Raw genomic sequence first — 63,570 nt, 5'->3', positions numbered from 1 at the left:
GATGTGCAAACCTGTGTGAGAACGTTCTTTGTGTCATTGTGAACAGTGATTGATATTGGATATAACTGGCCATTTGGACTTGAGAAGTAAAACCTTCAGTCATGTCCCATGGCGTGATCTGCTTTGAGGGGTGTTGAAGAAAGTTGGCCCCACCTGGCCCTCATGGAGGCATGGGAAAGTCAAGTTCTCAGAACATACAGAAATTTTGTGAGGAGAAAATGATGATATAATGACTGTTATGGAAATTATGTAAGGGAAATAAAGATTCCAGAGTTCCTACCTACTCACAGGCCTTCCATTTTGTCATTTCAGCTCCCAGGGAACCTCATTAATCTGATCATGACAACATATCCTATATATTGCTATAAAATACAGAAAAACTTAACACTTACTGGTGAAGTATAGAAGATTTTCCCTTTGAGTTCTGGAAAAAAGACAATGTACATCTTCACCAATTCTATTCAACATGTATTGGAGGACCCAGTCAGGGAAATCAGGCAAGAAAAAAATTGGTATAATGATTGGAAAGCAACAAATAAAACAGACATTATTTGTAGGCTATAAAATTGTATGCTTAGAAAATAAAAATGTATAGATTAATTAGAAATACAAAGTTTAGCAAGGTTTATGTATATAAAGTGTTTTTAAAAATAAAGTTCTATATATTAGCAACAGATATAAACTGAAAATTTAAAGATATCAATTACAGTGGCAGGAAAAATACCACATGCCTAGAAATATGTGTATTTGCAGTTACTATGTTGAGTAGAAGTGGCAAGAGTGGGCATCCTTATATTGTTCCTGATTTTAGAGGAAAAGTTTTCAGCTTTTCACCATTGATTATGACGTTAGCTGTAAGCATGTCATATATGGCCTTCATTATGTGGAGGTACATTTCTTCTGCACCTAATTTGTTGAGGGTTTTTAATCATGAAATGATGTTGAATTTTGTCAGATGCTTTTTCTGCGTGTATTGAGATGATCACATGATTTTTATCCTTCACTCTGTTCATTTGGTGTATCACATTTATTGATTTGTGTATGTTGAAACAGCCTTACATCCCAGGTATAAATCCCAGTTGATCACGGTTTATGACCCTTTAAATGTGCTGTCGAATTCTGTTTGCTAATATTTTGTTGACTATTTTTGCATCTATATTCATCAAGGATATTGGCCTGTAATTTTCTTTTCTGGTAATGTCTTTATTTGGCTTTGGTGTCAGAGTAATGCTGGCCTAGTAAAGTTTGAGAATGTTCCCTCCTTCAATATTTTGGAAGAGTTTAAGAAAGAGTGTGTTTTATTTTTCTTTAAATGTTTGGCAGAATTCACCAATGAAACCATCTGGTCCTGGGCTTTTCTTTTTTGGGAGGTTTTTGATTACTGATTCAATCTACTACTCATTATTATTGGTTTGTTCAGATTTTCTATTTCTTCATGATTCAGTCTTGTAGGTTGCATGTTTCTAGGGATTTATCCATTTTGTTGGCGTATAGTTGTTCTAAGTAGTCTCTTATGATCCTTTGTATTTCTGTGGTATTAGTTGTAATATTTCCTCTTTCATTTCTGATTTTGAGTCTTCCATTTTTTTCTTAGTCTAGCTAAAGGTTTGTTAATTTTATTTTTCAAAAAAACCAGCTCTTAGTTTTCTTGGTCTTTTTTATTGTTTCTCTGGTCTCTATTTCATTTATTTCAGCTCTGATCTTTGTTATTTCTTTCCTTCTGCTACCCTTGGCTTAGTTTTTTCTTCTTTTTCTGTCTTTGGGATATAAAGTTAGGTTGTTTGAGTCTTTTTTTTTTTTTTGTGAGGAAGATTAGCCTTGAGCTAACATCCGATGCCAATCCTCCTCTTTTTGCTGAGGAAGATTGGCCCTGAGCTAACATCTGTGCCCATCTTCCTCTACTTGATATGGGAGGCTGCCACAGCATGGCTTGACAAGCGATGCATTGGTGTGGATCCTGAGCGATGCTCAGGATCTGAACCTGCGAATCCTGGGCCACCGAAGCGGAACACGCGCACTTCACCACCACACCACCAGGCTGGCCCCTGTTTGAGTTTTTTTTTTTTTTAATGTAAGCATTTATCAGTATTAACTTCCCTCCTAGAATTGCTTTTGCTGTATCCCATGGGTTTTGTTATGTTGTTTCCATATTTATTTGTTTCATGATTTTTTTTACTTCCCTTTTGATTTATTCTTTGACTCGTTGGTTCTTTAGGTATGTGTTGTTTAATTTCCACATATTTGTGAGTTTTCCAATTTTCCTTGTTATTGTTTTCTAGTTTCATACCATTGTGATTAGAAGAGATACTTGGTATGATTTCAGTCTTCTTAAATTTTCTAAGATTTGTTTTGTGACCTATCCTATAATCTATCTTGGAGAATGTAATGTGTGCCCTTGAGAAGAATGTGTATTCTGCTGCTGTTTGATGGGATGTTTTGTATATGTCTGTTAGGTCCATTTGATCTGAAGTAGAGTTCAAGTCCAATGTTTCCTTATTGATTTTCTATCTGGATGATCTATCCATTGTTAAAAGTGAGGTACTGAAGTCCTCTACTATTATTGTATTTTTGTCTGTTTCTTCCTCAGATCTGTTAGTATTTGCTTAATATATTTATTTAGGTGCTCCAATGTTGGGCGCATATATATTTACAATTGTTATATCCTCCTGATTACTTGACCCCTTTATTATTATATAATGACCTTCTTTGTCTCTGTTACAATATTTGACTTAAAGTGTATTTTGTCTGATATAAGTATAGCTACCTTGATCTCTTTTGTTTTTCATTTGCTTGGAATACCTTTTTCCATCCTGTCACTTTGATCCTATACATGTTTGTAAAGCTGAAGTGAGTCTCTTGTGGGCAGCCTTTGATTGGGTCTTATTTTTTTAATCTATTCAGCCATGCTATACCTTTTGATTTGATAATTTAATTCATTTATATTTAAGTAATTATTGATAGGTAAAGACTCACTGATGCCACCTTATTTATTGTTTTCTGGCTGTTTTGTATTTCCTTTGTTTTTTTCTTCTTCTCTTGCTGTCCTTTGTTAATTGATAATTTTTTTTGATGATATCCTTTGATTCCCTTCTCTTTATCCTTTGTGTACCTAAAATAGGTTTTAGCTGTGTTATCATGAGCCTTACATAAAATATCTTATAGTTATAATATTCTATTTTAAGCTGGTAACAGCTTAACTTTGAGTGCATAGAAAAACTTTACCCTTTTATTTCCCTACCTCATTTTCTTTTTTTTTATAATTTTATTTATTTATTTTTTCCCCCAAAGCCCCAGGAGATAGTTGTATGACATAGCTGCACATTCTTCTAGTTGCTGTATGCGGGACGTGGCCTCAGCATGGCCAGAGAAGCGGTGCGTCAGTGCGTGCCCGGGGTTCCGAACCCGGGCCACCAGCAGCAGAGCGCGCGCACTTAACCGCTAAGCCACGGGGCCGGCCCCTCATTTTGTTTTTAATGTCAAAATTTATGTCTTATTATATTGTGTATCCGTTAACAAATTATTTTGGCTAGGTGTAGTTATTTTTAACACTTTTGTCCTTTAACCTCTCTACTGGAGTTAAGTGGTTAATACACCACCATATGACAGTATTAGAGTAATCTGAATTTGACTATATGCTTGCCTTTACCATCGAGTGTTATATTTTCATATTACTAATTAGCATCCTTTCCTTTCAGCTTGAAGAACTCCTTTTAACATTTCTTGTAAGGCTGGTTTAGTGGTGATGAATTCCCTCAGTTGTTGTTTGTCTGGGGCAGTCTTTATCTCTCCATTTCTGAAAGACAGCTTTGCCAGGTGGCTCTTTTGTTTAGGACCGTGATCCATTTTGAGTTCATTTTCTGTACGGCATTAGATAAGCATTCAGCTTCACCTTTTGCATGTGGATAGCCAGTTTTCCCAACACCATTTGTTGAAAAAAACAGTTTTTTCTCCATTTCTCTAAGTGGCCTTGGTATCCTTGTGGAAATCATTTGATCTTATATGCAAGTGTTTATTTCTGTGCTCTCTATTCTGTTTCATTGGTTTATATGTCTATTCTTATGCCAGTGCCACACTGCTTTGATTACAGTAGCTTGTAATAAGTTTTGAAATCAGGGAGTGTGAGACTTGCAACGTTGAAATAGAAAGACATGGTATTTTTTGCATGGTTTAATGAAAATATAAAAGCTATTTTCCCAAATAAAAGCTATCTTCATTATGTGCTTCATTTTGCTTTAAAAAATAAAAAAGACCACTGAAATGTGTAAAGTAGTCTGAACATGATGGTGGTATCAGAATCTGTCTTTTCATGTGGCAGTAACAGTGCATTTAACATTAATCATGAGTTACGTCTGCAGATGATTTCATAGCATTACTTTGGCTATCACAACAGTTTTAGACAACACTCAGATAAATATAAGTATGTGAAATGTGAAGCAGTTATCTTATGCAACTTTATGGTTGAATACCATCAAATGAAAACAAAATAAAAGTAAAAGCACTTTACAGTAGAAAACTTTTGTAAAGATAGGACTCCACATAATATGTTTCTTTTATAATCTTTATAGCAGATTGTTAGCAAATTTTGTTTTTAACACAGTTTTGGAGTAGCCTACGTACACTGCATTAACAGACATTTGAAATAAAATAGTCAAGCATGCCATGTGTGGTCTGAAAATCAAAACAACACTAATTTAACAACACTAATTTATAAACATAGCATCACTCAGTAGCTGCTAAGATGAATATGAAGATTACAGAATCTAACATCTTATACTACAATAATCAAAAACGGAAACAAAAAAGTGACCAATGAAGGCAGAAAATAGGATTTAAAAGAATCTAATCTCAATTGACTATAAAGCATTCATATAAGAAACAAATGCAGGGGCCGGCCCTGTGGCTTAGCGGTTAAGTGCGCGCGCTCCGCTCCTGGCAGCCCGGGTTCGGATCCCGGGCGCGCACAGACGCACCGCTTCTCCGGCCATGCTGAGGCCACGTCCCACATACAGCAACTAGAAGGATGTGCAACTATGACATACAACTATCTACTGGGGCTTTGGGGGGAAACAAAAAGAAAAAGGAGGATTGGCAATGGATGTTAGCTTAGAGCCGGTCTTCCTCAGCAAAAAGTGGAGGATTAGCGTGGATGTTAGCACAGGGCTGATCTTCCTCACACACACACACACAAAAAAGAAACAAATGCATATTGTACAAACAGTGAAAGCAAGTGTTCCATCAAGCAATTTAGTTCTAATTGGGAGAGAACACAGCATTAGCCTAGTACATGACAGTGATTCGGAAGAGCAAGTGTTCTTTTCTGTAAATGAGAAAGCTTTGAAAACATAGAAGAGTCTGCCACGTGAAGAATTAGAAGGAAAAAATACAAACCCAAACTTAGATATAAGGCAAAAAGATTAAATATCAAAAAACTGGAAACTGACACATGAAAAAGTGTTGAATAACTCTTCTGTGAGAGCTGAAAGTTTTTGTTGACACAAAAGTGTTTATGCACCACTAAGGCTTACTGGTTAAATATCTGAGGCATATCTGGCATTGAACACTTCCTTTATATCCTGGAGCTATAAACAAGTTTTCTCAGTCAGTAAAAATAAACAAACAACAACAAAAAACTTCACAGCAGCTGCATTAACATGAAACAATGGTCTCAGATACAAGAAGAAAATGAAACAAAAATCCTAGATAAGTGGGCATTTGGCAGGCTATGCGAAAATGAGCTTTAAGGATTCTTCCCAGGCTTCCTGTGACTGTCAGTTATGGCCCACTGGGTTACTAATATGTGCAATTCCATTACTTGCTGCTTCTTTTTTTAATTTGGAAAGTTTGCTTATAACTCTGATTGAGGCCACATTTTCATCTTTTAGCCTCAGGTTGTCTGCTTTTAGGTGTGGTAACATTGGAGCTCTTCTTCCACTTCAGATATTATTCTTTCTAGAGCTCTTCACTCCTTTTTTTCCATTTCCAGTGGTGACCTCTCAGCAAATCTTTCTTGTCTCTGGGTGGCTTTTCCAACTGCAATTTAAGATGTCAGTTCCATATTTGTATCATGTAGCTGTGTTTTTATCTTTTCATTTTCAGCTAGAATTTGTTCATAAAGCTTTTTTTTTTTCACGTTTTTGTTTTTTTGTTTTTTGCTGAGGAAGATTAGCCCCAAGCTAACATCTGTTGCCAATCTTCCTCTTTTTCTTTGCTTGGGGAAGATTAGCCCTGAGCTAACATCTATGCCAGTCTTCCTCTATTTTATACGTGGGTCACCGCCACAGCATGGCTGACGAGTGGCGTAGGTCCATGCCCGGGATCCAAACCTGTGAACCCAGGCCGCAAAAGCAGAGGGTGCTGTACTTAACCACTAGGCCACGGGGCCGGACCCCCATAAAGCTTTTGAAGTCAGTTGAATCCTCCTTTTCCAGCCTGCTACTGTAAGGTTTTCTTTCCTCTAAGTAACTGTATGATCCAGAGCAACCCAGCAAGGAATGAGACTGATCGCTAGCTGATGTGGAACTGGTTTCATATTTAGAAATGGACCCTAAGTTTCTTTGTTATTGGATCCATCTTCTTTCTGTATGATTGTTGTTCTTGTTCATTTTCATCACTATCGTTTCCAATATGAAACTTCTGCAGATCTTCTTTTCTCTGTTGGGTCATTGTCATTCTCCGATTGATTTAGGTTATAATTTATTCTCTTCTTTTTCCTCTTCTCTTTTCCTCCCTCTCTTTCACTTTCCTTTGTTAATACTCTGCAGTAAACAGAAGTTATTCCTACAAGACTATTTGGCCTATTTAGTTGACTTGAAGCGTCGAGTGAACTGCTCATGGTAGAAAGTGAAAAGGATGGAGTGGTTGAACTTGAAATTGAGTCTGGTCTGTAAAGCTAATAAGTCTTATATGTTCTGAGTACTTTTCCTTATATTCGTCTTGTCTAAGATGTTTCTGACTCCTTTTCTTCTTGCTTCTCTTGATCGTTTTTTTCTTTTTTCTCTTTTTTCCTTCATTTTCTTCTTCTCTGGTTTGAGTAGAACGACTTGTTTTTTCCAGCTTCCTGAAGATCAGCCAGTGTCACCCCCTGTGTTGATCTTCTAGACTGTCTTGCTTGTTTAAAGCTTGCTTTTCTTTGGGATTCAAACTCTACATCTCTAACAGGAGTGAGGAATGATCTGCGTCTCTCCCTGACCTCTGATGTGGAAGAGACAGTGCCGACAGCAGTTACAGTCAGGGTTATTTGTTGAGAGGTTTTTGATTACTTGTTCAATCTCCTTACTAGTTTTAGGGCTATTCAGATTTTCTATTTCTTTATGATTCAGTCTTGGTAAGTTTTGGGTTTGTAAGAATTTGTCCATTTCATTAATTTGTTGATGTATAATTGTTCATAGTACATTTTTATTTCTGTAAAATCAATTACAAGTCCCCTCTTACATTTCTGATTTTAGTTATTTGAATCTTTTCTCTTATTTTCTGAATCTAGCTAAAGGTTTGCCAATTTTGTTGATCTTTTTGAAGAATCAACTCTTGGTTTCGTTGGTTTTCTGTATTGGTTTCTATTGTTTATTTCATTTAACTCTGCTCTAATCTTTATTATTCTCTTTCTTCTGGTAGCTTTGTGGGGCAGACACTTTTAATTATCATTGTGTAATATTTTATCACTGTAGAGTTGCACCGTATTATGACTCTGTGTTCTTAGATGACTGATTATATCAGACTTCTCTAAGACTAGCAGACCTCCATATGTAACACTACCCCAAGTGTTAATAATCACCTTGCTTTATTTTACTTTTTTAGTGGTAGTCTTGTCATATTGTAATTTATTTTGTTTATTGTTTATTGTCTGTCCACTTTGGTAGAATTTAAGCATGACTAGGTCAGGGATACTTAGCTGTATTATTATAATGATATAGCCGAAGCTTTAGAAAAGTGCATGGCACATAATAGATGTTCACGAAATATTTGTTAAAGGACTAAATGGTAGAGTGAATGAACAGTTTTACTGGTTTAACAACCTGTGTGGAATTATATTCCAAAATTCCATAATCAGAAAGTTTATAAGGTGTGGTTAAGCTGGGATTAAGAAAGACCAGAAGAAGAAGATTATCTAAATCCTTCTTATTTGCCATGGCAATTGGTGAGAGCAGTGATAAATCTGTATACTAGGAAGAAGAGCATTCTTAAAAGCCTTGAGGTGAAAGTGAGCTGAGGAATAACAAGAATGTCTGAAGAGGAATGAATGAGGGGAAGAAGTATTTATAATGACATCAAAAAATGAGGAAGGAGCGGGTAACGTAGGGCATTTTAAGGTATGGTGAAGAGTTTTTTTTAAAAGCAGATTTATTGAAGTTTAATAGACAAACAATAAACTGCACATATTTAAAGTGTACAATTTGATCACTTTGGGCTTGCGTATACGCCAGTGAAACTATCACCACAATCAAGATAATGAATATGTCCATCATCCCCAAACGTTCCTTCTTACCCCTTGGTAATTGGTCTTCCCTCACCAGCTCTCCACCCCATCCTCAGGCAACCAGTGATCTGCTTTCTGCCACTATAATACTCATTTGTATTTCCTAGAATTTGATGTAAATGGAATCATAAAGTATGCACCTTTGTTTCTACTGGTTTTTATCACTCACTATATTATTTTGAATTTAATCCAATTTGTTGTTTCCATCAAGAATTCATTCCTTTCTATTGCTGATTAGTATTCCATTGCATGGATAGTTTATCCATTTGCCTATAATGGATATTTGAGTTACTTCCACTTTTGGGGGCTTACAAATAAAGATGCTATGAGCATTCCTGTACAAATTTTTGTATGCACACGTGTCTTGAATATTGTATGTTGTATGCACACATGCCTAATACTTATTCTCTTGGATAAATATTAGGAACGGAATGGCTGGATCATATAGGTTTATGTTTAAAGGAAATCACCTATTTTCCAAAGTGATTGCCCCATTTTACATTCCCATCAGCAGTGTGTGAAAGTTCGTTTCTCTACATCCTTGCCAACACTTGGTAATATTAGTTTTTTTAATTTTAGTCATTTTAGTACATGTGTAATAGTATCTCATTGTAGTTTTAATTAGCATTTCCTTAATGACTAATGATGTTAGGTATGTTTTCATGGTCTTATTTGCCATCAGTATATCTTTGGTGAAATGTCTAAGTCTTTTGCTCAATTTTTAATGATTTGGTTGTTATTGTTCTTCGTATATTCTAGCTGCTGGTTTTTTATCAGATATATGATTTGAAAATATATTCTTCTAGTCTGTGGCTTGTCTTTTCATTCTCTTAATGGTGTCTTTTGAAGACCAGAGTCCAATTTATCATATATTCTTTTATGGTTCATGCTTTTAGTGCCATTATCTAAGAAATCTTTGCCTAATCCTAGGTTACAAAGGTTTTCTCTGACATTTTCTTCTAGGAGTTTTATAGTTTTAAATTTTACATTTAGGGCTGTGATCTATTTTGAGTTAATTTTTTGTATATGGTGTGAAGAATGGATTAAGTTTCAATTTAAAATATAGATATCCAATTATTCCAGCACTACTTATTGAAAAGACTATTCTTTCCCCCACGGAAATGCCTTTGCTAAAAATTTTTTGTCATATCAGTTGGGTCTATTTCTGATCTACTGTTTCATTTATCAATTTTTCTATCTTTACACCAATACCACACTGTCTTGATTATTGTACTTGTGTATATAACAAGTCTTGAGATAAGGTAGTATCAGATCTCAAGTTTTTTTTTTTTTTGGCAAAGTTGTTTTGGCTATTCTTAAAGAATCATCTTGTCAGTTTCTTCTCAAAAGCTTGCTGCAGTTTTGAATGGATTGCACTGAATCTATAAATCAGTTTGGGGAGATTTACAATAATAAGGCTTCTGACACATGAACACTACATAGTCCTTTTATTTAAATCTTCTTTCATTTCTAGTAGTAATGTTTTGTAGTTTTCAGTATATAGGTATTGCATATCTTTTGTCAGATGTACCCCAAGCCTTTCATATTTAAAGAAATTCTACAATAGATTTTTTATTTTAATTTGATTGTTTATTGATAGTATATGGAAATACAACTGATTATTGTATTTCAATGTAGTATGCTTCAACCTTCCTAAACTTACTGATTAGTTCTAGTAGCCTTCTTTTGGTAGACTACATCAGATTTTCTACATAGAAGATAATGTTATCTACAAATAATGATTGTTTTACCTTTTCCTTTCCAAACTGGACATCTTTTCCAAACTGGACATCTTTTATTTCTTTTTGCCTTATCACACTAACTAGAACCTCTGGTATAATGTTGAATAGAAGTTGTGGGAGTGATTCTGTCCACTTTATTCTTCAATGTCAAGATTGTTTTAGCTATTCTAGGGCCTGTTCCTTTCCATATAGATTTTAGAATAATCTTGTCTAAGTCTACAAAAAAAACTTGCTGTGATTTTTAACAGAAATTGCATTAAACCTATAGATCAGTTTGGGGAGAATTAATATCTTTACTGTTATGAGTCTTCAAATCAATGGACATGGTATGTCTCTCCATTTATTTGATTTCTTTCAACAACCTTTTGTAATTATCTTCCTAAAGATCCTATACATGTTTTGTTAAGTGTAAGTCTAAGTATTTTGATTTCTTTGGAGTGATTGAAAATGGTATTATGTTTTTATTTCCGTATATTTTTATTAGCATATAGAAATGTGATTAATTTTTATGCCTTAATGATCTTATGTCCTGTGACTTTGCTGAACCCACTTATTAGTTGTAGGCATAATTTTGGTAAATTCCTTTGGATTTTCTACACAATCATTCATGTCATTTGCATATAGGGACAGTTTTATTTCTTCTCTTTCTGATTAGTATGCTTCTAATTTTATTTTCTTATGTCATTTTAGTGGGTAGAATTTCCAGTACTATGTTGAATTAGAGTGGTGAGACCAAACACCATTCCCTTGTTTCTGATCTAAGGGGGAAAATATTCAGTCTTTCACCATTAAGTTTGCTGTAGGTTTTTTGGGTTTTTTTGGTAGATGCTCTTTATCAAGTTGAGGAAATTTCCCTCTATTACTAGTTTGCTGAGAGTTTTTATTATGAATGGGTGTTGGATTTTTGTCAAATGCCTTTTCTGCGTCAGTTGATATAATCATATGCTTTTTCTTTGTATCTTGTTGATACGTGGGTAACATTGGCTAATTTTCAAATTTGAGCCAGCTTTGTGCTACCTGGAATACATCCCACTTGGTCATAGTGTATAATTCTTTTAATAGATTGTTGGATTTGGTTTGATAATATTTTGTTGAGGATTTTTGTGTCTAAGTTCTTAAGAGACATTGGTCTGTAGTTTTCTTTGTATGGTACTTCTTTGTATGGTTTTGGTAATAATTTCCTGAAAAAGGATTTGGGATGTGTTACCTCCTCTTCTATTTTCTAGAAGAGATTCTGTAAAATCGACGTTAATTCCTTAAATTTTGGTAGCATTCTCTGGTGAAACCATCTTTTTGCAAGATCTTTAATTAAGAATCAATTTTTTTTATATAGTAATAGGACTGTGCATATTATCTGTTTCATCTTGGGTGAGTTTTGGTGTTTGAGGAAATGGTGCATTTATTCTACCTTACCAAATTTATGAGGCTAAAGTTGTTCATAATATTCTCATATTATCCTTTTAATGACTGCAAGATCTGTAAGAACATGTTACTATCCAGGTCTGCAATTTCTAACATATTTTTCAATTCTGGTCCTTTTTTTCCCCTCTTTGATTGATTTTTCTCCTCATTATGTGTATCATTTTCCAGTTTCTATACATGCCTGATAATTACTGATTTGATGCCAGATGTGAATTTTACCTTGTTGGGTGCTAGATACTTTTGTGTTCCAATAAATACTTGTGAACCTTTTCTCTGCAGTTCAGTTGTTACTTGGAAATAGTTTGATCCTTTCAGGTCTGGTTTGTTAGATTGCACCAGAGCAAGATGTTAATGTAGAGCTAATTATTCCCATTATTGAGGCAGAACTTTTAGAGTACTCTGCCCAATGCCCCACGAAGTGTAAAGTTTCCCAGTCTGGCCTGTAGGAACAGGCATTAATCTTGGCTTTTCGTGAGCTCCAGTTACTGTTTCTTCATTCTTTTCAGGCGTTTCTGTTCTCAGACTCTGATAGTTTCCTTACGTACATACCGACCAATACTCTGAAGCAAACTTGAGGTGCACTCTATAAGTCTCTGGAGTTCTCTTCCTGTGCAGCTTTCTCCTCTTTGGCCCTCTGCTCTGTGACTCTAGCTGCCTTGGTCTCTCTGTACTCTTAATTCTTTCTCCTCAACTCTGGGAGTCTGCTGGCCTCTGCCTGGGCTCCCCTTCCCTGTGGAAGGCAATTTTTCTCAAGGCAGTAAACTGAGCAATCATAGGGGTCACCTAATTTGTTTCCCATCTTTAAGGATCACTGTCCTTCATTGCCTGATGTCTAATGTCTTGAAAACCATTGTTTCAGGTGAAAGTATAATCCATTCCCTGTTACTTCACTTGGGCCAGAAGCAGAAGTTTGGAACTGTTTTATAAAATTTAATTTTGTTTTATAATTAGGTAAATTTTTTGTGGTTCCAAAATCATATCAACAGAACAATGTACATTCAAAGAAGGTTAGGTACTATTGTTGTCCCCTCTATCTTATTTCTTTCTTCCCTGAGGTAGGAAGTGTCTAAAATGGTCACCAGTGATTCCCACCTCCTAGTATTCATGGCCTTTGTAATACCCCCCGTATGAGTAAGTAGCTTCTAACCAATAGAATATGGCAACATTGAGGTGATGCCACTTCTGTGATTAGGTTATAAAAGATTGTGACTTCCATCTTACTTAAGACGCTTTCTCTTGCCTCATTAAATAAGCTAGTTGCAAGTTGGAGAGTCCCACATGGCAAGGTACTGTGGGTAGCTTCCATTCAACACCCAGGAAGGACATGAATTCCCTTAGTCCAACAACCCTTGAAGCATTGAATTTTCCAGCAATCATGTAATTGAGCTTGAATGTGGATCTTTCTCCAGTCGAACCTTAAGATGAGACCTCAGCCTGGGCCAATACCTTGACTGTAGATTTGTGGGAGACCCTGAAGCAGAGGACCCAGATAATCTATGTCCAGATTCCTGACCCATAGAAACTGTGAGATAATAAATGTGTGTTGTTTTAAGCCACTAAGTTTTGAGATAAGTCTCTATGTTTCAATAGATAACTAACAACACTCTTTATAGAAAGTGTTTTGTTTGATGGTTTATTCTCCCATTATTTGCTTTTTATTTTTATTTATTTTTAAATTGGCAAAGTTATTGATTTATTTATTCATTTTGCTGGGAAAGATTCACCCTGAGCTAACATCTGTTGCCAATCTTCCTCTTTTTTTTCCCTCCCTAAAGCCCCAGTACATAGTTGTATATTCTAGTTGTAAGTCCTTCTAGTTCTTCTGTGTGAGCCACAGCCACAGCATGGCTACTGACACACAAGTGGTGTGGTTCTGCGCCTGGGAACCGAACCCAGGCCACCGAAGCAGAGCCTGCCGAACTTTAACTACTAGGCCATCAGGACTGGCTCTGCTTTTTATTTTTAAGGTAAGCATATATACAGTTGATCTTCATTATTCACAGATTCCATATCTTCAAATTCACCTACTTGCTAAAATTCAGTTGTAACCCCAAAATCAATACTCATGGTGACTTTGCAATCATTAACAGACACGCACAGAGCAGTGAAAATTTTGAGTTGCGCCATGCACACATTTCCAGCTGAGGTTGAACAAAGGGATGCTCTCTTTCTTGTTCTAGCCCTCAGAGATGACCAGGGGATGGGGGCAGCAGGGGCAGTGCAGTGTAGTGCAAGACACTTCAGCTCTGTGGCCAGTTGGATGGAGTTTGAATCCAACTCTGGCACCTGTTAGTGGAATGACCTCAGGTAAGTCACTTAACGCTTCTGAACCTCATTTGCTCTTTTGTAAAATAAAGAAAATAGAATCTACCAGAATAAATTGATTTTAAGATTATAATCTTAATTACACAAAGTTGTAAAATTCACAAAGTTGTAATTAAGATTACAATCTAGGTGATATATATGTATTATGTATATATGTGTATATGTGTGTGTGTGTGTGTGTGTGAGGTTATATATTTATACAGCTGAGGTTATATACTCAATATATACTATATATATATAAATACTATATATATTTACATATTTCTCCTAGGAGCAATGGTTCATTATTCACTAATTCTGTGTTTGCAGCAACTTTATACAACATAACTACCATGAATAATGATAATTGACTATATATATATTCATTCATTTTCACATTTTAAAAAACTAAGTGGCAAAAACACATTTTCATTTTTTTCCACTTTGTATTTTTCACATAACAGTATATCCTAAAGTATCCTAAAGTTCACTCCTTATTGGTACATAAAGATATTTCTCTCGTCTCTTTCTTACAGCTGAATAGTACTGTTTTGTGTGTATACTATAATTTATACAACCAGACCTCTGTTAGTAGATCTTGGGGTTGACTGCTGTCTTTTGGTATTAAAAAAGTACTGCAATGAATAACCTTTTGACCATTTTTTTTGTCTTTTTTTTTTTTTTGCCAATGTATCTTGGGGATACATTCCTGGAAGTGGAGTTTCTAGATCAAAGGGTAAAAGCTATGTAGTTGTTGTGGTTTTAGAGATATGTCCATATATTCTTTGACAATCCTCCCCTTAAGAGGTGGAGCTCAATTCCCAGTCCTTTGATAGTAGGCAGGCCTTAGTGATTCACTTTTAGCAAACAAAATACAGAAGAAGTAATGAGATATCACTTCCAATTTAAGTTATAAAAAGACGTGGCTTCTGTCTTGTGTAGGCTCGCGCGCGCTCTCTCTCTCTCTCTCCCCTCCCTCACCGCGTCTTGGTAGAAGCCAGCTACTGTACCATGAGGCAGGCTTGAGGAGAGGGAAGACTACTACCATGTCGTGAGGATAATCAAGTAGTCTAAGAACAGGCTCAGATGGTGAGGAACTGAGCTTGGAAAGTGATATTCTGAAGCTTGTTACCAGCCACTTGGTTGAATTTGGAAGCATATCCTCTTCCAATTGAGTCTGGAAATAACTGCAGCCCTGGCCGACAGCTTGACTGTCGGGAAACTAAACCTGAACCACCTGGCTAAGCTGTTCCCAGATCCTTGACTCACAGAAACTATGAGACAATAAATGATTATAGTTTCAAACTGCTAAGTTTCAGATAATTCATCACACAGCAATGGATAACTAATACATGTAGTTTTGCTAACTATTGCCACACCGTCTACAAAGCTATACTTTTTTTCTGTCCCACCAGTAATACAGGAGAATTCCTGATTCCCATGCCTTTCAGACATCATATGTTTGCAAACTTAGAATATTTTTTTTTGCAAGCTAATAGATGAGAAATAGTATCTTACTGCAGCTTTAATTTTGATTTCTTTCATTATGAGGGAGGTGTCCTCCTCCTTCAACTTCCTTTTTAATAAGATTCAACATAAGGACAGTTTCTCATCGCTCTTAAGATCAACAGCTGAAGTTTTCACAATTCCTACAAGGCTATCCACGGTCTGGCTCCTTCCTACAACTTCTACTGGCATCACCCTTTGAGGATTCTGAATTAACCACTACTACACCCCTAGTGCCTAACACAGTGGCTACATTGTCTTAAGCACAAGACGCAATAAATATTCATGTAAATGTGGAAGTTTAAATGGAAGTGAGTGATCACAACTGCCTATTTCTTACCCTCTTCTTTGTCTTGACCAGTCATTAGTTAGGCGTCTCTCCTCCCCACAGGACTGTAAACTTTGGCTTGCCCCCAAGTTTAAACATACACTAAAACACTAAGGATGTGCAGAACATCCTCTCTTAATAGCTTATTCCCAGAATCTGAGGACCACAGAAACATTTCCTGTTGAAGTGCCCTGGTTTTGCCACCTGCACACCCCCACCTCTTGAAATTCCTGCTAATCCTTCTAGCCCTCCATATAAAAGAAAAGCCTTTTTCTGTTTGATTCTGAGAAGCTTGCAGATTTCTGAGGTTGGAGCAATCTTCCTATTGCAATAATCTTTCTGAATAAAATCTCTCCTTATCTAAGTCCACATATGTTTTTATTTGACATAAGAAATAAAAATGCTAAATGTAAAATTGCAGCTCATTTAATTACATACGCCAAAAATCATGGCTCCTGTGAAAACTGTGATGATTCAAAATTGTATCTATCTATGCACATGAAACATCAGTTTGTTAACAAGCATTTTTAAAACACTATAAAAGCTTGATGTAAGGTCTAAAGTTTATAACAGGTGTTTTGTTGGTTCATTTTTTTTATGAAGTGATTTTTTTTTTCTGAAATCTAACCTCTCTCCTTTTTTTTCCTTCTGTTTTTTAGTCCCCCCTTTCTCTGTCTCAGTCTCCCTCTCTGAGTCTCCCGTGTTCTGCCCCGTAGCTGCCCACTTCTGTCCCTATGCCTCCCATTTTTTGCCTTTCAGTGTCCCATCTCTCTGCCCACACAGGCCTCTCCTTTGCCCCCATTATCCCTGCTTTCTCCTAATCTCGGATTCTCTTCTCAACGTCCCTCTCTCTGTGCCTGTCTCCTTTTCCCTCTCAATTTTCCTCTTTTCTTCAGTCGGCCTCTGCAACTTATTACTGCAGTAATAATTTCCCCTAGAGAATTCCTTATCATCGTCTTTAGCATGAAGTTCATTATTACTATGTATCCCCTTTCTCCGCCCCCAGCGAACTCTTCATCACTTCGACCCCTCTTTCCCACAGTGGGATCTCCCGGGAGAGGACTGTCCCCATTCCACGCTTCCACCCCTCTCAGCAAGTAGAATCTCCCGGCATGGGGCTGTGCCATTTACAAACACGTTTAAGGAAAGTCGCGGATGAGAATATTTTACCATTCCATGTTCTTCCTCTTTCACTAAGGCAGTCTTCTAATAGAGAACGTATTACTCAAATTTATTCTCCAATCCTGTGAAAGCTCTCTGCAAAAGTTTGCACCTTACTGATTTGTATAATCGTCCTTTCCGTCATCTTCCCCCTCCCCTCGCTGCCGCAGTGATACGGCCCAGCCTCAGCCTCGGAATAAACCGAATTCCTCCGCTTGTACGGAACTGCCCGGGCTCTCAAGATGGCGGCTCCCGTTCAGACACAGTGCAGGGAGCGGCCATATTCCTCCTGAACAAAGCCGCCGAGGATGCGGAGCGGGCAGGAGCGCCCGGTACAAAACAGCGCAGGCTCGAAGCCCCGCGCTCTGCTCGTCCTGGCAGGAAGCGGGAGAGTCCGCCAGTATGGATGTGACAGCCGTCCCGGGTTAAGCCGTGACGGGCGTTTCGGGACCAGGTCACTGAGCTGCAGGTCAGAAGGCGGATATGTGCAGTATGAGTGAGTCTGTTGGATCGGAATGGGAAGGGAGGGGTCTGTGAGGGTCATTGATTAGAGGTTTATGAAGTCACAGGTGGGGAAGGTATGTGGTATTAGTGTTGGGTTTATTTGGGAGCCAGGGATGGAGTGAACTATGAGGTTAGTAATTGGGAAATGACGTGTCAGTGATGGGGTTGTCTGTGGGATCAGAAATGGCGGGTAGGGGGACTGACTGGTGGGGATGATTGGGGTCAGTGATTTAGGAAACCCTGGGGAATTAGTGATGGGTGAGGGGGCTGTGGGCCAAATGACGGGGGCCTCCACGTGGTGGTCAGTGATGTGATGGGCATGAGGGAGTTCTTTGGGGTTTGTGATTACTAGGCATGAGGATTCTGAGATTTGGAGGGAGCAATAATGGGATCAGGGCGTCATGATGATCAGTCCAATTTACTGGGAAAGTCTTTTATATACATTGAAATTTCCACAGATCATAGGCAATCGTTGAGTTCTTAAAAGTCAAATCCCTTCTCAATCCACCGTTGTGCCCTTAGCCTAGTGCCCCCCACAGAAATCATGGCTTTCAAACAAGACCAAAGGGGCTGGCCCTGTGGCCTAGTGGTTAAATTCGGCTTGCTCTGCTTTGGTGGCCTGGGTTTGGTTCCCTGGGGCAGACCTACACTACTCATCAGGGGCCATGCTGTGGCGGTGACCCACATACAAAATAGAGGAAGAGTGGCACAGATGTTAGCTCAGGGCAAATCTTCCTCAAGCAAAAAGAGGAAGATTGGCTACAGATGTTAGCTCAGGGCGAATCTTACTCAGAAAAAAAAAAAAAAAAAAAGACCAAACAAATCAAAAAGGATAGGATTATTATGAAAAGTGTGATTTTAGACCTATCTCTTTCTAAGTTTATTGAAATAATTTTATATTTTATTCAAGAAACATTTACTGAGTACCTGCTGGTTGCCCAAAGATGTGTATGACAATTTCTTCTCATTGTTTCCTTCCAGATCTGTTTTGAGGAAGCCTGGAATACCCCATATAAAACAGTCTCCCTGTCATGGGAGCACTCACTCCCTCTGACCCAGTTCAGTCTTGTCTGCATGACTCCTCCTGGAACTGAGAAAAATTTACCAGGTATGTACCATCCTGCTTTGCAGTATATTCCCTTGTATCGGTGGTTCCAACCTATCACCGTTTTTATGTGCAGACAACTGCACTGTTGAAAATCAGCAATAAAAATTTGAACGGAAAACGTTTTAAAATTTTAACATTTTGGTCCATGAATATTGATTGGCAGGAGAGTTTGCTGAGTTGAGGGAAAATATAAGAGAGCTCTTGGGAGATTATTGGAATTCAGCTGCTGGTTCTTTCTGGGGAATAAGGGAATACATTCCTCAGTGTTCCATTTGCTCATTGCCATTCTTATTGCCAGGGAACTCTATCTGTAGTTGAATCTATATATATATATGTATCCATGTTTGTTGCCTTATGAAAACATTCTACAAATAGAATTGCTGGTTCATAGAGGAAAAATAAGTTGTTAGTAAATCAACATGAAACATCTCTTCGCATCTATATGATTAAAATCTTCCTCCAAGTTCTCTGTGATCATAGTGTAGTGACAAGAGGACTTCCTTCACATGGTGCCTGCTGATCCTTCTGTAAGGACCAAACGACCTTCCCCCACAGGTTGGCCTGTCCTCTACCTGACTTCTGGTGGTAGCTGTTTCTAGGCTGGTGAATGTGGAAGCTGCAGTCTGGGTCTGGTCTGTGAAAACATCCTGATCACCAGTTTTGCTTTTTTAGGCATCTGCCATTTTAGAAAAGAGCAGAAAATGATGAAGTCCCTGGTGAGTTGCTTTTATTTTTAATTTTTAAAATTTTCTCCTTGGTTTTCCATACAATCAAATGGAATAGTGCAAATAGCTAAAATTTGGATTAGGGAAAAGGTAGCCAAAATAAAGATCAAAACCTAAAAAGAGTTTCTAGGTAATATGTAGATAACCTGGCCTGAAATCATCTTTAAAAGTTGATGTACTAATTTTTCTGATCTTTCTTGCAGACATCCTCAGTTACATGATTTGCAATCCTCTAAAGAGAAAGTAGATAAATTTCCCACGGGAAGGAATTATTTCTTGCCATATAAATCTAAAACAGATATCCTTTTTGGGTCTTTCTCTAGGTGATGGAGTACACAGTGTTCTCACCAACACTCCTGTGGTAAATGCAACAGTAGATTTGTTCTAGCCGTATCATAAAATGATCTCTTTTAGAGAGAAGGTATCATAATGTCATAGCCAAACTCCTTGAACTTGATCCTTTCAGCTGCAGTCATCAAGCTGTTGTCTGTGGACCAATCCAGTTTTCCAACTGTTTTATAAAGAAAGTTTTATTGGCAGCATATTCATGCCATTTTTTATGTATTGTCTATGGCTGTTTTCGTGCTACAACAGCAGAGTTGGATAAGTACAACAGAGACTATATGGCCTGAAATGCTGAAAATATATACTTTACTGAACAAGTTTGTTGACCTCTGTTTAGAGGACCAGATTGATTACAGAGGCTTCCCATTGTCCAGCTTTATCCGCTGGTAAAATCTAGATAACTTAATTATGGGTACATTTTTAATGGTCTTTCAAAATATATATTTCTCTCAAAAGGCAGTTCTTAAATTATAATTATCTGGCAAAGCTTTGGAGAACGGGGGTGCCTGATGCTCTGAACCCTGTGCTGTGGTCTCAGAGTTTATAGGATTACTTTCCAGCTCAAGGCCAGTTCCATCTCTGCTCTGCCATTTTTAACAGTCCGTATTATTTTTTCTTCCTGCCAACATTCGCTATATACGTGGTATACAAATTTTAAACTGTATAAAAAGATAAAAATTTAAAAACTGAGAGACTTTTTAATTTAAACTCCCCTCCTCCTGAGTTTATCAGTGTTAACCACTGTTTCTAACCTTCCAAACCGTTTTCAATATAACTGCAATTAAGTGTGTATATGTGAAAGAACAAATGTGTAAGAGTGTCTCTTATTTTCTTGTGCTTTTCCTTTGGAAAAATAATGTTACAGTAAACATTCTGTTCTGCAGCTTGGTTTTTAACTTTACTGTCCGGTATAAAGATTTTTCTGTACATTTTGAATATCTTCCCATGCCAGCACATAGAATTCTGCTTTATTATTTTAGCAGATGCGTAATATTTCCTTGTGGCCTGGTTCACTGCGATTGTTTCCTCATCTGTAAAATGGAGATTATAATCCTCATAGGGTTGTTGTGGGAATTAAGTGAGTAAAAGACCATGCTTGGAACTGTAACTGGGGATGGTGTGTTCTATATTTAGTATTAGCTGTTATTATTATGTTATCATTATTATTGTCAAATCTTGAAATCAGCTTTTGCATTAGGAGTTCTTATGTATGTTTTACAGTAGTGCTTAACAAATGAGTTCTATTGTGAAAAGATAGGTGTTTTTCCTTCTTGGATGTCAGTAGCTTTAGAGCTGTGCTGTCCAATACAGAGCCACCAGCCACATGTGATTCTTGAGCACTTGAAATTGGCTAGTCTGAATTGAAATGTACTGGAAGTGTAAAGTATGTACTGGATTTTGAAGATGTAATTCCAACAACTAATAATAATTTTTAAAGATTAATTACATGTTGAAATGATATTTTAGATATATGGGACAAATGTATATTATTGAAAATAATCTTTTGAATGTGGCTACTAGAAAATTTAAAATTACCTATCTGGTTAGCTTTATATTTCTGTTAGAGCTGCATTAGAGAATGAAAATGGATTTTTTATTAGCCCAATAAATCCAACTACCATGGGTAATTAACCAATGATATGCTTGTTCCTTTAGGAAGATGGATTTATATTTTTTCCATACTGTCCAGAAGTGAAGTAGTCATTTTTGTGCATATCTATTCTTCTTTTCTCCCTCTAACGCCTACTCCCCTTCCCTCTCCTCCATCTCTTTCATTCTCCCAGTCACCCAAGCTGTAAAAATTGTGTATAGCTGATAAAAGTACAATTTTTCACTGATTATGCACTATATTTTACTCAAAATTAACAAAATGTATACATATTTAGTATATTGAAGCATTCAATTATCATTAATAAAGTAAAATCAGAAGTTAGAATTACATATATTAATTTTATCAGAATGGATTTCTTCTGTATTCCACATTTATCTTTCTCATGTTCTTTAGATCAGAAGAATATAATTGACTAATGCACAAAACTATTTTTAACTAAACATAAACTTTATTTTATTTTCTATAATCTTCATTCATTCGTTTTTAGCAAACATTTCTTGAGTACCCAATATATGTCACAGGCACTGGCTAGCCATGAAATACCTCAAGCAGATTTAGGCGTAGTCTTTTCCTGGGAAGAATGCAGAGAGAAATGGGGTAAACAGATGTGGAAACAACATTGACACATAAAAGCTCTATAATAGACATGGGAGCATTATAGCAGAGAGGGGGGAGCAACCAGCTTTGTAAGGAAGTTGAAAATAGGCTTAAAATATTATTTAACTTTGGATCATGAGGGAAGTAGGGTGGGGGTGGGAAACAGCATTTGCAAAAGTAGAAAGGGCAGAGATTTTAGGATGGCTGAGCATTGAGGGAAACTAAAGTGGAGAGTGTTTCATGGAAAGTGTGCCTAAGGGTGGTATGAAAGCAATAAAATGTAAAAGATCCTGTTTACAGTATCAAGCAGGCAGTGTGGAGTGCAGTGGTCAAGAACCCAAGCATCAAGTGAGAATACCTGCTTTTTAATCTGAGAGTTAATTAATCATATGTTCAGTATGTAACCTCTGGCAAGTAGTTCCTTAAACACTGTAATCCTCAGTTTTCTCATATGTAAAGTGGAAAAATTCATAGGGTTGTTATGAGGACAAACTAAATGCTTGGCAGCTTGATGGTGTGAATATGGGACTTGGTGTGGGATGAGAGAAATCTTAAGATTGAGATGACTGAGATGAGACTGTGTATGCAAGGGTGGAACCAAAGGAGGCTTTTAAGCAGGGGAATGTTGAAATTTGAAACAGTATTTAATTTGTCTTATTCTGAAAGCAATATTTGATAATAATGGAATATTTAGGAAAAAACCTGAAAAATAGTTTAGAATAATATAAATCACTCAGATTCCACTATTAGATGACAACTATTTTGAACATAGTGGTGATAATTAAAATAGTCAGTTTTCCCTCCAGAAACATCTTATGGCTGTACACTTACCCGAGTCTTTTATATTAATGCCATGTCAATAATTTGTTGTGATTTTTTTCATGAATGTTTCCTGCACATTTCTTGCTAAGTGTGTTCTTCAGTATTGCTATTGTAATTGATGTATTTCATTATATTACTAGCTATTGCATATATATAGGAGAACTGTTAGATTTAGGAGAAGCTAAGATTATTTTCCTACAAAATGAGGGGATTAGATTATTATCTTCAAGAACCCTGACGTTCTGTGATTCTCTAAATGTCGCTTTTCTCTTTTTTTAATGTTGTACTTTAAAAAGACTTTTCTGCTCTATAATTTTTAATAAAAGTTCTCCCATGTTTTGTTTTGTTACTTTTATAGTCTTGGGTATTTTTTAGAGTTTAAATTTTTCCTCCCTCCAGAATGTATGTTTTCTATTTTCTAAGACATAAGATATGGTGTATTAGTTTGCTAGGGCTGCTGTAACAAAGTACCACAAAGTAGGTGGATTAAACAACAGAAATTTATTCTCTCATAGTTCTGGAGGCTAGAAGCCAAAACTCAAGGTGTCAGCAGGGTTGGTTCCTTCGGAGGGCTGTGAGGGAAGGGTCTGTTCCAGGCCTTTCTTCTTGGCTTGTAGATGACCATCTTATCCCCATGTCTCTTCATATCATCTTTCCTCTATGTGTCTGTCTCTCTGTTCACGTTTCTCCTTTTGATATGGACATCAGTCATATTGGATTAGGGTCCACCCTGATGACTTCAGATAACTAATTACATCTGCAATGACCCTATTTCCAAATAAAGTCACATTCTGAGGTATTAGGGGTTAGGACTTGAATGTAGGAATTTTCAGGGGATACAATTCAGTCTATAACATATGGATTCAATGTTATTCTTTTCCTCTTGACTATCCAGTTGTGTCAGTACTATTCATTGAATAATCTGTCTTCTTCCCAGTTATATGAATGCTGCCCTTATCATTTATTAAATTATTATTTGTATTGGGTAGGCATTTTATGATTTACTTCTTCTGTTTTCCTGATCTGTCTGGCTCTTCTGGCTAAAGACAAAATTTTACATTGTTTCTCCCAAATACTATGATATGAAATGAGGTGTAGGTATAGTTTTACATACTATAGTAGAAATGATGAGAATAATCACTTCAGATTGAACAGGAATGTACTGTTGCAGGGGTTAGTGTCGTTCAAGGATGTAGCTGTGGATTTCACCCAGGAGGAGTGGCAGCAACTGGACCCTGCTCAGAGGACCCTGTACAAGGATGTGATGCTGGAGAACTACAGCCACCTGGTCTCAATGGGTAAGAATGGCTCCCTGTGTAACTCAGACTTGTCCAGTCAAGTACCTTTCCTTATCAGTTTCTATGGTTAGATGGTTCCTAACATATATAATGATCTTTATACCTTTCCAAATGGAAGTCTTTATTTTGCTGAGGGCCAACTGGACTGCTTCATTTTAGACCTCTTTAAACTACACTGTCTCTTCTTCCTTCAGTGCAGTCAGTCCCACTTCCTCTGATTTCCATTTAATAGGGTATCCAGTTTCCAAACCAGATGTCATCTCCAAGTTGGAACAAGGAGAAGATCCATGGATCATAAAGAGAGACCTATCAAATTGGATCTATCCAGATGGAAATCAGGCAGATGGGAGACAAGGGAAGTGAAATATCAGTTTGTTTTGTTTTTTTAATTGATCGGTTCCTGAGGCTTATGTTTCTATCCTTATTGAAATCTCTTATTCTACTTTGTTCCTATGCTGAGAATTTAGTAGGTATTCAGCAAATAATTAATCAATTAAATAATTGTGAGCCTTTATAGGAGAAAGCTATTTCTTAGTGATCTTCTCTCTCTCTCTCTCTATATATATATACTGCCTTTTTCGAAAAAGCTTAATAGGCAATAGAAGGTAAATTCATTCCAAGAACATAGAAGGTAAGACCTCCAGATACATGGCTTTATAAAATTGAATGTCAAATACAGTTACTGTTTTTAAAAGTTCAGAGAAAATTAGAGTCTAAAGAGATGCAACATAATTTGAGAATGCATTTTTCTGAGCATGCAGCTGTAGCTGTTTTGAAAGATGTATTAAGTATTGATAATGCTGAAGGAGGAGGGTGAAGGCAAACTGTTGGTGGAGGAGAGAGTATATAAACAAAACCTTGGATTTGGGAAATATGGCTTTTCTAGGAGAACTTTGCTAGTTTTATTTGATATGTATAGAGGGTATTTATAGGGAGTAGTGGAATTCAAGCTTGGATTCTTGGTGTGAATCTGATACTGAATCCATAGCAGGATCTTGGATTTTTCTGTTGTTTGTGTTAGTTGTTAATTAGGAAAGTAGAATGAGGAGAGTTAAAGTATTTTGAGTACAGAAGAGACCTTGTTTCTTTGGATAGTGGTGGCAGAATAATAGTAGTTAAGTATATGTATAGCAAATGATTTATAAAATAAATGATTTCAAAAGGTGAAAAGCATCTCCATTCAGAAAGCAGGGGAAATGGGAAGATTCTAGAAGAATAATCCAAGATTAGAGTGATAATAACCCAGGCACTTTTCTATCTCTTTCAGGTCTAGTTTTTCTATGAATATTTCTCTTTAGCATCCTTGTCTATTCATTCACCCAATCATACTATATGCTATACTATCTTACAAGGTGACCTGTCTCCATCCCTGTTTTCTGAGTTCATCAACTACGTTGGATCAATCATTGTTCCATTTCTCTGTGTTCTGTTAATACTGCTTTATGAATGTTTTATTTTATCTTTCTTTCCTTTAGACAGGAAGAGTAACCTTGACAACCCCCAATCATGTATTTTGGGTTCTGTTTCCTTCCATAATGAGATACTGAAAGGAGTCACAAAGGATGGTTCATTGTACTCCATTTTAAAATTCTGTCAAGGTGATGGCCAGCTGCAGAGATATCAGGAAAACCAAGACAAACTTTTCAGGCAAGTAACAGTCATCAACAACAAAACAGTGACTGTGGTGTCAGACCATAAATATAATGCATTGGGAAAAATATTTCAAGAGTGCATACAGCCATATGTTTCAAGACAAAGACTCCATAAGTATGATGCATTTAAAAAAACCTTGAAATCTAATATTGACCTACCCAGTTGTAATAAGGGCAATTCAAGAAAAAGCCCTGATGAGAGTTTTGGATATGAAAAATCATCTAGCCATGGTGTGTCCAATTCTAATCTTGAGAAAATTCACAATGGAGTAATACCCTGTGATAATAATCAATGTGGGAACATTTTCAGCAATAAACAATCCCTTATTCAATATCAGAATGTTGAAACTAAGGAAAAAACCTGTGTATGTATTACATGTGGAAAAGCCTTTGCTAAGAAGTCACAGCTCATTGTACATCAACGAATTCATACTGGAAAGAAACCATATGATTGTGGGGCATGTGGGAAAGCCTTTAGCGAGAAATTTCATCTCATTGTACATCAGAGAACTCATACTGGGGAGAAACCTTATGAATGTTCGGAATGTGGAAAAGCCTTCTCTCAAAAATCATCCCTCATTATACATCAGAGAGTTCACACTGGGGAAAAACCATATGAATGTAGTGAATGTGGAAAAGCCTTCTCCCAGAAATCACCCCTCATTATACATCAGAGAATTCACACCGGAGAGAAACCTTATGAATGTAGAGAGTGTGGTAAGGCCTTCTCCCAGAAGTCACAGCTGATTATACATCATAGAGCTCATACTGGAGAGAAGCCATATGAATGTACTGAATGTGGGAAAGCCTTCTGTGAGAAGTCCCACCTCATTATACATAAAAGAATTCACACTGGGGAGAAACCCTACAAATGTGCTCAGTGTGAGGAAGCCTTCAGCAGGAAAACAGAACTCATTACACATCAGTTAATTCATACTGGGGAGAAACCTTATGAATGTACTGACTGTGGGAAAACTTTCTCCCGGAAGTCACAGCTCATCATACATCAGAGAACACACACTGGAGAGAAACCCTATAAATGCAGTGAATGTGGGAAAGCCTTCTGTCAGAAATCACATCTTATTGGACATCAGAGAATTCACACAGGAGAAAAACCTTATATATGTACTGAATGTGGGAAAGCCTTCTCTCAGAAGTCCCACCTCCCAGGACATCAGCGAATTCATACAGGAGAGAAACCTTACATATGTGCTGAATGTGGAAAAGCCTTTTCCCAGAAGTCAGACCTTGTTTTACATCAAAGAATTCATACTGGGGAAAGACCCTATCAGTGTGCTGTATGTGGGAAAGCCTTCATCCAGAAGTCACAACTCACTGTACATCATAGAATTCATAAGAGTGTAAAATCATAATTACCTGAACACAGAAAAGCCTTCAGTATTAGCTCAAGCCTTAACAAATACTATAAACCTAATTAATTTGATAAGTTTGTGGGAGACATCTTTATAGTTAAAATTTTACAAGAAAATTAATGTCTGTAGTGTGGTGATACCTAATTCTTTCAGTAAAGATGATGGAAAATAATTATATAAGTGAGGGACACTTTCAAGGTGCCATGTAAAGCTTTTAAAGTTATGAACTGAATGGTCAATAGGAGAAATTATATATGTAGAATATTGTCAAGTTACATGTTCCTTATTATACTACATAACAATAACCAGACATTGTGGACTTGCTAATATTAGTTTGGCATAATTTTGACCATACAGTAGTTCCCTATAAAGGACATGAAGAAAGCTTGAGTAAAAAAAAAAAAAATCAGTTCCTAGAAACTGCTTTATATAGCATGACCCGTAAAGTTACATGTAAAATTCTTGTACAAAGATAGAAAGATAGGTTGATCAGATTCAAGAAAAGTGATATTTATGTGTTTTCCTGTCTCAAGCTTAGTAAGTTGACTTGTATCTCTGGAAAGATCCTGGACCTTGAAATTGATGTTTCTTGACGGGGTCTCCCCTTTACTGTCTCTCATTGGGAATTTGGTATGGTGGACTGACTTTGGTACTGATCCAGATGATCTTAGGTTTTAATCCTGGCTTAACTACTCACAGATTGTGTGACTTCAGGCAAGCCTACTTCACCCATCTGAATATTTTTACTTATTGGTAAATAAAAGTAAAATGTAGAGCACATTTTCAGTTAATATTAGTTCATTTTATCTTTCCTCTCTATCCTCCTGCAACAGGATGCTAAGACTAATATGTCAAAGCCATATCTGAATTTGCTTTGCAGTCCAGACACTCTGCTTTGATATCCCATTCCTATGATTGTTCATTTTACTGTCTTTGACCCTGGTGGCCTTGGTTCTTGGAATGTTAAAGTGACATTTTATTATGCTTTTATTATTTTTTACATACACTTATATAAACTGTGGTGATTGCACATAAAGACCTTGTCTAATGTCCCTTCAGTTCCTTTCTGACCCCTGCCCTGCAGGCCCAACTATTTTCCCTGGGAACTGAGGACACTTACAGAGGAAAACTCTTGGAGTGAGAAGTCATGCCTGCCATGGATTTGAGAACTTGATATCTCTAAAATATCTCCTGCTCTTCTTCCTGTGGTTTCACCTATTCTTCCATGACCAGTTTTAGATGAAGACCCCTGCTGGAGGTGCCCTGCAGGAGGGCATATATGGCAAGGATGAGGGTATCTATATGGATAAACATGGTTTACCCATGTTCACATAGTTCCCACTTGATTCCTTCACATTTCCCACCCTCCTGATCCCCTTCCTGCATGGCCTAACTGTCTATTGTGAAATGATGGGGCCCCTCTGGTAAGGACTTCTGCAGGGCAGAGGGCACACCTGACAGAGATGTGGGAACCTGTGTGGGAAAATTCCTGGTTTCATTATGAAGAGTGAGCTGAGAACACTGACGTCAGGTATAATCAACCATTCAGACCTGGGAAAGAAGGCCTACGGGTACATCTCATGCATTGAGCTACTCTGGGGGTTCCTCATGGAAGATGTTCCAACTGGCCCTTATGAAGACATGAGAAGGACAAGAGATCATATTGGGGACACACAGAAGTTTAGTGAAGAGGGAGTTCTATATAGTGACAGCTATGGAACTTATGCAGATAACAAAGATTCACACTTCCCACCTTACAGGCCTCCCATTTGGTCCTTCCACTGTCACAGCCCCCAGGCAACCTCATTGATCTGATAATGGGTTTCTATAAAAATTCCTCTTCAAATTTAGCACCTACTTGTTTAACACGTCACAACCACCAATGCTTTTTTTTTTTTTAAAGAATTTTACTAGAGGAGCTAGCTAGTGCAATGAGGAAAGAAAAAGAAATAATAGGCATAAGGAATGGAAAGGAAAAAGTAAAATGGGCATTATTTGCAGATGATACAATTGTGTATAAAGAAAAAAATATATACTAAGTATTAGAAATAGAGGAGTTTAGTTGGTTTATACAATTTTAATATTAAAACTAATTCTACACACCAGCAACAGTGTGAAAATTTAAAGATAGCATTTACATTAGCATCAAAAATATAAAACACCTAAAATAAATCCAATCATGAAGTGCAAGACCTCTACACAGAAGATTATAAAACATTAGTGAATAAAATTAAAGGCTTAAATAAATTAAAGGACTTACCAAATTTGTTGGCTGGAAAACTGAATATTAAAGATGCTAGTTTTCCCCAAAGTGATTTATATATTGCTGGGTATATGAGGAAAGAAATTGAAATCCAAAGGAACAAGCCCATTCATAAAAGAGAGTTAGCTCATTTTATTATTGAACAACAACAGCAACAAAACACCATATAGCATGCAGGTAGCCAGCAACCAGCTACAAATTTCTAATGGATTTTTAGCTCTATATGGAATTAAACCTACAGTTGGTATAAATCATCCTATTGTTAGTAAATGGCAGATATTCAATTTTCATCAGTAGTTACATTGAGCTTGCTCCTGTTATGCATAAGTCTTTATCAGGCTTACTCTGATACTCTGTTCTTCACAATTCTTTGTCAGTACCTCCTCCTATGGTTAGTCATGGCACTGTATCTAGCACATATGATTAGTCATATCCTTCAATGTTCCTCAATAGAGTTAGATAAGTTCAGTTTCCCACAATATTCAATATGTTCCATATCAAAACCCCAATAAGCTTTTTTTTTGAAATCTTACAATTTAATTCTAGGATAACATATGGAGATGCTAAAAGTCAAGAATAGACAAGACACTTATGAAGAGCAAATTTGGAGAATATACCAGACTCAGACTTCCTATAAAGCAATAGTAACTAAGGCAGTGTGGTATTGCACATGGGTAGTCAAATAGACCAATGGTAAAAGAGAATTCAGAAACAGATGAATTACCTATAGACACTTGAATTATGACAAAGGTGATATTGTAGAGCAATAGGAGAAAAGTGGTATTTCAATGTTTCTGGCTCAATTAATTACCTATACGGGTAAAACAAAAAATGAAAACTTAAACTTAACCACATACCATTCACAAAATCACTTCCACCTAAACCTTAATAGAGGGAAATGTATAGCAACAAGTACAGATCAGGCAAGAAGAAATCATGAAAATATCTAAGCATCTATCTCAATAGGTTAGAATAAAAAACGTAAATTAAACAAGAAAGTAAAAAGAAAGTGATAAGAAGATGAAAAATAGAGGGAAAAAACATAAAATAGGGAGAAACAACAAAACCAAAACATTGTTGATTGGAAAGATTAATGCCATCTGTAATCTCATGACAGTACAGATAAAGAAGGCTTAAATACTCATTATAAGCAATGAAAGGGAACAGCATCACTTCAGAATCCACAGATACTTAAAAGATATCAAAAAGATTTGAATACAACTAAATAAGTAGAAAATAATGCCAACTCTACAACATCTAGTTCAAAAACAGAAGAGAAAGAATCCTTGACATATTTTATGAGGCTAGCATTATCCTGATGCTAAAGCTGGACAGAGACATTACAAAAAAAAAACTATTAGTGACCAATGTTTCTCCTGAACATAGACACAACCATCCTTAACAGAATATTTGCAAATCAAATCTAGCAGTATTTTAAAAGGAAAGTACATTATGGCCAAGGCAAGTTTAATTTAAGAATGCAAAGTTGAGCCAATATACAAAAACCAATTGGTGTAATTCATCATATGAATAGCCTAAAAAGAAGAACCATATGATCATTTCAATAGATGCAGGAAAATTATTTGACAAAAATTCCACATCCCTTTAGAATAAAAACTCAGCAAACTAGGAATAAAGGGCAGCTTCCTCAAATTGTTATAGGGCATCTATAGAAAATCTGCATTTATCATATTTAATGCTTGCCCCAAAAGACTAAATGCTTGCCCCAAGATTGGGAAGAAGTCAAAGATGTCTGCTCTGCTCTTTCTAGTGAAAATTGTACTGATGATCTTAGCCAGTGCAGTAGGGAAAACGAAAAAGGGGGTGGTGGTGGAGCATACAATCAGGAAAGGAAGAAATAAAATCGTCTTTATTTGCAGACAACCTGATCTTCCACAAAGATCTCAAAAATGATGAAAAATGCACTAGACCTAATAAGGAGGTTTTGCAAAGTATCTGAATAAAATGTGTTTACAGATGGAAAGATTCAGTAGTTTTCAGATATCAATTCCCCTCAAATTAATCGGTATATTCAATGCAATCACTCAAGAAAAATCCCAGCAGACATTTTTGTATAAATTGACAAGCTGCTTCAAAAATTTATATAGAAATGCAAAAGACCTAAAATAAATAAAACACCTTTGAAAAAAAGGAAGACAACTCATATTACCTGATTTCAAGGCTTATTAAAAAGTTAGAGAAATCAAGGCTGTGGTGTTGGACAGGTCAATGGAACAGGATAGAGTCTAGAAATCAAACCACACATGTGGACAACAGACTTTTAACAATTTATTGAGGTAACTCAATGGACAAAAGGTAGTCTTCTCAACAAATAATGCTGGAACAATTGGAAATCCATTTGCAAAATAATAATAATAATGAACTTTGATCTGTAGCTCACACCATATACAAAAATTAACTTGAAATAGGTCATGGACATAAATGTACAAGTAGAGACTATAAAGTTCTAGAAGAAAACAGAAAATACCTGTGACTTTTGTTATGCAAAGATTTTTCAGACAAGATACAAAAAACACAAAGCACAAAACTAAAAACATAAATTAGAGTTCATTACAATGATAACTTCTGCTCTATGAAATACATTGTTAAAAAAATGCCCTAGTTACAATACCCCAGATTCATCCTACATATTCCTTCCACCACACCTGGAGTCAGCCATTTCTCCAAAGAGCACTGGTTTCTCCTAGTGGGCAATAGTATTTGAAAGCCCCAATCTGGTTGCTTCAGGTGCTCATAACCAATGGCGTCTCATTGAGTCTAGACCACTTTCCGTGGACTTGGCAAGGAATCAGAACCTATTGTTTTAAATTATGAGTTTATACTGATCTATTCACGTCTTTCATAAAATCCTTGATATTTTACTAGTATTTCTTTCATCTTACACTGAAAATAATGGTTCCCAACCACTTTAGCAAAATTACTATTATTTTATTATAGTATGCCTAAAGAGATTTCAAATTCTCAACCCCAAATTACTATAACAATAAATGAACAAAAACAAGTAACAGATGAACAAAATCTATTCTTATGTTGATACCTTAGTTTTAATATTTTCCATTTCAATGGCTATAAAAATTCAACCAAGTTAAAAATAATTACATCAACAAGCTAAAAGTGCAAACAAGATAAGTATTCAAGGAGATGTAGTCATATATTAGACGTTCTGCAAAAGCTCAATTTCCCCTTCTTTCTCTTTTTAAGTCATGTTTGCAGATAAATCCTTGACATACTTCCCCACGTTGATTCTTAATTCCATATTCTAGGTCTCATTTTTGCTTTCTCATTGCCAGCTCTGTATCATAATGTTTATGTGCCAGGCATAACCAAGTTAACATTTCTATTCATGTAGTTATACTTAGGAATTTCACCTTCCTCTCGTGCCAGTGAAAGTCTTGATGTTTGAGTCCTTATCCGTAGTAGCCCTAGAGGAACCCATTCAGTCATCCTAATGAGGACTTCCTGTGCATCATATTGTGATGTGAACTGAGGATTCTACATTCTAATGGTTTATGCTTTAACTGGATTAGAGTGGTTTTGATACATTCCTGCCACAGGGAAATATTATTTTTCTGACTTGGTGAGAAGACTGAAAGGTCACAGAATTCTCTAGGAAGTCATTTGGTTACTTTCCAGCAACTAGTCTTGCAAATTTGGAGCTGTGAGGGATCTCAGGTAGTATTTGAGATGATTTTCTGGAATCTTCTCCAGTCTCCTAAAGGACTATACCTCTTTCACACCACCAGGAGCTTCATAACCTCGTTTTTAATAAGCAGCACACCTATCACAGCCTATCTCTTTACCATATCAATGCTCATATCACCACACCTACCTCTTGGGATCTTCTCACCAGACTAAACAAGAGAGCATCTTCACACAAAGGCTGATATCCATATTTTAAAGCCAGAAAGCTGCTTTGAAGGTCAGCACACATTTTTGCATCATCAAAACAAAACAAAAAACTGTCTTTGACTCCTTTCCTTTATACCTAAAAGAAAATCAAGATATCTAAAAACAAAAAACAAAGAGCAACTTAGTTTCCATTCATCAGAAATCATAATTCAAACCCAGGTATTCTGATTCCAGAGTCCACACTCTTAACCACTATGTTGTGCTGCCCCTCCTGCCTCATTCTCCCTTCTAGACTATTCTTTGAACAAATTCATGATATGGGATGCCCGAAAAAAAGTACTCCTTCTATTTAGCCAACCTTTACTATTGAAAAAAATTCTCCATTAAAAAACTTTTAAAATCACTATTTTAATTAATTCAAAAATTTTATTTTAATCCTTACATTTTGGTGTTCAAAAACGACCTCTCCTCAGTCCTGGCGATGAGATAGGAACACATAAACATGGAAATCAGGTTGGATTTTTAAATGAGCTCAGAGAATCAGTGTATGAAGAACATTGGGGAGGTCATTGATGCTACATGTTTGGTGAACCCCCTAAGCTCTGGCCCTCTAAGATTGGATCTTGTAGAAACATAGTCCTTGGGAGGTATGTCCTGATTATGATACTCTCTCTTTGTTGTAGGTGGTGCCAAAAAATTACCAGTAGACAGTGGCTCTTGATTTCGTTGGGATGATCAAGGAAGCCTGATTTAATGCCTGAGATTGCTTTGGGATTCCTTGTCTAAGGAAATCCTTGGATATCTCCTGGATATGGCTGCCTGAAGAAGGTCACACCATCCACAATTATACCTGCCAGAGGTAGGCCAAGCCAGTCATTAGAGGGGCCATATGGTCATATAATGGCAAAACATGACCATGAACATATTATAAGGCTCTTATACTATACATGAAGTGGCATATCACTTGCAGGTACATTGGGATAAGCTAAAGGTATATAGTACAACTGCGAAATAAACCACTAAAATAACAAGACAGAGTTATAGCTAATAATCCAAAAGGGGGACAAAAAGGAATCATAACAAATATTCAGTTAATCCAACAGAAGGCTGAAAAAGGAAAAAGAGAACAAAGAACAGACAGGACAAATAGAAAACAAAATTGAGATGACAGACTTAATCTAACAATATAAATTATTACATTAAATACAAATGATCTAAACACACAAATTAAAGGAAGAGATTGTCATATTGGATAAAACATTGCTTACAAGAAGCACACTTTAAATATAAAGACACAAATAGGTTAAAAATAAAAGGATGTAAAAAGATATAGCAGGCTAACACAAGTCAAAAGAAAGCTGAAGGAGCTATATTAATATCAGACAAAATATATTTCAGAACAAAGAATAATTATCGGAGATAAAGAGGACCATTTCATAATGATAAAGGGATCAATCTATCAAGAGGATGTAATCCTAAAAGTTTATGCACCTAATAGCTGAGCTTCAAAATACCTGAAGCAAAAACTGATACAATTGCAAGGAAAAAAAGACAAATTCACAATTGTAGTTGGAAATTTCAATCCCCTCTATTAATAATTAATAGAACAAGGAGATAAACGATCAGCAAGCATATAGTAGATAGACTTGAGCATCACTATCTACCAACTTGATGTAATTGACATTTGTAGAACATTCCACCCAACAGTGGCAGAATACACATTCTTTTTAAGTGTATGCAAAACATTTCCAAGGTAGGTCATATTCTGGGGTCATAAAACAAATCTCAATAAATTTAAAAGGTAAGATGTATTCTCTGTCCACAACAGAATTGTTAGAAGTCAATAACAGAAAAGTATTTGGACAATCCCCAAATATTTGGAAACTAAATAACATCCTTCTAAATAATCCATTGGTCAAAAAAAAATCAAAAAGGAAATTAAGTATTGTGAAATCAATGAAAATGGAAACACAACATATCTAAATTTGTGAGATGCCTCCAAAGCAGTACTTGGAGGGAAATATAAAACACTAAATGCCTATACTGGAAAAGATGAAAGCCATAAATGAATGACTCAGTTTACACCTTAAAATACTAGAAAAAGGAAAAAATGAAACCCATTGTAAACAGAAGATAGGAAGTAATCAAGTTCAGAGAAGAAATTAAATGGAAAAAATAGAGAAAATAAATGAAACCACAAGCTTTCTGAGAAGATTGATGTTAAGTCAGCCTCATCAAGATAAAAGAAGACAAATGATCAGAATCAGAAATGAGGGAAATCACATCATTACAGATTTTGCAGACATCCAAATGATAATAAGGGAATATTGGGAACATCTTAATGCCAGTAAACTTGATAACTTAGATGAAATAGACAAATCTATTAAAAGATACAAACTACCAAAGCTCACTCAAGAAGAGACAGATAACTTAAATAGACATATATCAATTAAAGAAATTGGATTTGTAGTTAAAAAACTTACTACAAAAAAACAAAAAACAACAATAAAAAAACTCCAGGTCCAGATAGCTTCACTGGTGAACTGTACTGAACCAAACCAAATTTAAGGAAGAAATAATACTGATTCTGCAAAAACTCTTCCAGAAAATTGAAGGGAGGGAATAGTTCCCAGCTCATTCTATTAGGCCGGCATTACTCTGATATAAAACCAAAGATACTACAAGAAAATAAAACTACAGACCAATATCCCTCATTAATGTAGATTCAAAAAGTCTAAACAAAATTTTAACATGTTTATTCCTACATTATATAAAAAGGATAATACATTGGGGCCAGCCCCGTGGCTTAGCGGTTAAGTGTGCGCACTCTGCTACTGGCGGCCCGGGTTCAGATCCTGGGCTCCCACCGACGCACTGCTTCTCTGGCCATGCTGAGGTGGCGTCTCACATGCAGCAACTAGAAGGATGTGCAACTATGACATACAACTATCTACTGGGGCTTTGGGGAAAAAAAGGAGGAGGATTGGCAATAGATGTTAGCTCAGAGCTGGTCTTCCTCAGCAAAAAGAGGAGGATTAGCATGGATGTTAGCTCAGGGCTGATCTTCCTCACAAAAAAACAAAACAAAACAAAACAAAAACGATGATAATAAAGGGAAATAAAAAAAAAAGTTAAAAGGAAAAAGGATAATACATCAAGACCAAGTAGGTTTTATCCTAGAAATGCAAGGTTGAGTTATCATTTGAAAACCAGTCAATGAAAGTCACCACATTAATAAACTAAAAAAGAAAAACCAAATGATTATCTCAATAGATGTACAAAAAGTACTTGACAAAATTTAACTTCTTCAATCAGAGAAGAACAAGTGAAAAACTGACAGCTAGCATTATACTTAATGGTAACAGACTGAACATTTCCCCTCGAAGATAAGAACAAGGAAAGGATGTTTTCTTCCATTACTTTTAAGTAAAACTCTCCTTGTTCGCAGATGATGTGTTCATCTATGTAGAAAATCCTAAATGATCTACAATAAAGCTACTAACTCAAAAGTGTGTTTAGCAAGCTCGTAGTGTACAAGATCAAAATGCAAAAATCAAATTTATATCTACATACTAACAACAAACAATCAGAAATTGGAATTAAAAAAGTAACACTACTGGGGCCGGCCCAGCAGCACAGTGGTTAAGTCCAGCACGATCCGCTTTGGCAGCCCGGGTTCATGAGTTTCGGATCCTGGGCACGGACCTACACCACTCTTCAAGCCATGCTTTGGTGGCAACACACATACAAAACAGAGGAAAGATTGGCACAGGTGTTAGCTCAGGGCTAATCTTCCTCAAGCAAAAAGAAGAAGATTGGCAACAGATGTCAGCTCAGGGTTAATCTTCCTCACCAAAAAAAGAAAAATACTACTACTTACAATAACTTTAAAAATATGAATATGGATACACCTAATAAAATATGGGCAAGACCTATACACTGAAAACTATAAAACATTGCTGAGAGAAATAAAAAGAACGAAAATAGGGCTGGCCCGGTGGCAAAGTGGTTAAGTGCGCATGCTCTGCATCGGCAGCCTGGGGTTCACAGGTTCGGATCCCAGGTGCACACTGATGCACTGTTTGTCAAGCCATGCTGTGGTGGCATCCCATATAAAATAGAGGAAGATGGGCACGGATGTTAGCCCAGGGCCAATCTTCCTCAGCAAAAAGAGGAGGATTGGCACTGGATGTTAGCTCAGGGCTAATCTTCCTTGCAAAAAAAAAAAAAAGGACCAAAATAAATGGAAAAATATATCTGGTTTGTTGGTTGGAAGACTCAATATTGTTAAGATATGAATTCTCCCTAAATTGGTCTATACATTCAACACAATCCCTATCCAAATTTCAGCAGGCTATTTTTTTTTTTTTTGTAGAATTTGACAGACTGATTCTAAGATTCATATGGAAATATAAAAGACCTAAAATAGCCAAAAAATTCTTGAAAAGGAAATAGAAATTTGGAGAACTTACGACAATTTCAATACTTTCTGTAAAGTTACAGTAACAAGAAGTGTGGTATTGGCCTAAAGTTAGTAAAATCTATATGACCCCATTTATAGGATGTTCTGAAATAGATAAATTAATCTGCGGTGTAAGAAATCAGAGCAGTGGTTGTCTCAGTGAGTAAGTTAACGGGGAAGGGACATGAAGGAATTTCTCATTTGATGGACATATTCTGTATTCTGATATGGGTATGCATTTCTTAAAACTCATCAAACAATACACTGAAAATTTTTGCCCTTCACGATGTGTTAATTATACCACAATGAAAGAGACAACAAAAAAATCACATTGTAAATAAAGCAAAAAACAAAAAATGTGGTATTAGAAATGAAAATTATTTCAGTGAGAGAACAGAATATGAAAGGTGCAACCTACTTTATATATATTTTGTGTGTGCTGTGAGGAAGATTGGCCCTGAGCTAACATCTGTTGCCAATCTTCCTCCTTTTTTCCTTTTTTCTCCCCAAAGCTCCAGTAGATAGTTGTATATCATAGTTGTGCATTCTTCTAGTTGCTCCACGTGGGACACCGCCTCAGCATGGCCAGATGAGCGGTAAGCACGTCAGCGCCCAGGATCCCAACCAGGGAACCCCGGGGCCGCGGGAAGCAGAGGCTGCGAACTTCACTGCGCCACCGGGCGGCGCTAAGTGTCCTGAGGTTCAGGTCTCTTGGAAAAGTATCTTTATATTATTAACTATAGTTATAAAGCAATGACATTATTTGGAAAATCTGCTTTAATATCTGTATTTGTTCGATATTTCCATATTTCCTGTTTTTTAGAATTTCCGCTTATGTATGTAAGCTTACAGTCCCCTTTCCATTGGTTTGTATCAGCAGTTTCTGGTCCAGGTTTTCTTGGATCACATATGATTACAAAAACAAAGACAATGGTTGTGTGCTGTCTTCAGAATTTCGGACCTCCCCGAGTTGGCTGGGCCAGCACTCTGCACGGTGTGGCCCGCAAGCTTGAAACCCACGGCCAGTGGGCGGAAGTGTCTGTTCAGGGTCGAAGAGGATCAAGAAGAAGATGAGGAGGACAGGAAACCCATGTCCTTCTCAACACAAGTGGCTTTGCGCCGCTAGCCGACTGTGACCTGACATCTAGGAAGAGTGCTCCTGTTCTCAACCAGGTCTTTGAGGAAGGGGACGCTGACGACGGGTTTGACACGAATGAGAGTCTGTCTCCCAAGCAGAGCAGGTTGAAAACGAACGTGCCTTCTCTGGGTGCGGTTCACAAAGGCCACCACCGGAGGAAAAGTCAGGGCCGGCCTCTAGCTGCAGAAGTTCCGGGGCCGCGGATGCGGCAGCTTGATCAAGATGGGCGGGTTCACCTACTCCTGGCATCGCGGGGTGGCAGCGAGGGGCCTCCTGGCGGTGACGGGACGGCGGGGGGCCAGAGCCAGCCGAGCAAGGGCAGCGGAGGAGCAAGGCCAGCACAGGGAGAACGTGGTCAGCGGGGGCGGCCCTTAGGACAGCTCGGCCGCACCGCCGCCGCCAGATAGAGCAGCCGCCGCTGGGCGGCGCGCAGCTCGGCTCGTGGAGAGCTTTGACCCGGTGAGCCTCTGCCTCCGCCCCCAGCTTCATGGGAGCGCCAAGTACAGTGTTGACCCACACAACGGCTTATTGTTTTCCAGTGTGAACGTCCGTGAGAAACTCACGCGGGAAACGTACATCAGCCCCACAGCGAAGGCGGGGCAGGCCTCTGCAGTGGGCAGCGTGCAGTTTTTCTCTGATCGCGTGGCAGACACCACCACTGAGTTGGAACGAATGAAGGGCAAAAACTTGGAAAATAACATGCTATTACCATGTCTGTGTGCAAAGGCCGTCTCTGTGACCACCCAGCGGGACCCCAAGGAGGGGCTGCTGCCGCATCGTTGGGCTGCGGCCCACTTTGGAGCTAGCGTGCTTCCTGCTTAGAGCGGTGAAGACCAGCTCACTTCACTCTTCCCTTTCCCTTCTGCTGTTTCGAAGTGGGCATTATGAACAATTATTACCAGTTTCATTTGTTCGCCTATCGATGTGACAATGCATGATCTTTGTACATGCTGCTGGACACTACTTTTCCAGGTGAGAGTCTGTTGTGTAATTTTTACATTTATAATTTTAATGTGATGATCACATTAAGGATTAAATTAAAATATATATTCAGAACCTAATAAAACAGAACACTTAAAAGTTTGATGTTCTACACTTAACCTAGCGAGAAAAATGCTTGTTTCCTTGTGAAAAACCTAAATTCCTGACCCCACCTTCTGTGATACATTTAACTCCATGCTCTGAGGTACACTCTGGTATCTGAAACACAAGTGGTCAGGGTGTGTGTGTGTGTGCATGCACTTGTGTGTGGTTTGGTGGTGGGTAGAAAGTGTCACAATTAGTGACGATGAAAACATTCCCATTCCTTCTCCCCAGCTGAGTTATTTTGCCTCCTCTTCACTGGTTTTCCTCCTTTCCCACTCATTCCCCCGCCTTTCCCCACTCTTGCGCTCATTTTTCTGTAGGTGCTGTGTGGCTGCCCCATGAACCATCCCATCCTTGAAGGCTGTGTGATCCCTTTGCCCTGCAATGATGTCATCAAGTCAAATACCATAGAGAGGGACTTCCCTTCCCCAAGACACCCACTCAGCAGGGAGAATTTGCTGATGAGTTCAAAGTTTGTTTTGAGACCCATGAACCCCACCGATTCAGCAGATCCTTGAGCAGCACTTCTTTGTTCCTTGGATGTGACCAGCCTTGTCACATCCATCTGATGATCCACCTCAGCATAACCTCCAAACATGTGCCACCTTCAAGATCCTCCAGCTCTGTGTCCACTAGGCTGGGGGCTCATTTCTCTAACATTCAAAAAGCCACTGTTTTCTGGAAAACAATCTCATTCTCAAACACTTTCAGAGTGGGGCTGACTTCTGCTGGGTGGGAGAAGGTGACCCAGGACATGCATCAATTTTTATGTCTCTCCTTTGAATCCAGCCCCCTTCTACTGGCTGGAGAGTAAGCTGAGTGCTACTTGAAGATATGTGGAGATTTCTTTCCCCAGCCTGATAAAAATATGTTCTCCTTCAACTCTAAGGTTTGCTAAGACCTTAACCCTGCTCTGCCTTCCTCCTATCTCCCACTCACTAAAGCACATCCAAGGGTTTTGTGTCTGTTGCTCTTAGAGTCTGTCACATGGAGAGAGGAAAGGGAAGTTGGTGGTCCATTGTACCTTTTCTTTAAGGAAAAGCTAAGAAGTGGGGCACAGTGCTCATTCTCCCAGCCTTCTTCAGGAATGTAAGGGAGACTTGGGGACAGGTGGAAGCTCTTTCTCCATCAAAGTATTCAGGGTCATGGAGAATTCTCCTTATCCTTCTAAACTCAGAACCCCAAGATTCCCAAACTCCAGTTCCATTTTGGGGATGTGTGAAGTTTCTTGTCTCATTATTCCTCATTATTCCACAATTCCAGTGGGAAATTGTGGCCCTACGATGCCTATGTAACCCCAACCATTCCAACCACGGCAGTGTACAGTTCAAAATAATGATGGTACAGAGGAGTGCTGATAAGTGCAGGTCCTGGGGCATAGTATTAATTGCTTCTCTCATTTTTTAAAGCTTCTGAACATTTTTGTTTGTTTTTACAAGGGCAATATTTTAATAAAAAATTTAAATGGGATATTCTTAGAGAGATAAAGGGAGCAACTTGAGATGGTCGTGGGGTGCAATTCCACTATCACTGGCCCTCCCTAATCTTTATCAGCTTCAAGAGGTCAAAGCCAGCTCTCAATAAGAGATAAAACTGAACTCCTCTTTAAGCCCCAGTTCCTGAGATACTCTAAACTTCCCCCAAATGCAGCAGAGACAAAAGACACCATTGTCTTTTTAGAAGAAACAAATATATTTGAGAAGAATAAATACTTCTGATTACGAGAAACAGTCTATCCTCTTCAGAGGATGTAGTAATGAGAGAACCAATTAATTTTCTCTAGTAGTATGGAAACATTTCTTTGAGAGAAATTTTGCTGGCAGCAGGGGATGGAGGAGGACTTTATGATTGATCAGAAGAAACACATATCCAGAGACAGGTGTCAGGGTGGCCTGCTGGACCTGGCATCCTTGGTCCAGGCTCCTTGAGGAGCTTCAAACACAATAGATCATTCTGGAACCTCACATTTTTCATGAGTTTTATGACTCTTAACTGTGACTTGCTTATTATTGTTTAGAGCAATTGGCAACTTAAGAGTCTATTTGAAGGCATCAAGATGTCGTCCTCAGCCCTTTCATTTCCTCAGGAATGCAGGGAGCCTTGTAATCACAGCAAAACATCTTCGAACTCAGCCTGGGCCTTGAGTTCCTCCTTAGGTAGACTTCCTTTCCTTGCATTAATTCTGCACATGATCCCATTTTTTTTTAGGATCTGGCCAATGACTGACTTGTTCTTCTGAGTTTCACCATCCCCTTTGTCCACAGAGGCAGCTCTGATTTCTAGTGGATCCGGGCTCTGCACAGATGTTGACAGCTTCTTGGTTTTGTGCCATTGATCTTTTTGTTTTGTCTCTTCTCTGTATGCAGTAAATGAAACCACTGGAATACACATTTATTCCTATTTTCTGAGTACTCTTTGGTGGATCCTGTGGTAGGTAGGAGGATGACTTGTTCCCAGGAGTCTCTGCTAATAGGATGTCCTGAGCGGATAGATGTCCTCCCTGGGGTGGATAGTCTCCAATCCTGCATTCCCTATTTGATCTTCTCCAGCTAAGGGTCTCCTAGGATTCTTAGGGTCTTTTCTTTCTTAAGTTGGTAATAGATTCTTGTCCTGTTTGCTCCTTCTCAGCCTGAGCCCATGAGCCTATGAGAAAAATTTTAGAGGGATGACCTCATGGCCATCTGGCCTTCTTTACCCTCAGGTAAGCATGCAGGAAAAGAGCTATCCAGGCCAGCAACTGAATTTTTCTTGTCTGAATCTGCTTGAGGGTTTCCTCCAAGGAGCTTTGCAGCCTTAGCTGTGGAGTCAGCCTTTGAAATATGGGTAGCTGAAGAGGGAGAGGTGTATTCAGAAGTGTTGGGTCAGGTGAGGAGTTAGGGTCCAAAGATAAAGGAGGTCTAGTTGGGAAATAGGGCCTGGTATCTGAGTGTTCTCTAGGGGGAGAGGGAAAAGGGAAGAGGTGGTATGAAAAGAAGTCCATGAACAATGTGGGATTCAGTGCTAAATAGAGCTCTGATGGAAGAAGGGCACCCAGTGTTGATGATGACAACAGGAAAGTGAAAGGGTAGTTCAATTCACTGGGAAGTTGGAGGCCAAAATGAATGTCTCAGTAAATCCCAAAGGTGATAGAGTCAAACAGCATTTTCCCCCATCTCCTCCCACAACAGAATGTCTGCTTCCATGGGTGCTCTGTTATACTCCTCAGAGCTCAGATCTTGCTCTAACTGCTCTGGAAAGCTGCCCTCAAAAGACAGCTTGTGCAGGTACCTGCAAGAGACAAGAGGTTAAAATGGGCATCCAGGAGCAGAATGGGGATGGGCTGGCCCAGCAGGCCTGGCAAGGATCACGTTTCTCCACATTCCTGATTTCACGATACCCCTATTATCTCTCAACCCAAAGCTTCCTTGCACATTCCATTCTCCATGGATTCCTTTTCATACCATCCCCAGGTTGCTTATGGGGTCCTGGGATTCCAAGGGACAAGCCAGGAGAGGGACATGTGGAAAAATGGGAGAGATTAATCATTTCCAAAGAGAAAGTTGGTCTGGTGCACTTTGGTGCCTTTCAGGCAAGCTCTCAAGTTAGGAAAATATTATCAGTTGAAGGAAGAAGCAAGGGGTCTAAACAGCTTTGTAGAATGTTCAATTGGGGAAAGACTACTTCAAAGTTTGACGCTGAGGGCCCCAGGAATCAAGACAATGTCAAAAGGTCAATGACAAAACAGTAAGGCTAATGTATGTACGATGCTGTGTGATTTACAAATGCTTCCATGCACATTGTCCAAGGGGATTATCACAACATTCCTGGGCGGTTGGCAAGCCAGATGCTCTCTCAAAGGACGAGTCTGAATACTGGGGAAGTTAATAACTTATACAAAGTCAGGCCCCAAAGTGTTGCCTCCAAAACAATGGATGCTGCTTCTACTACATCTCACAATGCCACCCCACAGGCACAACCCATAGCCCGGCTCCATCAGTGTTGAATTCCCATGGAGCAACAGAGAAGGGATTAGAAGTGTCCCAGATTCTGATTTACTTCCAATGGGCTCTCCTCAGAGGGCTGTTTTTTGAGCACTGGCTTTAGGAACTGATGTCCCAGCAATTGTGGACCTGAGACTTCATGAAAGGAGAAAAAAGGTTATCTCTGGGAGAGGCCTGCTTTGAAAGCAAAATCTTAGCTTTTAAAGCTCCTACTTTGTTTCTCTTCCTGCCGCTGAGTTGATGCTGAAACACAAGAAAACAATGAGAGATGGGACCCATTTCTCGTACTCCTCATTCTAAACAAGCAGCAGACATTCATTATTGATGAGTAAAGTGACATTCTATGTTGATTTGAATTCTATATTGCTTCCTTTTTATTCATTTTTAAAGTAGATATATTTTCTACTGAGTCTTTGTCAAACTCAGAGAATAGTTTACTGCCAGTGGTCCTCAACTGATATTTCAGACAGTAGTCCTCTACTATAAAGGGGCACAGAAACTCACATTTTCAGCAACATGTATGCTCTATTCTATAGGATTCTGCTCCATGAATAGAATCTGTTTCAGAGGCTTAGCCTTGCTCTCTAGGTCAGCCCTAACACAAAGGAGAGGCTTGGCCTGGAGACACTTACAGTGGGAAGGCAGCTGCTGAACAAGCATTGAAGGCCTGTTCTCTCTTTATGAACCAGTCAATGGCCCATGAATCACAGTGTTTGGGATTTTACCCTGGAATTCTTTACCACATCTAGGTAGATGGTCTGTGAACTTGGGATAGAAACCTGAGTCTCCACCATACCACCTGCCCACTCAACCTGTACCCCTAGACAAATGATGTACTAACCTCTCCTGAGAATTCCCATTCCTGTTATTTCTCCATTTCAATAATTGATTGAGAATAGCGGGGTGGGGCCGGCCCCGTGGCGTAGCGGTAAAGTGCGCGCGCTCTGCTATTGGCGGCCCGGGGTTCGGATCCCCGGTGCGCACAGATGCACCGCTTGTCAGCCATGCTGAGGCAGCGTCCCACATACAGCAACTAGAAGGATGTGCAACTATGACGTACAACTATCTACTGGGGCTTTGGGGAGAAAAAGGGGAAAAAAAATGAGGAGGATTGGCAATAGATGTTAGCTCATGGCGGGTCTTCCTCACCAAAAAGAGGAGGATTGGCATGGATGTTAGCTCAGGGCTGATCTTCCGCAAAAAAAAAAAAAAAAAAAAAATAGTGGGAGTAGGAAAAGGAAAAATAAGAATCAAATCAATCTCTTTTGCGGGCTGAGCCTAGAGTTCCTTTACCTGGCTGATGTCTCTTTTCTTCAAACACTGATAAGTATGTATGCCACTGAATGCAGTAACAAGACAGAAAGATGACCCCAACTCTGTACGAAAAGTAAAAGATGGAACCAATGTCCCAGGACTCACTGAAAAGCAGAAGCAACCATCCAAATCTCTCTATCATCTAAAGTGCACTGCTACCTCAGGTAACCCAGCACAGAGAACACCAATTCCAGTTTAGAGTTCCGTACCTGCATCCCAGAGCTATAGAACAGGCACAGAGGGTTCTGGAGTGTGGGGGAGGGGGAAAATGAGGAAGGTGAACCCAATCCCCATTCGCCACTATCTAGCCCAGCAGACCTCATCACCCTTCATGGCCACTAGATCCCTCCTGGTTCTTCCATTTTCTATTTACAACCTTTCAGCTTATATAGACACACCTGAGGGCAAGTTTCTCTTTACTCCTATCTGCAACCCAGATATTAGCTGTTTCCCTTTCCTCCCTGGAGACATAGGCTTGAACCCTACCAATTTCACAGCCTTTGGAGGACTGAAGACCTCCCAGGAGTTTATACTAATTCCCAGACACTATTTTAAAAAACACCTTTTCAAGAAGTATAATACACAGAAATCGCAAATATCTTCAGCAGACAGTACGATGAATTTTCACATGCTGAATAGACTGTGAAACTAGCACCCATGTCAAAAGGCAGATTTTTTTTCCCCCAGGAACCTAGAATCCTCCCTAGTGGTCCCTTCCAGTCGCTATGTCCAATCACCTCTCCTGTTTTATCCTGAGGGTAACCACTCTTGTGCTTTCTAACAAAACTGATTAATTTTGCCAGGCACACTTTTACACCTTTTGTGTATATTTACTCATTTAATCCTCACAATGAATCCTATGATGTTACATATTATATTACATATGAGGAAACTAGGGAGCATAAGATTTATGTTATTTGACACAGTTACACTGATAGTAAATATCGGAGCCTGATTCCAACCCAGCAACTCTGGCTCCAGAATCAAATTCTTTACAACCAAACTGTGCTGTGTAAAATATCATGGCAGGCTGGATCAACAGTCCAAATCAATACAATTGGATGTGTTGAAGAATTACCACTTCCTCCATTTAGCACTTTGCACGTGATTTTGAACTACTCTTCTAATTGATATCCTTTCACTTATGGCTCAGAACACTGTGGGAAGGCATGACGCTCTGAGAGGAGAGACTTGCCCAAGGATCACAACTGTTAAAAGCAGAGACAGATTTGGGTTCACAACTCAAATGCATTATTCTTTCTCCATTTCTTGGAGGACAGGAAGAAACTGAGGCCAGGAGCGGTTAAATGAGTAAAAATGCCCTGTCTCCAGCTGGTCCAGCTCAGCACTCTGCATGTGGTTGTTGCTCAACTTGTATAAAGTCCTAGTTAGTCCTTGTCTCCGTACTGAATATTTAGATGCAACTTGACCCTTCAGACTTCTTGGAGGGAGAGTCTGGGTTCTCGACAGCACTCATACACATGATAGAAGATTTTCTCATGGTCCAGACAGATGCTGTAGGAAGATGAGAGGAGAATTAGGGACATGAGCGAGGCAGAGGCTCCCTGTGAATTTGGGGGTCCAGTATAAATGACTTATGGATACTTGACCTGTCCTTACAACCTACAGCCACCTTTGGACAGGAGTGAATGGCATCCACTTAGTGCTGTGGGGCATAAGGATTCCATCAGCACCCCTGGGTTCATATCCTAGCTCTGCAAGTCACTAGTTATGCACCCTGCTTTCTTCAGGTGTGAAATAGTGTTGAGAATATGCCTGCTCACCAAAATGACAGTTGGATTAATAAGGTCATCTATTATTTATCTTGTAAGTGGCACAAAAGGTGCCATCAACACATTTTGTTTCTCTTCTATATGTCCTGTCTTTGTTGAACTCTCTTCCCTTGATACTGATTTAGGGTAAGTATCAATGAGCTCTTACACCCTTGCAAAAGAGAAATGAAATGAAAAATAATGTTTTTTTAAGACCACTTTATTGAGGTATGATTGACATACAAAAAGCTGTATGTATTTAATGTGTACAACTTGATGAGTTTGGAGATAATAATGCTGTCTTTGAATGCCTTCTTAGTGTTGGATGGTTTCGTCACTCTTGCATGACTGTCAACAAGGCCTAACTTAGACATATTTAATGATGAGAAAAGAACATTGGATATACAGACAGAACAGCATTGAAAGAGACAAGATGTATCACGTACTGATGAGCAAGGATAAGAAAGACAGAAAACTTGCCAATGGAAATAATGTAAGCCAGAAGACAGTGGAGTAACTACAGTACTGAAATTTAAAAAAAGGAAGAAGAAAAAGAAACTGTTCATCTAGCATTCTTGGTCCATCAGAAATATATTTAGAAAACAAACGTGATATGAAGATGTCTTCAGACTTACAAAAGCTGAAATAATTTATCACCAACAGATGTGCACTACAAGAAAGGTTAAAGTAAGTCCTGCAATCACAAAGAAAATATCGCAGATGGAAATCTGGATCTATATGAGGAATGAAAAGCATATAGATAAATATAAGACTTTTTACCTTCATTTAAAAATATCTTCAGAAGATAATTGACTTTAAGGCAAAAACAATAACAATGTAGTGAGGGTTCTGCAGTATATATATATACCACATATATATATATATATTTATGGTAGAATTCACCGTATTACTAATATATATGTGGCATGCATAACAAGAATAGTACAAAGGCAAGGAAGAGATAAGTGGAAATATATTGTTGTATGGTTCTTAAACTCTTCTTAAAGTGGTAAAATAGTACTTGAACATAGTTTGAAATAAGTTCAAGATGTATGCTATACATACTTCAAGAGGTAAAAACAGATCAAAAAATATTGAATTATTCCAAAATAAGACCATATAAAAGAAAAAATAGATGGGCCAAAAAGAAAATAAATAGCAAGTTGGTAGATGTAAACACAGACATATCATTAGTATAACATTATACTATAAATGATTTATTTAGTAAATAAAATTATACTATAATATAAATGGCCCAAATGACCAATTAAAAGAGATTTTCGGGGCTGGCCCCGTGGCACAAGCGGTTAAGTGCACATGCTCCGCTTTGGTGGCCCAGGGTTCACAGGTTCGGATCCTGGGCAGGCACCGATGCACCACTTGTCAAAGCCGTGCTGTGGCAGCGTCCCATATAAAGTGGAGGAAGATGGGCATGGATGTTAACAACAACAAAAAAAAAAGGTCAGAGATTTTCAAATTGAGTAAAAAAGCAATACCCAACTATATGTGTCTATAAGAAACTCATTATAAATATTAAAAAATAACAAATTGATTAAAAATAACAGAATGAAAAAAATATACCATGCGAACACTAATCCGAGGAAGGAGTGGCTGTGTTAATATCAGGCAAATTAGATTTCAGAGCATAGAATATAAGCAAGGATAAAAAGGGCCATTTCATTATGATAAAGGGGTCAATTTATCGAGAAGATGAAACAATTCTAAATTTTTACACACCAAATAGCAGAGCCTCTAAGTACGGTACACAAAACTGATAGACTTGCAAGGAGAAATTGACAAATCCACAATTATATTTAGATATTTCAATACCAATATCTCAGTAATTGATAGAACAAGTGGAAAGAAGTTCTGTGAGAATATAGTAGAATTAAACAAAACACTCAACCATCTTAATGTAATTGACAGTTATAGGACACTCTACAAAACAATGGCAAAATACTCATTTTTCTCATGTGTACATGGAACATTTACGAAGACAAATCACATTTTGTGCCATAAAATTATCAGACATATCTAAATGCAAGGCATGGACCTTACATGTATCCTGAATAGCATGAACCTACTAAAAAAAATCAAGAGGCAAATGGAGAAATTTAAATAGGTACTAAAATGATGTTATTAAGTAATGATTGTTAACTTTTTGATAATGGTGTTGTGGTTGTATTTCTTAAAACCCCTCTATGTTTTAGAGATATATAGTGAAATATTTATGGTTGGAAAGGTACTATATCTTCATTTGCTAGTATTTTGCCCTGGCAAGAGCCCTAACTATAGTGTCGAACAGAAGTAGTGAGAGCAGACATTCTTGCTTTGTTCCTGATCTTTAGGGCAAAACTTTCATTCTTTCGCCATTAAGTATCATGCTAGCTGTGGGCTTTCCTACACGCCCTTTATCAGGTTGAGGAAGTTCCCTTCTATTTTTAGTGTGTTGAGAATTTTTATCATGAAAAGGATTTGAATTTTTTAAATGCTTTTTCTGCATCTATTGATATGATCATTTGAATTTTATCATTTATTCTAATTAATATGATGTATTACATTGATTGATTTTCATATGTTGAGATAACCTTGCCTTCTCAGGTTAAATCCCACTTGATCATAGTGTATAATCCTTTTTTTATGTTGCTGGATTCAGTTTGCTAGTGTGTTGTTAGGTTTTTGCATCTATATTCATGAGATATTGGTCTGTTTCCTTTCATCGTGCTATCTTTATCTGGTTTTGGTATCAGGGTACTACTGGCCTTATAGAATGGGTTAGGTAATGTTCTCTCTTGTTTTATCTTTTAGAAGAATTTGAGAAAGATTGGTGTTAATTCTTTAAACATTTGATAGAATTCACCAATGAAGCTATCTGGGCCTAAACTATTCTATGTGGAATTATTTTTATTACTAGTTTAATCTCTTTACTTGTTATAATTCTATTCATATTTTCTATTTATTCTTTAGTCAGTTTCAGTAGTTTGTATATTTCTAAGAATTTTTTCCATTTCATCTAGATTATCTAATTTGTTGGCATACAGTATTTCATAGAATTCCCTTATAATCATTTTTATTTTTGTAAAGTCAGTAGTAATATCCCTACTTTAATTCCAGATTTTAGTAACTTAAGTCTTCTCTCTTTTTTTTTTTTTTGGTCAGTTTAGTTAAAAGTGTCTCAATTTTGTTGATCTTTCTAAGAACAAATTTTTGGTTTCATTGACTTTAATGTTTTTCTGTTCTCTATTTCAACTGTAATCTTTATTATATCCTGTGTTTTGCATGCTTTGGGTTTAGTTTGTTCTTTTTTCTCTGCTTTTTAAGGTGGAAGATTAAATTATTGATTTAACATCTATCTTCTTTTTTGATGTAGGTTTTTACAGCTATAAATTTCCATCTAAGCACTGCTTTACCTACATTCTGTAAGTTTTGATATGTTGTGTTTTTGCTTTCATTATCTAAAATTAGTTCAAAGCCACTACACTTCAACAACAACAACAAACCGTGGGGAGGGGGCAGAATCTGATTTCCAGAATTGCCACATAACATTATTATATTTTAAATATAAATTTGCAACAAAATTTTGAGAATTCCTTTGGAATGGGGTACTGGCAATTTTATTTTTAAAAGCTTCCCTGAGGATTATTAAGTGAAGCCAGTGTTAAGAACCATTGTACTATACCATATTGTCTCAAGGGCCCTATTCTTTACATAAATAAAATTACCCCACGCTAAACCAGGAGAAAATGTAATACATAGGAAGAGAGATATCACCTAATTATTGCATCAGGACTAATACTCAAGATCCAGAGATAACCATGCCATTTTCTCTCCCCTCTCTGCATTTAGATTCATCTTGGCTGGGCTAGAAGGGAAGTTTGGCTAAGAAAGGAAGGACCTCAGTTCTAGAAAGACTGTCCCATTCCTAAAGAATCAATTGGCTGTATTCATTGTTGTTTGCAGATAGCAGGTCTGAGCTGATTTACTGGGCCATTAACTGAAATGTAAATTCTTAAGCCTGATTCTACTTTCAGGCCAAGACTGTAATTGCACTCAAGCTGCTGCCTAAAAAAGTTATCGATGGTGTTTTCTCAACTGTATTCCCGAGTCAGCGTGAACCAACCTCCTTTGCTAAGATAAAGAAATGACACTTCAGCAGGATGCTCACGTTTGGGAGAGCCAACCAAGCCGATGGGCTTAGGAATGATGTATCTTGTAGGGGACCTTCTCATACCCTTCACATATGCTGGACATTGGATGAGGTCAAATGGTGGACTTCCCCTGCACAACCAGATTCCCATAATGTCCTCCACCTTACCATTTGTTAATGAGCAGCCTCATTTAACCTCTGATCTTCTTGAAGCTGGGGAAAGAACAAGTGCCATTGCTTTTTTTTAATTAAATCATTGAAGTATTAATTAAGTATACAAATGTTTAGAATTGCTATATCTTCTGGATCAATTGAATATGCTATCATTAGGTAATGACACTATATATATCTCACAAACTTTAAGGCTGAAAGCCTTGAAGACTAGTTTTTAGTGTTTTACACTAACTTTGAGAGCACTTGTCTAGTAAGTCTTTTTCTAGCCTTCTATCACCTTTGGAGGTGTTTCTAGTAAACCATATATATCTAGGTTTTGTTTGATTATCTAAACTGACAGTCCTTGTCTTGTAACCAGTGAGTTTAATCTGTTTGCATTCATTGAAATCATTAAAATTTTCTATATCTTCTCCTAACAAGATAAAAGTTATCATATTTGCTGGGTTTCTCTCCCCCAAGCTTCCTTAAACTATTTAAAAATTTAATTCTGAGTTTTCGTTTATTCTCCTCTCTCAAAGTCTACTTAAGTATTTGATTACCATTCTGAATGAGAATTTTACAGACTCTCATAGCATTTTTCTCCTCAAATTTAAGTACTTCTTCTAAGAGTGTTGTTAGTGAGTTTTTTTGGTGTGTTAAATTCTTTGAGGACTTGAGTGTCTTGGATAACTTTATCATGTCCTCTGAGTGACAGGCTGGAAATAAAAGTATAGATTTAAACTTCTTTTCCTTTACTGCTTTGAAAATAGTATTCTATTGTCTTGAATGCAATGTTGCTATGGAAATGCCTGAATCATTCTGATTCTTGTTCCTTTGTGATCTGTTATTCCTCTCTGGCAGCTTTAGAATTGTGTTGTTGTCACTAATCTTGTTAAGGTTCATTCTAAAATGTCTGGTTGTGAACTTTTCCTTCTCACTCCTCTTTTCCTATTTGACCATTTAAAGCTTGAGTCATCTTTCTTTAATTCTGACAAATATGTTTCCATTATTTCTTGAAAAGTTTCCTCCTTTTCATTTTTTCCAATTCTTTTGAGAATTCTATTATCTGGATATTGGCACTGCCTCCTCTATTCTCCATATTTTTTAACTTAAAAAAAATTTTTTCCCACAGTTTGCTTTCCTGTTCCCACATGGAACAGTTCCTAACTCTGTGATCTTCTAATTTGCTAATTCACTGCAGATGTATCCCTTTTACTATTTAACTAATCTGGTTTTTTCTTTAACTTCAACTATTATATTATTCATAAGTAATATTTCTTCTTTAATCTATTTTATGCTGTTTTACAATAGCATAATATTGTCAGTATATTCCCTTGCCCCTTTCTGTAGTTCTTTTAGGCTCTTATTACTTTTTCCACTGTTCTAATAACTCTGGATTAATGAAAAGTGTAACCTCGTTTTATCCGTGTTGCCTCCAACCTGTTCTCTCCCTTCATTATAAGTTCTGGTCTGTCCTTCATTATTAGGTTCTGGTCTGTCCTTGTAGTGTTTTGTTTTGCAAGTATAAGCAATCTTTTGAATGTGTTTGTATGTATCTCTTTCACAAAAGCCTTCATATCACAGATTCTGTTTTTTGCCTTGCATTTCTTCACTTAATTTTTTCTGGAGGTCACTCTAAAATAGTCTATAGATGTTATCCTTCTGTTTTGTCATTGCATAATTGTGTGCACATATCATAACTGTTTTCAGCAAGGCCCCTATTGGTTGACATCTGAGTTATTTCCAAATTATTACCATTACAAATTATGTTGCAATGGGAAACTTGTTCATACGTCTTTTCACCTTTAGGCCAGTGTTTTTTGAGGATAGAGTCTAAGAGGTGAGACTACTGTTTCAAGAGAGTAAATGCATATGTAATTTTGCTAAATATTGACACTCTCCTTTATAGGTGCTATAATATTTTTATTTCAATCTGTTTCTACCTTAACATTTTTTTTTTGTTCCACATAAAACTGGAATTGAACTTTGTGTCAATGCCTCCAATTATGATAAAAGTATTTCCTAATGTCGTTGCCTGATGTTTCCATTCTACGATTCTTTGTCTCTTGACATCTCTCTTCTCCACTCTGATTCTTTAGGTGCCACAGTGCTTGTTTCTCCTTTTCTGCTCTTCTTCAATTTTTACTTCAGTTTATTCTGGTGTCTTGTCCTTCCTCATTGACCTTGCTCAGAGTCAATTCATTGACCTTGCTCAGAGTCAATTATCTTTTTCTTTTCTTTGTTACATATTTCAGGAGATTTTTTTCCACAGTTAAGAGATTTGGTCAAATAATCGCAATTCTGTTAATCAACATTATCATTTCATGTCAAATAAGCAACTCAGATGGTGGTTTCATTCAAATTTTCAAGGTTGACAAGTTTGTTCAACTGAATTATACTGACAGAAAATATATTTTCTTAAAGTCCTTTGAATTAAAAACATTGATTTTTTTTTTCCCCAAAAGGATGCATTGGATTTTCCTGCTTAATAATGTTTATAATTTCAGGTCATCTCATCCATCTGTGACATCTGTCACTGCAGTGGTACCCAAGCCAAGCAACAGGTGAACTTTCCAATCTTCTCCAAAAACTTCCCAAAGGTTGTTGTAATTTGATTTTAAATTAGAATATGCCAGTGCCTGGACGAAACAATTGTGCTGCTTCTTCTTTCTGTTCTTCCTAAATTTGGCCGCTCTCACATGCTTCAGACGTGCTGAAGCCATCTTTCTTTCCTTTCCCATGACCCACACCAGTCTGACCAAAATATCTGCCACAGGAATTCCCAGTCAGGACAGTGAAAGCAGCTTCATATTCTCCAGAATCTGGATTGTCTTGGATTGGAATCAGAGGCTTACAAAACCATGGAAACTCAGAATCACAGAACCAAAGAATCTTGGAACTGAGAGCACAAGGGAGCTCACAGTATAATTTCTTCTCTTGATGTTAAAAAGACATTCTTTTCTGATAATGGAGAATATTGTATTTCATATATATCTTTAGAAATATGGAGAAGTGTATTTTCATTTAAAGGACAAGCATGTCAATATTTGTTGCTGATATATAAATAGAAATAATTGGTGAATTTTCCCTCTTTATTGCTGTTAGCCACCCCCCAAGTCTATTTCTTTCAGTGTAAGTAGAGCTATAACTGCTTTCTGTTGATTAGTGTTTGAATTATATATATATATATATATATATATATATATATATATATATATATATATATTTTGCATTCCTTTACTTTCAATATTTCTGTATCCTTATATTTAAAATGTATGTCGGGTATAAGCATATTGTTTTTTAAAAACTCACTCTACGGAAGGCCAGTCTGGTGGCATAGTGATTAAATTCCTGTGCTCCACATTGGTGGCCTGGGGTTCGCAGGTTCAGATCCCCGACGCAGACATATGCAACACTTATCAAGCCACACAGTGGCAGGCGTCCCACATATAAAGTAGAGGAAAATGGGCACGGATGTTAGCCTAGGGCCAATCTTCCTTAGCAAAAAGAGGAGGATTGGCAACAGATGTTAGCTCAGGGCTAATCTTCCTCACACACAAAAAAACAACAACAACAAAAACCTCGCTCTACCAATCTATGCCTTTGGGCATAATATTTAGTTTATTAACAGTTAATGAAATTTTGATATATTTGGGTATACATGTATTATCTTACAACTTGTCCATTTCTCTTGCCTGTTTTTTGTTCCTTCTTTCTTATATACATTTGAATTGGCTGAATATTTTTTAATATTCCATTTTTTCCTTCCTCTGAGCTTGTTAGTTATGCATTTCTCTGCTAATCCTTTGTGGTTACCCTAGACAATAGAACATGTAAGTTGTACTTAGTTCTAATATTCAGCTCTAGTATGTGTTAATGCTGTTACCACTTACTGGTCAAAGGTAGATACTTAGAACAAGTGAACTCTGTTTATTCCCCTTCCAATTTATGTTCTTTTTAAAAAAAATTTTATTGAATTATAATTGACATACAATATTATATTAGTTTCAGGTGTACAACATAGTGATTTGTTATTTTTATACATTATGAAATCAATTTATGTTCTAATGTTGCTGTGTGTATATATATATAGTGTTGTATATGTACTATATATGTATTATATGTATATAAAATATATATATGAGAGAGAGAAATGGTCTGGTCTGTGAAGCTCTATTCCTCTTATTCCTTACAGCTCTGGTCGCTTTGGTTTTTGTGAGGCATTGGGACACTCCCATAGTCAAAATCAATAATTGATGAGGATGTTCTGGGTAGTCTGAAAAGGAGAGTATGAGGCGAGCTCCCGCCTGGGCACGGTGGGTCTTGGGGGCGAAGGCGCCGCCGCCGCCGCTATCTAAATCGCTGCACCCGCGAGGCGGGGCGCACGGATGGTGCCGGTGCCACCCGGGTGTTGATCCGCGTGTCCCCTCCTCCTCCTCCCCTCCCCTCCCCTCCCCTTCGCGGTGGTCCTCCCCTCCCACCCCGCCCGGCAGAGCCACGTCTCGGCGTGGCTCCTGCCCACACCTGTTGTGGGACGTGAGGAAAAGGGCCCTCCGGCTGGAGGACCCGTCGCGGCTGCGGAACTGCTACGTGGGAAGAAGAGAATTTATCCAAAGATTAAAACTTGAAGCAACCCTGACCGTGCATGATGGCTGTATATTTGATGCACGTGGTGAGAGGGGCCTTAGGAGCTGCAGACAGGCACTACAAAAATCTGTCTTTTCAAATCTTGCCCCACAGACTGTGATGACAATTTGCTATTTGTGGTACTGCGCTTACATGCAAAAGATTGAACAACTGGACATTTAAAAATAAGCATTTTCAGTTTAATAGATTGACTAGAAATGTATCTGTCACAACATGTACCATTTTGATATTAATATTTTTCCATATGATACAATTTTGCATGGGCTGAAATAAACAGGTCAAGCTAAAACAACAAGAAAGGCAAAGGCAATTTGTGTAAAGCTGGAGAGAGTAGAGCCGGACACTGGCGACCCTGGGTGACCCTCCAGAAAGAGAAGAAACCAACACGTCTGGTTCTATGTCTGGAGCAGAAGAGAGGATGTAGGAACCTGGAGGGTGCTGGCTACAGAGAAAGGTTGATAATGGATCATCACAAAAGAATGAGTCTTACTAAAATCTTTATTCTCTTTCATGAAATGTTGGAAAGGATTGTCCAGGATATTAACTCTCATCAGGAATTCGTTTTTTTAGTATCCTGCATGTTTACCTCTCCTGATACAATTTTCTTCCATGTTGGGAGACTTGAGACTGTTTGAAGCCATTGATTTCCTGTTAACTCAGAGTTTGAGTATCACCATTCCCAAGAGGAGGGAAAGAGAACAAAGAATTAACCAGAGCTCTCTGATTGTGTGATCAAGACTGGTCCAAAACAGAAATGGTCAAATGTCCTTGAGCTTTTAAAACCATGTACCTAGAGACAAATAATGAATTTTGCTGCCCAAACTAGGATACTGACACATGACTCTTTAAGTAAACACACAGAAGTGTACATCCATTCACTTATTCAGCAAATACTGAGCATAAGGCACTGTGCTAGTTACTAAGTGTAGTTTTTGCCTCCTAAGCGTTCACATTCTCGAGGGGAGGAAAGCCATGCGCACGAACATAACAGTGGAAACTGGTGAGGGCCACAAGTGAGGGGGCAGAGATCTTGTGAAGGGGATTTGGAAGAGACAGCGATCCCATGAGAACCCAGGGGAAGAGGAGGTGCACACACCTGAACAATGGACTTGTCACTCATGTCAATAAGAGTCCAGAAAGGCCTATGATGGCCTTCCACGCCCATTGAAACCTGACCAGGCAGTAGGCTCCTGCGGCATTTCTAGGAAGGTGAGCATCCCCTACCCCAGCATACTAGCTGCTAGCCAATGGTACATACTTTGCTCATGTTGAGCCAGCACTTCTCGAGCATATTCCCCTGTGTGTCAGGGAGCAGTAAGGCTGTGTTCAGGAAGTGGTCGCAGTTCTGCTGGTCTCCCTTTAGCAATATAGACATAGGCTATCAAGTGGTACAGCCTTGGATAGAAGACGGGGCCAGTGGTATTTTGAGCCACCAGAGTCTCCAAGTTCTAAAGAAAAAAACAGCATATCAGAATCAGAAAGGGGTTCTCAACAGCAAAGTTTTTTCCTCTACAGATGATTTGGGAATATTTCAAGGATATGAGCAATCAAATGAAAAAGTATGTTAAAGAGACATACATAGGAACTAGGGGAGATAAAATGGCGAATGTCAGGTGGAGTAGCCCTGGTGGTCTACCCAGACCAAGGATGTGATATGGGTGGGCTCATGAACCCTTCTCTGCAATCACTTTTTAAAAAAATACATTTTCTTTTGATTACCAAAGCAATATAAGTTAATTGTTCAAAATTTAGGGAAAAAATGAAAAGGACAAAAAAAAAAAGCAAGAATCATCCGTAACCCTAGCACCCAGAAAGGAATACTTTTAGCACTTGGGTATATGCTTTCCCACTTCTTTATTTCTCTATCGTTCACTGACACATACACACACACGTACTCATATCCACTGCACCTGGGATCAGGCTAATCACACAGGAGGGTAATATTGTTGTTCTGTTACATTTTCTGATAACAGAATTCTTTTACATCAGGTCTCATAAATTCAAATGCTGACAGGAGCCAGGCAGGTAACACAAATAAGCAGGCTGGATGTAGCATAAGCAGCAGAGAGGGTTATGTCATATGCCTCATCTAAGTGTCACCCCTCGTCAATTCCAGCCAATAGCTGCCCTTTAGGAATGTGGGGCTCGAGTCACCAGATACTCCAATTTTTAAAAGAAAAGTCAGAAATTCAGATTTTTTGTGTGAAATATCCCAATATTTAAACATAGCTTTTTTAACTATCTTCTTTTTGAAGGGCATATAGTTTTTATTTTCTTCCAGTTTTTATAATACTATAAACCTGAGATCAACATCTTTATAGATAAATTTTTGTTTGCCATCTGATTATTTCTTTAGGATAATTCCCAGGAGGAGAGTTAAATGATGTGCATATTTTAAAGATATTTATACATTTTGTCAGAATGCTCTCTAGAAAGTTTATGAGTCCTTCAGAGTCTGAATGTGTCTTCTCTCATGTCTTTGCTAATTTGTCAACAAAACGGTGTTTTATGGCATTTACTTCAATATCATGGAAATGAAATTAAAACATTGAGTTTTCCTGACTAATCTGTTACATGTCTTTTTAGTCCATCAATTATTTATTCAACAAATTAAACCTCTACTGTGTACAAGGCATTGTTCTGTGTACTGTGGGAGATACAGAGTTTGATTCTTAAAAAAAAAAAAAAAATTGGTCTCTCATCTACATTTTCCTCATCTTCCTGACCCTCTGTTTCCTCTGCTCCGTGCTCATCACTGGCCGTCCCACCACACTAACCTGCCTCTTCCAACAAACAACCATTGAAATTGTGTTTACAGTAATGGTTTCCATTCTCGAGTAAAAATGCCAGGGTTGGGTCAATGCACAGAATAGGAGTTTGGATGGATCAGGACAGATTTCTGAGCAGGCCCAACTTTGTGATAGAAGAGCAGACTGGCAGATAACATGATTTGTTGTCTGCCATTTGCCTAGTCTGTGAACCAGAGCCCTCAGCTTAGCCCCCAGGGTATGCCCTGGACAGGAAGAAAGCCTAGGACCTTCAGGTGGAAGATTAAAGTGTAAAGAGATTTGAAAGGGTTGACTAGCAACAAGGAAGAGATAAACAGAAGTTAGGAAGGAGTCTGGTATGTGTGAAAGAAAGGAGAAATCAGAAATGCAAGACTTTGGGAAGAAGAGGTACAAGAACTGGAGAGAAGGAAATCCACATGGAAGGAAAACTTGGGAAGCAAATGGTTCTCTTTTCTACAATCGGAGAAATTAACTTTAATGAGGAAGATGAATAGAGGGAAATGTAATAACAGAAAAATGAATAGTGGAAGATATATCAATAAGGGTAAAAGATGGCATGATAAGGTTCCGGAGGAAGGTCAAGTGTCTGGCTGGCCAGAACAGAAGGTCAGTGGTTTGTCAGGGCTAGAGTGACATATGGCTAAATCCCCCAATGTAACATTTTGTCCTGTAGCCCTCTTTGTTTACTCAGGACCCTAGAGAGATTCCAGCCTGGTGCCTGAGATTTACGGCTGGAAGATGAATGGTTGGTAGCATTCGTGTAGGAGGTAGAGCCAGAGGCTAAGAAAAACCAGGTCCTGGATGTTACCTGTGGGCTCAAGATGAAGTTGAAGAGACAGAATGTGCTGTGCAACCTGAGCACTATGAGGTCTTCAACAGACTGCTTGAAGTGTATCCAGATCTCTTCCTCAAATCGTATTTCTCCTAAAAATAAAGAACTTTTCAAAACTAGCCTTCCCAAAGCAGTGCCTGATTATTCATTACTTGTCAAGAACATTTAGAAAATGATAGAAGATTAGACTGAGAATTGAACTGCACTTGGGAATAGAATACATGGGTTTATGTGTAGTTTCTGCAATTATGAGCTTTCTGAGTCTTATTTCTTGCATTGTACAATGGGGATCATAATGCTAACTCCATGCCCTGTTGTTGAGTACCAAATGAGAAAATAAATGTGAATGTCCTTTATAAATTCCAAAGTGGCACATTTATGTGTTATGAGAAGTTATAATTATTCATTTAAAGTTCTTAGCAATACAGATTTTAAAAAATTTATAACCCTATGTATTCACACCTATCAGCAGCCTCAGAATTGAGATTTATTATTCCTTGCATGAGGAATACTCTTGTCTTTCCTCTTCCAATAACCCGAACTCTTGGGCCCAAAGTTGGAAGTTCTAAAAAGGCATGGCTAGAGAGACTCAACCTCCTCTTTATTCTGGATTATTCTGGATTCCCTTTCTCAACCTAACATATCCACTCTTTTTTACAGAAGATCCTGTGATTCAAGTCTTTTTGGACTAGGACAAGCAATTGAGGGTATCTGACAAGGTAACATTCTTCTCCTCCAAATACTTTTGCCCAAACCCATATCATGGGGAGGGTTGGGGAGGGGAGAAGTCACAATGGGATGGTACTTTATTAAACATACAGCTCACCTTTTCAGACACTCTTTTTATCTCCCCTTGGTGCCTTCCAGCATGTCCCTTGAAGGTCCAATTGGTTTGTTCCAGTGATATGGGCTGAATTGTGTCCCTTCAAATTCGTATGTTGAAGTTCTAACCAATGGGACTATATTTGGAAATAGGGTCTTTAAAAAGCTAGTTAAGGTTAAATGAGGTCATTGGGTGGGCCCTAATGCATATGACTGGTGTCCTTCTAATAAGAGGAAATTAGGACACAAACACACAGAATAAAGACCATGTGAAGACAAAGGGAGAAGGTGCCATTTACAAGCCAAGGAGAGAGCCCTTAGAAGATATCAATCCTGCTGACACCTTGATCTCAGACTTCTAGCCTCTAGAATTATGAGAAAATAAATCCTAGTCTGTGGTACTTTGTTATGGCAGCTCCAGTAAACAAATACATCCAGTGTGACTGGGCAGCTTGCTGCCCTGGCCCCTGGTCATATGGGATCTTTAGTTGGATGTTACTTATCGGATGTTGCTACCTGTGTGCCCAAGTCCCCTTCCCTCTTAGTCCTATGGGACTCCTCTTTGCTCCAGCCTATCAAAATCCTACCATCTCAGGCATGAGAATACACTCTTCAATGAGTCAAAACTGACCATTTTCAAAGAGACATTCACTTTCCTTCCCCTCATTTCCCTGATGTGGAACTGACTCTGTCCAAGTCTCCTGGTCCTAACACTGTGTTCTCCTCTGTGAGATGTGACTCTCCCTCCGACCTCACGTTCTCTTATTCCAGTTTTCTTCTTCTTCCAGGATGTGATCACTCTTTTTTAAATTTTTTGTTTTTGTGTTTTCCTTTTCTCTGTCAGTATCTCCTGTCCATGGTAATTGCTTACTTTGGACAGGCTAGTATCCCCTCTTCTCAAAATGAACAGCTTCATTTCTCCCTAGATCTGTGAGTATTTCACCTTATTCCATCAACCAACTTTCAGTACCCCAGGAATGAAGAAGTAGCAGAGGTGAGTCTGTTACATTTTGTCTTTTCTTGATGTTCATTACATATTGGGGTTATGAGACTGGTTTTGTTTTCTCTTTATACTATTTTGTATATTAATTTAAAAACCTCAGAACACTAAAAAAAGAAAGCCATGGAAAATTCAGACTCACCTAAGAAAAGAAGTAATTAAGACCACCATTGTCCAAGCAAATAGTCTTGCAACATTAGTCACCTCCAATTCCTTGTCTCTCCCCTTTCCGTATGATTGCCAAATCTAATCCTCTTCTTGATACACTTCAAATGCCTTATTTCAGTCCCTCATTTCATACCAACCTATTGCAAAACTCTCCCCTTGGGTTAACCTATCTTTCTATCATCTCACCTCTATCTGGTCGAATTTATGCATGTTGCCAGAAAGATCCTTCAAAAACAAGAGAACTGCCCATTTCACAACCATATGAAAGAACTTCACTGGCTTCCCATTATCTTCTCAATCAAGTCCATAGTTCTCACTTGATGTTCAATCTACAGTCTCCATTAAACTTATTTCCCACCCTGATATTTCATTGCTTTCTTTCGGAGGACTTACTCACTGTTCCTACCCAATAACCGACAGTTTCCTCCTCTCTATTTTCATATCGTATTTTCTGTCTCAATATCTTCCAGACATATCTACCTAATGAAATAGTCTGTATTCTTTAGTGCCAGTTCAGACACCTCTTGCTTCATGATGCCTTCTCCAATCTTTGCAGTTAGATATGATCTGACCTTCTGCATCTCAGGAGCACTTAATTTGAAGTCCTAGTATAATATGCTGTTTTGAATTACACCTATTCCTCATCTCTCCCTTTTCTCCAACCCCAATAAACAAGATACCATTGGAGGGCAGGGTCACTTCATAAGATCAGTGTATTCTGTAAAGTACTCATCACGTGTTTTGCATTTTGCAAGTGTTTGTGTGAGATTGAGTCTATAAGATAGTTTAGTATGGAGTATAGCAACTAGATGAAGTTTTTCTTCCATCATTCAATCAATAAAAGCTTATTAAGTCTCTTCTATGTGCCAGATACTATGAGCGCATTGGAGGAGGATACACATTGAAGACAATTAGCAGGTATTTGTAGAGACTTTAGTAGGTGTTTGTTGGGATAGGGATAATTCACATGTGAACCAGAGGTAGTTACAATAGAGTGGGAGAGAAAGGTGTGTGAGCATATGCCAAGTGGGAGGGAAGGAGGAAGATGGAGATGGAAAATTGAGATGAAATATGTATTGTTTAAGGATGGTATAAAATGGCATAACAGTTCCCAGGTTGATATCTGTCATTGATTGTGAGGGAACCCCTCTGAAGGGCAGACATTCTGAGGACTGGGGTATATGTAACATGTATTTATGGGATCATATTTAGATACTTTAAGATATTTACCAGCAAAAAAATGTGTATAGTTATGACGTGCTACTTATCAGTGAGTCAGCTGTGGCATCACTGCCATTGTCTATTGCATCCTGACCTTCAAAATTTTGTACCTTGCTGATTGTGCCCCTGGGATACCACTGACTGCTCCTTGACCTCCCCAGATGATCCCAGCATCACCATTTGCAGCCCACAATCACAATCTACTCCTCAAAAATCACAATGTCATAGTTTTACAAAGAATAATCATCTAAGAATCCATCCAGAACCAACTGTTATTTGCATGGTAACAAAGGTTAGCCTGACAGAAGAACAGTCTTCTATTGTGGGAGATAAAGAGATTTAGATCAGATTCCACCAGGACCAAAAGGATTCGGGTTCTGACCACCCCATAGCTATTATCTAGAACTGGACATTTAGAGAAAGGAAAACAACTTTTCACTAGCACTCAACTTGGAACACAGAAGCCAAAAGAAACCTATATATTTAAGCCTCTTGTTGATACATTGGGTTTCCACTTGGTTTAGGGCAGAAATTCTGAGATCAGAAAACCTCATCTTCTTACTTTACCTGAAACCCAGGTGGTTCCAACAGGAGACACCTTTTCTTGTGGCTTCCTATCTAAAATGGATACTAGGATTGCACCCATTTTCCGTGTACCAGAAAGAGGGAGGTAGTATCTGCATTCTCCTTTCTTTCCTCAACTCTTTTCAGGATATTTGTCTTCTTCCTGCACCAGCTTATGCAGCCTAGCTCTGTATCCTATATTCCACTTTGTCAGTCGTCCACCAATCTCCAAATTATGTCAACATGTTACCTGGTGAGACTTTTTCAGTTAGCCTGATAGGCTCAACATCACCCAAGGCAAACCAAATGTCAGTGTTAGCACTTAAAACCTAAACTCTATAATTAGACAGAAAGATCTGTCTTCAAATCC

General features: G+C 38.0%; 1 protein-coding gene and 2 pseudogenes across 1 annotated transcript; 2 read left to right on the top strand and 1 right to left on the bottom strand.

The window, feature by feature from the left end:
* Positions 1-5,768: 5,768 nt before the first annotated feature.
* On the bottom strand, positions 5,769-7,237 carry LOC131411293 (protein phosphatase 1 regulatory subunit 12A-like; annotated as a pseudogene).
* Positions 7,238-17,213: 9,976 nt separating this feature from the next.
* LOC131407596 (zinc finger protein 300) lies at positions 17,214-29,855 on the top strand. The gene is made up of 6 exons (XM_058544373.1): positions 17,214-17,405; positions 18,422-18,548; positions 19,221-19,264; positions 23,821-23,947; positions 24,180-24,306; positions 25,427-29,855. The coding sequence occupies exons 2-6, from the start codon at positions 18,515-18,517 to the stop codon at positions 26,970-26,972; spliced, it is 1,878 nt and encodes a 625-aa protein (XP_058400356.1). The 5' UTR covers positions 17,214-17,405; positions 18,422-18,514; the 3' UTR covers positions 26,973-29,855.
* An 8,631-nt stretch (positions 29,856-38,486) lies between these two features.
* LOC131407582 (SNF-related serine/threonine-protein kinase-like) lies at positions 38,487-39,771 on the top strand (annotated as a pseudogene).
* Positions 39,772-63,570: the final 23,799 nt, after the last annotated feature.

This window comes from Diceros bicornis, chromosome 1 (genome assembly GCF_020826845.1).
Source record: "Diceros bicornis minor isolate mBicDic1 chromosome 1, mDicBic1.mat.cur, whole genome shotgun sequence".
Classification (NCBI taxonomy): Eukaryota; Metazoa; Chordata; class Mammalia; order Perissodactyla; family Rhinocerotidae; genus Diceros; species Diceros bicornis.
The sequence above is the reverse complement of the archived record's forward strand: the minus strand, read 5'-3'. Positions and strand labels throughout refer to the sequence as shown.

Excerpts from the sequence above, each read along its gene's own strand:
- LOC131407596 (XM_058544373.1), top strand. The coding sequence starts at position 18,515 with ATGACTCCTCCTGGAACTGAGAAAAATTTACCAG. Across the intron at positions 19,265-23,820 it reads AGAAAATGATGAAGTCCCTG|GGGTTAGTGTCGTTCAAGGA; the intron begins GTGAGTTGCTTT and ends GTACTGTTGCAG. Across the intron at positions 23,948-24,179 it reads CAGCCACCTGGTCTCAATGG|GGTATCCAGTTTCCAAACCA; the intron begins GTAAGAATGGCT and ends TCCATTTAATAG.